General features: G+C 51.5%; 7 protein-coding genes across 14 annotated transcripts; 4 read left to right on the forward strand and 3 right to left on the reverse strand.

Annotated features, from left to right (window-relative positions):
• Positions 1–5,665: 5,665 nt before the first annotated feature.
• LOC105477873 (receptor interacting serine/threonine kinase 3) lies at positions 5,666–9,683 on the forward strand. The gene is made up of 10 exons (XM_011734745.2): positions 5,666–5,873; positions 6,083–6,223; positions 6,359–6,668; positions 7,121–7,266; positions 7,393–7,439; positions 7,647–7,814; positions 7,925–7,992; positions 8,208–8,582; positions 8,723–8,783; positions 9,298–9,683. Exons 1-10 carry the CDS (start codon positions 5,854–5,856, stop codon positions 9,516–9,518), a joined length of 1,557 nt encoding a protein of 518 aa, XP_011733047.1. The 5' UTR covers positions 5,666–5,853; the 3' UTR covers positions 9,519–9,683.
• An 883-nt stretch (positions 9,684–10,566) lies between these two features.
• Positions 10,567–26,463, forward strand: LOC105477872 (adenylate cyclase 4). 5 transcript variants are annotated; one of them, XM_011734738.3, is made up of 26 exons: positions 10,567–10,701; positions 11,008–11,192; positions 12,719–12,916; positions 13,024–13,185; positions 13,769–13,918; positions 14,350–14,498; positions 14,577–14,688; positions 15,410–15,537; positions 15,687–15,845; positions 16,173–16,305; positions 16,472–16,645; positions 18,285–18,328; positions 18,465–18,551; positions 18,764–18,833; positions 19,177–19,274; positions 20,581–20,665; positions 20,773–20,910; positions 21,515–21,625; positions 21,868–22,052; positions 22,256–22,340; positions 22,740–22,898; positions 24,942–25,088; positions 25,393–25,500; positions 25,617–25,731; positions 26,049–26,173; positions 26,259–26,463. In XM_011734738.3, the coding sequence occupies exons 2-26, from the start codon at positions 11,034–11,036 to the stop codon at positions 26,409–26,411; spliced, it is 3,234 nt and encodes a 1,077-aa protein (XP_011733040.1). In that variant the 5' UTR covers positions 10,567–10,701; positions 11,008–11,033; the 3' UTR covers positions 26,412–26,463. The 5 variants fall into 5 exon arrangements, with proteins under 5 accessions (XP_011733040.1, XP_011733039.1, XP_011733046.1 ...); XM_011734737.3 differs by having other exon boundaries at positions 10,609–10,701; positions 11,004–11,192; XM_071100390.1 differs by lacking the exons at positions 10,567–10,701; positions 11,008–11,192; positions 14,577–14,688 and having other exon boundaries at positions 12,713–12,916.
• Positions 26,464–26,805: 342 nt separating this feature from the next.
• LOC105477868 (leukotriene B4 receptor) lies at positions 26,806–33,029 on the reverse strand. Of its 3 annotated transcripts, none has more exons than XM_011734725.3 (2): positions 29,820–33,029; positions 26,806–29,191 (listed from the first exon to the last, which is right to left on the reverse strand). In XM_011734725.3, the coding sequence occupies exon 2, from the start codon at positions 29,174–29,176 to the stop codon at positions 28,118–28,120; it is 1,059 nt and encodes a 352-aa protein (XP_011733027.2). In that variant the 5' UTR covers positions 29,177–29,191; positions 29,820–33,029; the 3' UTR covers positions 26,806–28,117. The 3 variants fall into 3 exon arrangements, with proteins under 3 accessions (XP_011733027.2, XP_070956492.1, XP_070956493.1); XM_071100391.1 differs by having other exon boundaries at positions 30,688–31,064; XM_071100392.1 differs by having other exon boundaries at positions 29,824–30,779.
• A 6-nt stretch (positions 33,030–33,035) lies between these two features.
• LOC139355276 (leukotriene B4 receptor 2) lies at positions 33,036–39,078 on the reverse strand. 2 transcript variants are annotated; one of them, XM_011734730.3, is made up of 3 exons: positions 38,970–39,078; positions 34,606–34,642; positions 33,036–34,210 (listed from the first exon to the last, which is right to left on the reverse strand). In XM_011734730.3, the coding sequence occupies exons 1-3, from the start codon at positions 39,001–39,003 to the stop codon at positions 33,124–33,126; spliced, it is 1,158 nt and encodes a 385-aa protein (XP_011733032.2). In that variant the 5' UTR covers positions 39,004–39,078; the 3' UTR covers positions 33,036–33,123. The 2 variants fall into 2 exon arrangements, with proteins under 2 accessions (XP_011733032.2, XP_070956494.1); XM_071100393.1 differs by having other exon boundaries at positions 33,036–34,690.
• LOC105477870 (cell death inducing DFFA like effector b) lies at positions 34,098–39,638 on the forward strand. The gene is made up of 6 exons (XM_011734733.2): positions 34,098–34,216; positions 36,242–37,025; positions 37,330–37,474; positions 38,314–38,463; positions 38,700–38,890; positions 39,072–39,638. Exons 2-6 carry the CDS (start codon positions 36,985–36,987, stop codon positions 39,202–39,204), a joined length of 660 nt encoding a protein of 219 aa, XP_011733035.2. The 5' UTR covers positions 34,098–34,216; positions 36,242–36,984; the 3' UTR covers positions 39,205–39,638.
• Positions 39,613–44,997, reverse strand: LOC105477869 (NOP9 nucleolar protein). The gene is made up of 10 exons (XM_011734728.3): positions 44,632–44,997; positions 43,973–44,425; positions 43,117–43,227; positions 42,733–42,874; positions 42,415–42,607; positions 41,627–41,767; positions 40,971–41,096; positions 40,551–40,787; positions 40,228–40,333; positions 39,613–39,894 (listed from the first exon to the last, which is right to left on the reverse strand). Exons 1-10 carry the CDS (start codon positions 44,876–44,878, stop codon positions 39,737–39,739), a joined length of 1,914 nt encoding a protein of 637 aa, XP_011733030.2. The 5' UTR covers positions 44,879–44,997; the 3' UTR covers positions 39,613–39,736.
• A 95-nt stretch (positions 44,998–45,092) lies between these two features.
• Positions 45,093–54,171, forward strand: LOC105477871 (dehydrogenase/reductase 1). The gene is made up of 9 exons (XM_011734735.3): positions 45,093–45,335; positions 45,827–46,000; positions 48,301–48,444; positions 48,594–48,673; positions 51,635–51,767; positions 52,089–52,235; positions 53,131–53,200; positions 53,550–53,630; positions 53,774–54,171. Exons 2-9 carry the CDS (start codon positions 45,851–45,853, stop codon positions 53,908–53,910), a joined length of 942 nt encoding a protein of 313 aa, XP_011733037.1. The 5' UTR covers positions 45,093–45,335; positions 45,827–45,850; the 3' UTR covers positions 53,911–54,171.
• Positions 54,172–66,783: the final 12,612 nt, after the last annotated feature.

Below are 66,783 nucleotides of genomic sequence, written 5' to 3' on the forward strand. Positions count from 1 at the left end.
ATGAGACCTTTTTATTCTGTAAACCTTAGACAGTAAGTCCAGCCTCCATTGATTGTGAGAATTTACTGTGAAAGTGCTTTGTGAATCATCAAGTGTGGATAAGACTAGTTTGTATCATTGTTGCCGGTGGGAGCGGGGAGGGAAAGGCCACTCAGCCAGTCTGGCAGTCGGACTCACAAAAATTCACACTGTAGACTTTACCCTTGGCTCAGAACATTCTCTCTGAGTGGAATCACCTCTATCATGTTATGTCTGTCAAAAATCTTACTTACCATACTGAAACTCCAAGACATAATAACATCCATTAAATACCAAAGTGACCAGCAGGCTACTTACAGTTACAAGAAATCAGGAGGGAGCAGCAAATAATAGATTGACGGGCTAGGGCAGGTGGGAGAGGGAAGCTCCTACATCTCTGGGTGTGTCCTGGGGACGAAGAGGAAGCTAAACTGTAGAATTACTACACTCATTTCATGAACTCATTTCAGGAAAATTAGAAAATGTAGATAAAAATGAGACTACAGGTACTCACCTCAGCAGCACATGCACTAAGAAAAAGATATGAATATAAAATATAAGAAAATAAAAATCACCTGTAAGCCCATCAGCCGGGAATAATTCCTTTAAACATTTTTCTATTTGTCCATTCACATATTTTTCTAAGCATATATACATATACATACATTCTTTCTTTGCAGTGAAATTTGATGTTAAATCAAACAGCTAAATGTTTATTAATATAAATTTTCATATGTCCCTTTCTAATACTAGAATCAAATTTTTAGCAGATCCTTTTTGTGATAAAATACACATAGCACAAAATTTATTATTTTAACCATTTAAGAGTACAGTTTTGTGGCATCAGGTATGTTGACTTCATTGTATAACCATTACTACATCTCTAGAACCTTTCATCTTCCCAAACTAAAACTCTGTATCCACTAAACAGTAACTCTCCATTCTCTTCCTTCAGCCCCTACAAACCATCATTCTACTTTCGTCTCTATGAGTTTGACTATTCTAGGTACCTCATATAAGTGAAATCATATGATATGTGTCCTTTTGTGACTGGCTTATTTTACTTACCATAATATCTTCAAGATTCATCCACATTATAGCATATGTCTGAATTTTATTAAGGTCAAATCATGCCGGGCGCGGTGGCTCATGCCTGTAATCCCAGCACTTTGGGAGGCCGAGGCGGGCGGATCACAAGGTCAGGAGATCGAGACCACGGTGAAACCCCGTTTCTACTAAAAATACAAAAAATTAGCCGGGCGCGGTGGCGGGCGCCTGTAGTCCCAGCTACTCAGGAGGCTGAGGCAGGAGAATGGCGTGAACCCGGGAGGCGGAGCTTGCAGTGAGCCGAGATTGCGCCACTGCACTCCAGCCTGGGCGACAGAGGGAGACTCTGTCTCAAAAAAAAAAAAAAAAAAAAAGGTCAAATCATATTTTTAAGGCTGAATTATATTGTATGGTATGTACAACAGTTTGTATTGGACTGATCCATTCACTTATTGATGGACATTTAGGTTGTTTTCACCTTTTGGCTGTTGCAAATAATGCTGCTATGAACATTGGTGTACAGTTATCTATTTGAATCCATATTTCCTTTTTTTTTTTTTTTTTTTTTTTTGAGACAGAGTCTTGCTCTGTCCCCCAGGCTGCAGTACAGTGATGTGATCTTCGCTCACTGCAACCTCTGACTCCTGAGTTCAAGCGATTCTCCTGCCTCAGCCTCCTGAGTAGGGGGGATTACAAGCACGTGCCACCATGCCCGGCTGATTTTTGTATTTTTAGTAGAGATGGGATTTCACCATGTTGTCCAGGCTGGTCTCAAACTCCTGACCTCAAGTCATCCGCCGCTCTCGGACTTCCAAAGTGCTGGGATTACAGGCATGAGCCACTGGGGCCGGCCTCAATTATTTTAGGATATACTCAGGAGTGGAATTACTGGTAGCAGATCTTTTTTAAAAAATTAGTCCCTGCCAGGCGCGGTGGCTCACGCCTGTAATCCCAGCGCTTTGGGAGGCCAAGGTGGGCGGATCGCCTGAGGTCGGGAATTTGAGACCAGCTTGATCAGCATGGAGAAACCCTGTCTCTACTAAAAATACAAAATTTGCCGAGCCTGGTGGCACATGCTTGTAATCCCAGCTACTAGGGAGGCTGAGGCAGGAGAATAGCTTAAACCTGGGAGGCAGAGGTTGCAGAGAGCCGAGATTGTGCCATTGCACTCCAGCCTGAGCAACAAGAGGCAAATTCCGTCTAAAAAAAAAAAAAAAAAAACAACAACAACAACAAAAATACAAAAAAATTAGCTGGATGTGATGGCAGGCTGGATGTGATGGCTGGATGTGATGGCAGAGAGCCGAGATTGCACCGTTGCACTCCAGCCTGGGCAACAAGAGCGAAACTCCATCTCAAAAAAAAAAAAAAGAAAAGAAAAGAAAAGAAAAATTAGTGAGCCACTGTCTCTCATTTCTAAGGGTCTGACATGATGTTAATTAGTTTCATGGTTAAACTTACTGGGAAATTGCTGTTTCTTCCTGTGTCTCATGCGTTCATTCTGGGATAATTTTTTTTTAAATCTTCTTTGTGCACATCCATTAGAAACTTCTTTAGGAAAGTGACTGTTCGTAGTAAACTCAGTTTTCATTTATTTGAAAATGTCTTTTTTTCTTTTTTTACCTGTCTGTAAATATAAAATTGTATACACACCAAAGTTATCTTTTTCAGGAACACTTTTCCTGTCTTTGAGCACCTTAAATAATTTCAACGTCTTCTGGTTTTTACTTGGCTGTTGAGAAGTGTATTTCCAGTTTAGTTACTGCTGCTTTGTAGATGATCTATGCTTTCTTTTTAACCTTTAATGTTGTTTATTTGTGTTCACTGTTCTGCAGTTTCACTGAGGTATAACTAGAGTGAATTTCTTTATATTTATCCTTTTTGGCACAACTATATTTGTGTATATTTGACTTTTTATATTTGTTCATTTATTTATTTAGAAACAGGGTCTTGCTCTGTTGCCCAGACTGGAGTGCAATGATGCAATCATAACTTACCATAACCTCCAACTCCTGAGCTCAAGCTCTAACCCTAACCCTAACCCTAACCCTAACCCTAACCCTAACCCAGCTCAGCCTCCCAAGTAGCTAAGATTACCAGAACTGGCAACCTTTTATTTTAATTTTTATGTTGTAGAGATGGGGTCTCACTATGTTGCTCAAGCTGGTCTTGAACTCCTGTCCTCCAGTTATCCTCCCACCGTGGCCTCCCAAAGCACTGGAATTACAGGTGTCAGCCACTGTGCCCAGATGGATCCTTGTCTTTCATCAGTTATTGAAAATTGTCAGTCATTTTTTCCTTAAATATTGCCTTGCCCCATTTTTAATTTTTCGCTTCTCTTCTCATGGGATTCCAATTTAACATGTTAGACCTACTCATTCTTTGTCTCTTAACTTTTCTATTTGCTCATCTTTGCTGCATTCTGGAGAATGTCTGCAGATTCATCTTTCAGTACACTAATTCGTTCTTCAGCTATATCTTCTGTTTAACCAAAATCTACAATTTCAATTTTAATGGTTGCATACATTTTTTATTTCTTGATGTTTTATTTTTTGTAAATATATCTGGACATTGTTTATGATCTCTAATGCCTTGCTCTTTTATTTCTCTACTCTATTTTTTATTTCTTTAAACATTTTACAATAGCTTCTTTAGTTTCTTTATCTGATTATTCCAAACTCTTGAGTTTCCAAATTCCAAGAATCAACCTGTGCCTAGGTCCACCCCCACACCCCCTTGCTGGAAGCTGAGGGTCCTGTTAGGCACTTACTCTAAGGTTCTTCTCCCTGCTCTTCCTTCTTTTAAAGGGGCTGTTTATTTTGAGTCAAAAAGTTGTATAGGCCCTGATACCACACCCAACTTTGTGCTTCACAGTAGTTTATCCCTGATTCTCAGGGTCTCATACCAATCTGAAGAAACCTGGTTATAACACCTTTCCAACTCCTTTTTGCCTGCTTCCTTCAAGTGGAGATACTGAGCCTGGGTTATTCTCTCCAAAAAGAATCACAAAGGGAGTGGCTACCCCTTTTGATGGTTCTCAGCTTCTGACTCTAGGCTTTTCTGAGGACCTGCTACACTTCTTGCCTTCTTGGATTCTGTGTGATACCACCATATCTCTATACTAAAGCCTACTTCAGACGGATTTCATGAACTGTGCAGGTGAGAGCTCTCAGTCCCTATAGGAACCCGATCTCCTCTTTCCTCCTACTGAGTATGGAGCTCCATCTAGGATGATCAGTGCCTTAAAAGAGGCTTAATATTTTTGGTTGTTCATTTATTCATTCAATTCAACAAATATTTATTGGGTATCTGCCATGTATTGGCTTTTAAAGAGACTACAGTTGAACAATTCCCTAAATAGCTCCAAAATAGCATGAGCTGACCCTACCAGAAGCCCTGGTGTAGCTCTCCAGGAGTTGTTCTAGAAAAAACTGCTGATCACTTCTGCCTCAACCAGAAGAGCCCATGGACCACTGAACAAAATGGAAAGCAAGTACCAAGGTGAGCACCTTTTAGTGAAAGCCAACACACAACCCACAGGGTTGAGTATCCCTGTGAAGGACTGAGTGCCTAGGGCTGGCCCTATCGGGTTCCCACAACCTCCAATCATGGTCAGACCTCCAAAAGGTAAAATATGGACACCTTTTTTCTGCCCTAAATCTTTAAGACTCTCCATGCTTCTGGGTTATCAAAAGCCTGTGTCCAGAGCATGTGCTTGTCAGGAACATTAATTAGGGTATTTGCATGCAAGAGTTGTCATGCAAAGGAGAGGGCAGGAAAGCTCTGAATTGTTTCCACTGCAGTGTACACCACAATGTCACCAACTCGCTGGATGGGCTGGTATATCTAGCCTTACCACAATGCCCTTGGAGTGGGTTTGGGGTCTGCCAGCTCAAGGAGCTCCTGTTCATAGGGCATATAAGTCCCTATGAACATATAAGTCCCAAGGAATACAAATAGGGATCCTTCACTACATCGTTGGATGCTTCACAACTTTCCCAGCCTCCTGCAGGACCAGCTGAGTGGTCCTGCAACCTATGTGAAAACAGGTGAAACCTATGTGAAAACAGCCCTGAAACCTATGATGTGAAAACAGGATAACTTGATGGTTCAGAGCCATTATTTCCATATGGGCTTAGGCAAGGTACTTAAACTCTCAGTGTCTCAGTTTCCTCATCTATAGAAAGGTAATAAAAGCAGTACCTATCCCCTTAGGGTTCGTGTGAGAATTAAATAAGCTAATCTATGTACCTGGTGCATGATAAGTTTTATATATGCATTGGCTATGATCTTAGGGCAGCTATGAGAGAGCTGAGCCCTAAAACCATAAAACCTGCCTAAACACCATCTCCACTCATGGCCTGGCAGGTGATGGAGCAGGAAATCCTGTGGGAAAAGAGAAGGCTTTGACTGTAGGAGTGGGTTGATTGTGGGTTCCTGGAAGGTGAGGACCCATTCCCTAACATCCTCAATGCCCAGCCACACCTAACCTGGCCGCTGCATGCGGCAGGCACTCAGGAAACGCTAGTCAGGGAGAAAGACACTAGCTTTCGCTTTGCCCCCTGCCCCACCCCAGGGGCGGGACTGTAGAGGCGCCTGTAAGGGAAGTTGTTCAGTCAACTCAGAATACGGGTAGCAACCCGGAAAGTGGAGTCACCGTCCTGGTCTAGAGACTGATCCCTGCAGAGACAGATCCCTTCCCCTCTCTGCCAAAGACCGCAGCCCCAGAAGTCATTCCATCTCCTACTGCTCGCAATTTCCAGAGGCCCCCTCGCACCTTCCAGCCTGATGTCGTGCGTCAAGTTATGGTGAGTAGGGAGTGGCATGTCGATCGCAGCCTCCGACATTCACACCCAGAGCGCCCCACGGACTCGTTCAGAGAACGCCTTTGAGTCTGGAGACGGTGGGGGCCGGCGAGAGAGGCCGGGGATTGCAGTAAGAGCGCCGAGTCACAGGGGCGCGGGGAGCAGCGCTGGCGTAGGGCACTGCCGGCTAGTGGGCGACACCCCTGTCTCAGGCCCAGTGGTGCCTCCGCCTCCTTGGTGTCCATCGAGGAACTGGAAAACCAGGAGTTCGTCGGCAGAGGCGGGTTCGGCACAGTGTTCCGGGCGCGATATAGGAAGTGGGGCTACGATGTGGCGGTCAAGATTGTAAACTCGTGAGTGACCCCTGTTGCCCCCCCCGGCCGCAATCTGGCCAAAAAGGTGGAGCCACTGTGCTCTGGGGCCTGAATGGGGAATGGAGGGATTTTTCCCACGACCCCGGGTGACTCCAGCTCTCTCCTGGAGTGTAGGAAGGCGATATCCAGGGAGGTCAAGGCCATGGCAAGTCTGGATAACGAATTCGTGCTGCGCCTAGAAGGGGTCATCGAGAAGGTGAACTGGGACCACGTGCCCAAGCCGGCTCTGGTGACTAAATTCATGGAGAACGGCTCCCTGTCCGGGCTGCTGCAGCCCGAGTGCCCTAGGCCCTGGCCGCTGCTTTGCCGCCTGCTGAAAGAAGTGGTGCTTGGGATGTTTTACCTGCACAACCAGAACCCGGTGCTCCTGCACCGGGACCTCAAGCCATCCAATGTCCTGCTGGACCCAGAGCTGCACGTCAAGGTCAGCTGGTCTACACCCCTCTCAGCCTCAGGACAAGGTCCCACCCCAGAGCAGCTCCAGCCAGGCCCACTGGACACCAGACCTCCAGAGCCCTGTCTATTGAATAGGCGTAGCCTCTCCCTCTGGACACAGGGCTGCCAGGGCACAAAGCCCAGCCAGGAGTTTTAGCTCCTGCCATACCAGGTGATAGAGGCCCCGACCCACACGAGTCATTTCCACCAGCTGCCCCACCAACCCCTCCGAAGAGTCATGGCTGACCCAGCCCTGGAGACTCACACCTTGACCCAGCCCTACCACAGGCACCTAGATCTACTATCCAAGGGAGCCTCTTCCCTTGACCTCCACACTCCCTTTACAAAGCTGAACCTGAACCTTCTGGGGGCAAGGGGGTTTCTGGAGGCTGCCTGGCCCCCTTGTCTTCCCTACCTCCCACTTCTTTCCTTCCTTTGCAGCTGGCAGATTTTGGCCTGTCCACATTTCAGGGAGGCTCACAGTCAGGGACAGCATCCAGGGAGCCAGGGGGCACCCTGGGCTACTTGGCCCCAGAACTGTTTGTTAATGTAAACCGGAAGGCCTCCACAGCCAGTGATGTCTACAGGTAAGGATCCCAGCCCAAACACACAGCCGGGATTCCTACACTTCTCTGGGCCCTCCCAGGGGGTGATGTATAGGAAAGGAGTCTTGCCAGTGATTGGACTGGTCCTCAGCTTTGTGTCTCCTGCAGCTTCGGGATCCTAATGTGGGCAGTGCTTGCTGGAAGAGAAGCTGAGTGTAAGACTCTAGGCGGATTCTGGGATCCTTAACCCCAGGTGCCCTTCTCTTGAAAGCCCCAAAGCTTCCCCTTCCTGCTCACCTACTAAGACTGCCCTCCTCCCTCCTTGTGCTCCCACATTACACTCCCTGCCTCTTTCCATGATGGAGCAGATATTCCCTTTTACCCTGAATGCCTTCTCTTCTCACCCTCCTCCCCTACTCCAGTGCCAACAGAAGCATCACTGGTGTGTGGAGCAGTGTGCAGGAGGCAGACCCGGCCCTCATTGACTGAGCTGCCCCAAGCCGGGCCTGAGACTCCCGGCTTAGAAGGACTGAAGGAGCTAATGCAGCTCTGCTGGAGCAGTGAGCCCAAGGACAGACCCTCCTTCCAGGGTGAGCTGGCCAATTAGCTGGATCTGGGGTAAGCTTGGGTCTGTCAGTATGGGGCTTTCCTCAGGAAAAGAAGATTTGCTCACCTGCAACCCACTCTGCTGTCCCTCTAGAATGCCTACCAAAAACTGATGAAGCCTTCCAGATGGTGGAGAACAATATAAATGCTGCTGTCTCCACAGTGAGCGCCAACATCACCCCTCTCCAGGAGCTGGTCAGGGATGGCACAACATGGCTACCTGGCCATCCAATGACTCACCATTAACCACAGCTTTTTTATGCCTTGACCTTTGTCCTCACCCTCCCCAGCCCACCCCTGAGTTCCAAGAGACTACTCCCTTGGGTTTACTCTGGCTCATCCAAGTCATACCCAGCAAACTCCTCCCATCCCTGCAGGTAAAGAATTTCCTATCTGAGCTCAGGAGCAGCAATCCGAGATTTTCTACCCCAGAGTCAGGCCAAGGAGGGACAGAAATGGATGGCTTTAGGAGAACCACAGGAAACCAACACTCTCGTAATGATGTCATGGTTTCTGAGCTGCTAAACAAACTGAATCTAGAGGGGTCTCCCAGCTCTGTTCCTGAAAAATACCCGAGCCTTACCAAGAGGAGCAGGGCACAAGAGGAGCAGGTTCTGCAAGCCAGGACAGCAGGGACATCTTCAGATTCAGTGGCCCAACCTCCCCAGACTCCAGAGACCTCAACTTTCAGAAACCAGATGCCCAGCCCCACATCAACTGGAACACCAAGTCCTGGACCCCAGGGGAATCAGGTGAGACATTGGCAGGATTAGGGGATGCACTAAGAGTCCTATAAATGCTGTCCCCTTGCCAGGCAAAACTTGGGGCTGAGAGGAGTGCACTGGGCGGTCCAGGCTCCAGGACAGAACTGGATGCTCTGTGCTGTTTGCAGGGCGCTGAGAGACATGGCATGAACTGGTCCTCCAGGACCCCGGAGCCAAATCCAGTAACAGGTACCCACTCTCCACCTCTTTCTTTTCCCTGTTCAATTCTTCCACGAGACTCCTCCTCCAGATCTATATCTAGATTCAGGGTACTTTGTGGAGGGGAGGGGAGAAGATGATCTAACTCAACCTCATTTCATAAATGGGAAAACTGACACCCCCTGAGAAAGGAGCCCTCTGAGGTCACACAACGAAGCTTGGATTTGTCCCTGAGTTTTCTAACTTTCCACAGCATCAGCTCTGTGAGCCCCCTAAGTTCCATTGTTTCAGCAGTCCAGAGGACTTCCCAGCAAAAAAGATCAGGGTCTCAAATGTCAATTGCTACTCTCTAGAGCTTCTGCTAAGCCAATTCTGGAGAGGAACTCTGAAGGGAAGGGCACAGGACACACCTTAACACAGCCATTTGGGCGACCACTCCACTCAAGGCCAAGCTGGGGGTGGAGACCTCATACTCCCCACCCACCCCCAACTTGGCCTTTCTGACAGCTAAACCCTCCTGCCACCATCACTATTTCTCTTAAAGGGCGACCACTCATTAACTTACACAACTGTTCTGGGGTGCAAGTTGGAGACAACAACTACTTGACTATGCAACAGACAACTGCCTTGCCCACAGGGGGCCTGGCACCTTCGGGCACGGGGAGGGGCTGGCAGCACCCCCCACCAATAGGTTCGCAAGAAGGCCCTGAAGAACCTGAAAACTGGAGCGGGCCACATGGTTGGTATAATCATAGTGGAAAATAAAGCACCTTCAGAGCTTGCCTCCAAGAGTTACGAGTTAAGGAAGAGCGCCACCCCTTGAGGCCCCTGACTTCCTTCTAGGGCAGTCTGGCCTGCCCACAAACTGACTTTGTGATCTGTCCCCCAGGAGTCAATAAACATGATGGAATGCTAGCCAAAGTCTGAGCTCAGCCAGGGGCCGGGAGGGACTGGGATGGGGGTGGGAGCTGCCAGTGAGGGATAGGGAGGCACCACAACTCTACTATGGCAGGAAGCGGGGATGCTGGGGGCTGGGAGTGGGCAACGGCCTGGCACACAAGGTCAGGGCACAGCCGGCTACAACAGGAAGGAATCCCAGAGGCCTGGTTCCCCAGACCACTCTAATCTCAGGGCAGTGCTTCCTTTAAAGCCTAGGATGGCGACCCCACCCTAACCCTAAACTCTGGGGATAGAGGCTGTGGTCCCTTTTCTTCTGGGCTCTCAACTCAGTTGCAGCGCTCTGGGAAGGGATGAGTGGGTGTGAAAGATCACAGACCAGGCCCCCCACGGTGCCCTCAGGTTCTTAGAGATCATGAGGTCCCATACCTGCCTCCACCACACACTCAGGTTGCTTCCTAGACATTGCTTCCCTTTTGATTCCCAGCTGCTCTTCGGGAGTGGAAAGCTATGGCTCCTAAAGCTATACACACGCGCACCCCCTCCCACGGAACAGTTCAAACCTGGTAGTAGTGGTTGCCAGCCAGGCGGAGAGACGAGGAGAATGAGCGCCCGCAGCTCTGACCTAGATCCCCACCAGGACTCACATTCTTCCCTACATTCTCGCCAGGCTTCAGCCCCCCGCCCTCAGTCTCCCCACTACCAAACGTTCACCCCCATTTGGCCACACCCTATTCGGTCCACCCCAGCCACCCCTTCGCATCTCTCCCAGGGTCCACATTGCCCTTCCCTGAAGGGGCTGAGGCGGGAAGGCGATGGTGTTAAGAGAGACAAAACCAAGTGCGGGAGGAGACCAGGGGAGTCCGGCTTCGGCACAGGAAGGGGCCGGGCTGTCCCGTCGGGGAAGTGGGAGGGGGGCCGCGGCGCCTGGAGGGAAGCTCCTGTCGCCCGGGACTCTGAGCCAGAGCGCAGCGGCGAGCGTGACTCCGCCATCAGGTCCCCGGCTGCCTTCCTGGGCCTAGCCCACTCCGCTGCGCCAGCGACGCGGGCAGTGAGTTCGGGGGACAGGGGAACCCAGGGCTCCCTCGCACCAACCCCAAATCCTGCCCTCCTGGCGATGAAGCTTTGCTAGGGCACCTCCACAATCCGGGCACGAGGGAGGAGGAGGAAAGGACTGAGGGATCCCCTCATAGCCAGCTGGGAGCGGGCTGGGAGGCCGCAGGGAGGGCCTGAAAAAGGAGACGGGATTACCACGAGGTTTGGGGGTGCGGGGAGGTAGCGGCTTGGAGCGGGTTAGAAAAGCTCAGGTGCGGTCCGCCGGGCCGAAGGAGGTAACCCGGCGCCCGGCCCTAGCCAGCCTCGGGACTCTGGGCGGGGGAGATCATGGCCCGCCTCTTCAGCCCCCGGCCACCCCCCAGCGAAGACCTCTTCTACGAGACCTACTACAGCCTGAGCCAGCAGTACCCGCTGCTGCTGCTGCTGCTGGGGATCGTGCTCTGTGCGCTCGCGGCGCTGCTCGTGGTTGCCTGGGCCAGCGGCAGGGTGAGCCGGGCCGCCGCTGCGGGAGGGTCGCTGCCTGGGTAGCATTTTCGGGGTTGGGGTTTGTGGGGTCTTTTTTTCGATGTGTTTCGTTGCTGGGAGCCGAGAAAGAACCATTGAATCTGGCTAGGAACTGCAGTGACCCTGGGCAAGTCACTGTACCATTCTGGGTCTGCGCAGGGAGAAAGCTGAGTCCTGGATGCTTCTAGTTTCTGTCCGGGTTCTGACAGACTTCATGAACGTCCGTGGTCTACGGGTTCTACAATAAATCCATCACCGGATTTTCCAGTTTTCCAAAAGGGAAATTCTAGGAGGCCCCTGAGGAATTCATTTCCTGCCTTTCTCTGCCTCTTAGGGGATGTGGGGCAGTTGTGCCCACAGACTCCCAGAAGGCACCCTCCACCCGGCTCTCACTGAGTCCCAAAGTAAACCCATGTCCAGTTCCTGTTTGGGAAGGAAGGGGGTCTTCAATCAAATTCTAGAAATGGCCTGCCCCGGGTTTTCTTTTCACCCCTTGGAGGCAAAGTGGGAAAATCACCGGGCGTGGCCAATCCTTGCTGGTTCACGCCGAAATCCAGGAAGAGATGGGGACAAAACGCGGGGACGACGGTGGAACTTCTGCAAGGAGTTGAGGCAGGTGGCGAAATCGCAGCCCTGGCGGCCAGGAAGGTGCGGGACGCCGCGGGTCCTGGCGCCCCCTGCTGCTCGAGCACTGCCTCGCACCGCCCTCCGAGCTGCCAGCCGCCGGCCCCCGCGCCGCCGGGAATCTCCCGAGCAAATTGGCCAGATTTGGAGACATTCATTCCGAAGTGCCTTCTTGTGAGCTAGGATCTATCTTTTACTTGTTTCATGAAGCTTTGGTTCCCGTTTGACAGATAAGAAAATTGAGGCTCAGAAAAGTCATGGATTCACAAATAGGGATGGGAGCCAGATCTTCTAGGTAGCTGTCCCAGGCTCAGCAAGATAATAGGTTGGACCGCAGGAGGCTGGGCGCAGTGGCTCACGCCCGTAATCCCAGCACTTTGGGAGGCCGAGGTGGGAGATCGCTTGAGCCCAGAAGCTCGAGACCAGCCTGGGCAACTTGGCGAGATCCTGTCTTCTACTAAAAATGCAAAAGAAAAAAAAAAAATTCAGCCGGGCGTGGTGGCGGTAGCATGTAATCCCAGCTACTCGGGAGGCTGAGGCACGAGAATCACTTGAACCCGGAGGCAGAGGTTGCAGTAAGCCGAGATCGTGCCACTGAACTCCAGCCTGGGCGACAGAGCAAGACTCTGTCTCAAAAAACTAACCAACCAACCAACAAAAATCATACGAGATTGCTGAGTCTGGATAAAAACAGTAGGACACAAGCAATTTCAAATGGTTCAACCTAAAGTGAATGGCAAGCGTAGGTGCCTTGCCTCCTTTTAGTACTTAGGCTTGAGACATCTTTCAGAACTGGGCTGAGGGGCTGGGCTGCCGGCTCTTCCTTTATCAGGTTCGTTCCTTCTCCCTGTCACAATCTTGCCTCATATACCCCTTGCCCACAGGAGCTGACCTCAGACCCGAGCTTCCTGACCACTGTGCTGTGCGCGCTGGGCGGCTTCTCGCTGCTGCTGGGCCTCGCTTCCCGCGAGCAGCGACTGCAGCGCTGGACGCGTCCTCTGTCCGGCTTGGTATGGGTCGCGCTGCTAGCGCTAGGCCACGCCTTCCTGTTCACCGGGGGCGTGGTGAGCGCCTGGGACCAGGTGAGAGGGGCGGCAGGCAGGGCAGCGGGGACGGCCCGGGCTTCGATCCCTCACCAGGCCTTGAATAGTCCCACTCTGGCCTTCGGCTTTCCGCGCCCCGCCCCCAGGTGTCCTATTTTCTCTTCGTCATCTTCACGGTGTATGCCATGCTGCCCTTGGGCATGCGGGACGCCGCCGTCGCGGGCCTCGCCTCCTCACTCTCGCATCTACTGGTCCTGGGGCTGTATCTTGGGCCACAGCCGGACTCACGGCCTGCACTGCTGCCGCAGGTGAGCACGCAAGTAGCACAGGCTGCGCTCAGGACGGCTCTGTCACGTGCTAGTAGTCTCCTTTGGTGGGGTTGTGGAGCTGTGACTCCAAGGCAGGGTGCAACGCTGGGAGTAGGATACCCAATCTTGCTTTCGCAGAGCTGGTACAACAGTGTGGTGCAATGCCTGCTGTTACCAGAAGAGGGATCCAGGTCTCAAGGAAGGGAGTCGTGTCGTGGTTTGCCCGGGGACAACAGATGTTGGTTAATGAAACCTTGACACAGAATGTAAAAAAAAAAAAAAAAGTTTTGTGCCACGGAAGTGGGTAGCGACAGTGGAGTGGTATTCCAAACAGAGGAAATGTACCTGCAAAGGTTCCAGACCTAAGAGGTCATATTGGTGAAGCAGCCGAGAGTCTGGAGCAGGGAGCATCTGGGAAGGGAAACGCCCCTAGGGATGCCACAGTGTGGCACCACTTGTTCCACAGTAGTTAGGTCCCTCACTGTAGAACCCAGTCTCCCCCAGCCAGTCTTTGAGACCAATTCCAGCTACACACGACAACCACCTGGGTCCCGCGTCCTCTGAGGCTGGCCTTCGCCCACAGTTGGCAGCAAATGCGGTGCTGTTCCTGTGCGGGAACGTGGCAGGAGTGTACCACAAGGCGCTGATGGAGCGCGCCCTGCGGGCCACGTTCCGGGAGGCACTCAGCTCCTTGCACTCGCGCCGGCGGCTGGACACCGAAAAGAAGCACCAGGTTAGCCTGGCCTAGGAAGGCCAGACCAGCGCTCCCAGAGAGGAGTTGCTTAGATTACATAACGGGGGTCCTCCACAGGTTGAGTGACTCTGGGCAGATTTCTTGACCTGTTTCCTCTTTTGTATAAAACGTGGGTATTGCCCATCTTAGAAGGTTGTGAGGCTCACACAAACCAAAGCTTATAAAAAGCACTTTAGAGCATTATGATATTAAGTGAACTCTCATTCAGGTGTTGATACTGGGAGTTCAGTCCCTAAAGGTGATCAATGTAGGATGGGGTGCTGGAGCCCTGTTGTGTGCAGAGGGAGGACCTGGGGGAGCATCCTGGGGAGCACGTGTGGTGGGCAGTGTGGGCTCCTGAGTGATTTGGGGGGCAGGGGCTCCCGGCTTTAGGATGCAGAGGAGTTGGTACTCATAGTGACCTCTTCTAGGAACACCTTCTCTTGTCCATCCTTCCTGCCTACCTGGCCCGAGAGATGAAAGCAGAGATCATGGCACGGCTGCAGGCAGGACAGGGGTCACGGCCAGAAAGCACCAACAATTTCCACAGCCTCTATGTCAAGAGGCACCAGGGAGTCAGGTATGATGAAGAATGGCTGGAGGGGAGGAGCCTGTGGGCTAAGACCCTGGCCCCACTGACACAGCCTGCCCTATGCAGTGTGCTGTATGCTGACATTGTGGGCTTCACGCGGCTGGCCAGCGAGTGTTCCCCTAAGGAGCTGGTGCTCATGCTCAATGAGCTCTTTGGCAAGTTCGACCAGATCGCCAAGGTCAGAGAAGGCTTCCCTCCCCACCCAGGGACCCTCAAATTTCCCATCCTGGGTAGCCCCTTCCAAGGGAAACTCCCACCTTATAAGATCCCAGGCCCACTTCAGTGCATGCAGGCCCCCAGATACCCCAGTGGAAAGAGGAAACCCTCTCAAACATTCCCAGTCATGAAGCTGCTCACCACACATCTGAAACCTGCAGAGATCCCTCAATATCTCCACAGATGTCCCAAGTACAATGCCCCATACAAGCTCAGAGCCCCAACATATGTGTCTCTGGACACTACGACCAAATCTATAGAGACGTTTTGATATTCTAACCTTAGGAGGCCCTTCCAAGAGAAATTTCTGCCCTATGCAACCTCAGCCCAGCAACCTGCTTAGACTCCAGGGATACCTCCAAGCAACCAATCCTTGGGTTCCCCCCAACCTCTCAATCCTGAGACCACTACCACATATTCAACTCTGGGTACCCCCTTCACTTGCCAAAAGTGGAAAGAGCCACAGCCATCCAGCCCTTGGGGAAACCCTTCTGAGAAAGAGATCTGCATGGAAGACAGTTAGCCCCATATCAGGTGAAAGGAGTCCCTAGATCTGATCTAAACACAACCCCACCTTGGAAGTTCTTCAGGAATACCACACTCGCTCCCCGCTTTTCCCAACTCCCTCCTACCCTTCTGGCCTCTAACCAGGTTCCTCTACACACCCACATACACACTCCCAGGAGCATGAATGCATGCGGATCAAGATCCTGGGGGACTGTTACTACTGTGTCTCCGGACTGCCACTCTCACTGCCAGACCATGCCATCAACTGCGTGCGCATGGGGCTGGACATGTGCCGGGCCATCAGGTCAGCTCAGGCGGTGGTCAGGAGGAATGCTGAGGGTGGATGTGGGGGCAGCAGGCAACTGACAGAAGGTCCTCTTTGTGAGAATCAGGGGTGTCTCATAGGCAGGGCTGAGGGTAGGACTCAGATTGCCCCACACTCACTCTGCTCAGGAAACTGCGGGCAGCCACTGGCGTGGACATCAACATGCGTGTGGGCGTGCACTCAGGCAGTGTACTCTGTGGAGTCATCGGGCTGCAGAAGTGGCAGTATGACGTTTGGTCCCATGATGTCACACTGGCTAACCACATGGAGGCAGGCGGTGTACCAGGGTGAGACCTATGGCCCTAGGCAGCTACAGCAGAAGGCCAACCAGGCCTACCACAGGCTGCCAAACTTTTCGTTAGTTCCTTAAGATAAGCACAAGATGAGTACCTTAAGATGAGTCCCATATGGGGCTTGGGAGATCCTAGGGTACAGGGAGGGGAGCTGGGAGGCACCTCCTGTAACACAGGCTCTTTCTTGAAGTCAGACCTCCAGGAATGATCTTTAAAAGACATGAGATGTTTGTTAGTTCTAGGAGCCACGGGCGTGAGGGGGCAGGAAATAGGAGATGTGAAGGCCCTCCCTGCTGACCCCTACTGCCTCCCTCCTTCCAGGCGAGTGCACATCACAGGGGCTACCCTGGCCCTGCTGGCAGGAGCTTATGCTGTGGAGGACGCAGGCATGGAGCATCGGGATCCCTACCTTCGGGAGCTAGGGGAGCCCACCTATCTGGTCATCGATCCACGGGTAAAAGCCCAGCGCAGACCCCGTGGGTTGGCCCACACAAACTGTCCCACAGTCAACAGGCCTGATCTCTTCTGTGCCAGAGACTGAGTTCCTGGATCCTACTGGGGGGTGGAGGAAGAATGAGGGAGTGTCTGTCATCTTTACTCTCAGCCCTCATGTGTCCCAGGCAGAGGAGGAGGATGAGAAGGGCACTGCAGGAGGCTTGCTCTCCTCGCTTGAGGGCCCCAAGATGCGTCCATCACTGCTGATGACCCGTTACCTGGAGTCCTGGGGTGCAGCCAAGCCTTTTGCCCACCTGAGCCACGTAGACAGCCCTGTGTCCACCTCCACTCCTCTCCAGGTATGCGCACCTTCACCCTGAGCCCCAGAGCTTAGTTAAATCCACCCCCAGTATCCTCAGGCCCCACTCCCACCCAGCCTTCTCTGCCCCCACCGCCAGTGAGCCACTTAATGATTTGTGATATCCCAAAGTCCTGAACTGTCTGGTCACCCCAGTCACTGGTTCAGGCCTTTCCTTGCCCCTCCTTCCAGAGAAAGGGCCCTCCAGCTCACCTCAGAGAAGATCCAAGATCCCTACAGACACCATGTCCATAACTCCCCAGCCTCTACTCAGGAGAGTGCCTTCCCCTGACACCACATAGGCAGTTGGACCCCCACTTCCTCCTGTCTCTGATTGTAGGGCTGTGCACCCATAGCACCAGGAAATGTCTCTGTTTAACTCAGTTCCTGAAACTTCATGCTCTCTTCTTCAATCCCCCCAACACTGGGGAGTGGGGGAAGGACACTGGCAGCAGTGGTTGCAGGAAGTACTTAATTCCAAGTGTTAACATGAGGTAGGGGAGAGGTCAGAGGGTTAAGCTGGCAGGAGGAAGAGGAAGGAAGAAGCTGAGGCTCAGCTGACTGTTGGAGGATGAGACCTCTAAGGTGGGTAGAGTGGTGTGTGGGGATTGCTCCAAGCCCAGGGACTATGAGATGACCTTAGGTGCAAGGTTGTTGTTCAAGAGTATCTCCTGAGGCAGGACCTTCACTAGCACAGAAATCCACTTAGCCCCTGAAGTTCCAGGGGATCAGTCAAATATCAGAAATCTTGCCAGGCACAGTGGCTCACGCCTGTAATCCCAGCACTTTGGAAGGCCGAGGCAGATGGATAGCTTGAGGTCAGTAGTTTGAGACCAGCCTGGCCAACATGGCGAAACCCCATCTCTACTAAAAATACAAAAATTAGCCAGGCGTGGTGGTGCGTGCCTGTAATCCCAGCTATTCATGAGGCTGAGGCAAGAGAATTGCTTGAATCTGGAAGGCGGAAGTTGCAGTGAGCTGAGATTGTACCACTGCACTCCAGCCTGAGCAACAAGAGAGAAACTCCATCTCAAAAAAAAAAAAAAGAAAGAAAGAAAGAAAGAAAGAAAAAAGAAATCCAGCCAGGTGCTGTGGCTCACGCCTATAATCCCAGCACTTTGAGAGGCTGAGACAGGCAGATCACCTGAGGTCAGCAGTTTGAGACCAGCCTGACCAACATGGTGAAACCCCCTCTCTACTAAAAATGCAAAAATTAGCCAGGCATGGTGGCACATGCCTGTAATCCCAGCTACCCAGGAGGCTGAGGCAGGAAAATCGCTTTAACCTAGGGGGCAGAGGTTACAGTGAGCCAAGATCACGCCATTGCACTCCAACCTGGTGACAGAGCAAGATTCCGTCACAGACACACACACACACACACACACACACACACACACACACACAGATCCTGGGAGTCTAGAGAGTCAGGGGGAAACTTACTTTAAGGAGGTTCAAACCTCTTCTTCAAGAGCAGGTGGGATTTGGGAGAGAGAGAGGTCATTAGAGGCAGAGGAAAGAGCCCAGTGAAATGCCCAAGGTCAAGGACATGTATAGAGCATGCAGTGTGGCTCATGGTCTACCTCACTACAGGGAGTCTACCTCACCCACCATGCCCACCTCTCACTGTGCTCTCCCAACAGGAGAAGACCCTGGCTTCCTTCAGCCCCCAGTGGAGCCTAGATCGGTGAGGAGGCCCCAAAGCCTTTGCCAGTGGGGCTGTCTGGATGACCCCCTCCATCCTCCCTGGGGGTCTGCTCGTGCTTTGCCCAGATGCTCTGAGAGTCTCTGTGGTGATGTACTTGGCTCTCACTGCTGTGCAGGAGCCGTACCCTCCGTGGACTAGATGATGAACTGGACACCGGGGATGCCAAGTTCTTCCAGGTCATTGAGCAGCTCAACTCACAGAAGTACGGAGAACAAAGAGGGCTGGGAGGGCCGCAGGCCCTGAGGTCGTGTGGTGGAGAAGGGATGGTGCTCCCTGAGGGACTGGAAGGAAGACTCACCTGACCACCCGCTCTTGCCCTCACTCTGCCCTCTTCCTGCCCCTCTCTGCCCTCTTCCTGCCCTTCTCTGCCCTCTGCTCTCTGGTGCTTTCACCCACCCTCCCACCTCCCACCAGACAGTGGAAGCAGTCGAAGGACTTCAACCCACTGACACTGTACTTCAGAGAGAAGGAGATGGAGAAAGAGGTGAGCTGTGGAGTGAATGGCACCAAACGACTTCCCAACTTTAGTTCCTTGGCGCTGGGGAGGGGTCAGCCCTTGGGTCTCCTCCCCAGGTCTGCTCAGTTTGTGATCCTAGGGATGAGGAGCTTGTGCCTCTCTCTAAGGGAAAGTCACTCTGTAGACTGAGCTACTGGATGGTAGAGGGAGGAAGGAGGGTAGCTCCTTGGAGAACTGGTAGGGTCTACATGGAACTGAACTGGAGGCTTGGCGGTGAGGCTGAGGAGCCCACCCATTGCCCGGGAGTGATGCCTTCAAGGTGATGGGCAGCACGGGACCCTGTCTCTACCTCCGGCCCCCTCACTTTCAGTACCGACTCTCTGCAATCCCCGCCTTCAAATACTATGAAGCCTGCACCTTCCTGGTTTTTCTCTCCAACTTCATCATCCAGATGCTAGTGACAAACAGGTGAGAGTGCCCCAGGCGAAGGAGGCCCTGGCTGTCACAAGCGGATCACCTTGCCCTCATGACCCCTGGCCACACTTTCTTCATTCACCTCTTCCCCTTAGCTTCAGGCACTTACCCACAGAGGAAACGGGTTTTCTGGGGAAAATGATAATCGCAGCCCTTATCTTAATCTTGTACATCCTGTGGACTTTCTACACAGCCCTAGCATTTTCCCATGAGCGTCTCTTTTGGTGCTAACAACATCTCCATGAAGGCGGGTTTGTTTCCATTGAGAAACCCAAATCTGGCAGCAAATGTGTGAGCTTAGAAAGTAGATCCTCGCCAAGTGCGGTGGCTCAAGCCTGTAATCCCAGCACTTTGGGAGGCCGAGACGGGTGGATCACGAGGTCAGGAGATCGAGACCATCCTGGCTAACACGGTGAAACCCTGTCTCTACTAAAAAAAAAAAAATACAAAAAACTAGCCAGGCGCGGTGGCGGGCGCCTGTAGTCCCAGCTACTCGGGAGGCTGAGGCAGGAGAATGGCGTAAACCCGGGAGGCGGAGCTTGCAGTGAGCTGAGGTCCGGCCACTGCACTCCAGCCTGGGTGGCAGAGCGAGACTCCGTCTCAAAAAAAAAAAAAAAAAAAAAGAAAGTAGGCCCTCATTCCTAGTCCACTGCTAGCAGGGACGAGGACTTGTTAACTCAGCCACGTGGCCGGGTGCAATGGCTCACACCTGTAATCCCAGCACTCTGGGAGGCCAAGGCAGGTGGATCACCTGAGGTCAGGAGTCAAGACCAGCCTGGCCAACACGGTGAAAGCCCGTCTCTACTAAAAGTACAAAAATATACTGGGTGAGATAGCAGACTCCTGTAATCCCAGCTACGCGGGAGGCTGACAGTAGGAGAATCGCTCAAACCCTGGAGGCAGAGTTTGCAGTGAGCCAAGATGACACCCCTGCACTCCAGCCTGGGCAACAGAGCGAGACTCCGTCTCAAAAAAAAGAAAAAAAAAAAAAAACTCAGCCAGGTTAAAGAGCTTTAGCCTAAAGACCCAGAGATCGGTCTGCCGTAGCCTTGGTCATTCTTGTGAGCCCCCACTCCCCACCATACGGGTCCCTGTTCCACCTCAACACTGCTCTAGACCCTTAAGCCAGCCAACCCAGATCATTAGAATGCAATGTGTTTTATCAGCCGGGACCCCATTGCCAGCCAACCCAGATTCCCCAGAACCACTTCCCCCATCTCCCACCCAACTCACCAGCACCTTCACAGCACACAGGGAGCCTGTTCTGGCACTTCAAGGCCTCGATTTTGTCTCCCTTTAGGCCCCCAGCTCTGGCCATCACGTATAGCATCACCTTCCTCCTCTTCCTCCTCCTCCTTTTTGTCTGCTTCTCAGAGGACCTGATGGTGAGGTGGGCTGAGGGGTGGAAGTGGCATGCCAGAGCCCTGGTCACAACCTGTCCTGAAGAGGGTGCCCCAGCCCCATGGCTAAGACGCCCATGCTCCCTCCACAGAGGTGTGTCCTGAAAGGCCCCAAGATGCTGCACTGGCTGCCTGCACTGTCTGGCCTGGTGGCCACACGACCAGGACTGAGAATAGCCTTGGGCACCGCCACCATCCTCCTTGTCTTTGCCATGGCCATTACCAGCCTGGTGAGGACAGAGGGGGCCCTATCCACCCCCATCAGGGCATGTTGGACCTGCCAGGGACTGAAAGGGAACCCCTGGATTTGGGCAGGCAGCTGGACTAAGCCCAGGAGATGCTGGAAATGTTGTATAAATAGAAAGAAAAAAATTACAGTCACCAGCAATCTACCATCTGGGTATAATAGTTGTTAATAACACTTTGGTGAATGTCCTTATCTTTTTTATGTGTAGGCAGTTATTTATTACTTAGATCACTTGGCTGATTTTTCAGGATTTAGACTCATTCCTAGAATTCTATTCCTGGAGGGCACCTGGGAATCACCCATCAGCCAAGTTACAGAAGAGGAAGCTAAGGCCCAGAGAGGCTAAGTGGCTGGCAAGAGCTCACACAGTGGCTCAGAGTCAGAGAAGTACTCTTGACACCCCTCACACAACTCCTCCCCCAGTGAGGACCCCAGTGCTGAGGTTCCCTTCCCTACCAGAAATAGCAGAATCCACCCCTTTGGACGAGTCTGGACCTGACTCATCCCTGGGTCAGCTGAAACCCAGCACAAGCCACCATTGTGCCCAAGAAGCTACCTGCCTCTTCAGCTCCTCATCTCCTCTGCAGTTCTTCTTCCCAGCATCATCAGACTGCCCTTTCCAAGCTCCCAATGTGTCCTCCATGATTTCCAACCTCTCCTGGGAGCTCCCTGGGTCTCTGCCTCTCATCAGTGTCCCAGTGAGTGTTCCCACATGCCCTTAATCTCCTTCCTCAGCCCAAGTCCACAGCTCCCCTGAGTGGAGGAACACTCCATTCTGTGGATTAGAACAGACATAAGTCACACCCAGTGTGTATCAGTGTATGACGCCCCCTGTCTCCCAGATAGGACCTGGGCCTGGGAGGGACAGGAAGGGAGCCCTCAGGGGTCCCCCCTCTGCCTGTGGGACATGCCCACTCCTGACGCCTGCCTGGCCCCACAGTACTCCATGCACTGCTGCACGCTGGGCTTCCTCTCCTGCTCCCTCTTTCTGCACATGAGCTTCGAGCTGAAGCTGCTGCTGCTCCTGCTGTGGCTGGCAGCATCCTGCTCCCTCTTCCTGCACTCCCACGCCTGGCTGTCCGACTGCCTCATCGTCCGCCTCTATCTGGGCCCCTTGGACTCCAGGTATGCACAGCTGCTGGACAGAGGTGCCGGGCCCCCTGGGATGGGGGTGAGATGGGATACAGCAGAGCTGTCCTGGCCTTACTGACCTGAATCACCTACAGGGCAAAGTGGGAGGGAAGCGGAGGCCTACATGGGCACTGGGGGCAGGGAGAAGGCCAGGAAGGGGCAGAGCAAGGGGCAACCCTGATCCATGGCCCCTTCAGGCCCGGAGTGCTGAAGGAGCCCAAATTCATGGGTGCTATCTCCTTCTTCATCTTCTTCTTCACCCTCCTTGTCCTGGCTCGCCAGGTAAGTCACCCAGCTCAGCCCCACCAGGGCCCACCTATGAGTGGCCCCCATATTTGTGACTTGATCTTTCTAATCTCCAGGGTTGAATCCCGTTGGAAGCTTCTAAGCGAGTCTTTCTGCTTCCTTTCTTTCTCCTCCACTCCCCGTCCCTCCTTTCTCCCACACCCCTATCTAGGAAAGCCCATGCTTTAGAAAAAGTCTGCTGCCAATTCTGTATCCCTAGTCTGAATCTAATTTCAAGGATAGTCTCTCTCCAAGGATACTTGCACCTTAAGCCCTACTTCTAAACTGGGGGTGGGGTGGGGGTGGTTTCAGGCATCATGGAGTTGGGGCTGAACACGCAGAAGCTGCGCTTCCCCTGCTCTGTGTCTCCCCATGGCCCCTGGTGACCCTCCCCAGAATGAGTACTACTGCCGCCTGGACTTCCTATGGAAGAAGAAGCTGAGGCAGGAGCGGGAGGAGACAGAGACGATGGAGAACCTGACTCGGCTGCTCTTGGAGAACGTGCTCCCTGCACACGTGGCCCCCCAGTTCATTGGCCAGAACCGGCGCAACGAGGTGACTCCTGACCCCCTGACTCCTGATCCACGGATGCCATAGGGCCTAATTTCGGATGAAAGTCTTGACCTATGGCCAGTTCTCTCTAGTGCTTGTCAAGCATCTTCGTTTTCACAAGATCTTAGATTCTGTCTTTGGTGAGCACAAAATTGCATTTCAAATTCTTACTTGGAAGGTATGTCTTATCTAATTCATGACCATTCCATACCTTCCAGAAGCTTAGGTGTTGATGGGAGCTGTCTGGAGCAGGGGTCCCCAGCCCCCAGGCCCCAGGTCCATGGCCTGTTGGGAACTGGCTACACAGCAGAGGTGAGGTGAGCCGTGAGCCAGCACTACCGCCTGAGCTCCGCCTCCTGTCAGATCAGCAGCGGCATCAGATTCTCATAGGAACTCGAACCTTATTGTGAACTGCACATGCAAGGGGTCTAGTTTGTACACTCCTTATGAAAATGTATTAGGCTGATACAAAATTAATCGCAGTTTTTGCCATTAAAAGTAATATAATTAAAAGTAATTACTTTTTTTTTTTTTTGAGACGGAGTTTCACTCTTGTCCCTCAGGCTGGAGTACATGTAATGGTGTGATCTCAGCTCACTGAAACCTCTGCCTCCTGGGTTCAAGCGATTCTCCTGCCTCAGCCTCCCAGGTAGCTGGGATTACAGGTGCCTGCCACCATGCCTGGCTAATTATTTTTGCATTTTTTTTTTTAGTAGAGACAGGGTTTCATCATGTTGACCAGGCTGGTCTCGATCTCCTGATCTCAGGTGATCCACCTGCCTTAGGCCTCCCAAAATGCTGAGATTATAGGTGCACTGCACCCGACCTAAAAGTAATTACTTTTAATGGCAAAAAAAAAAAAAAGCAATTAATTTTGCACCAATCTGATAACTAATGCCTGATGATCTGAAGTGGAACAGTTTCATCCCAAAACCATCCCCCCCACAGCCTGGGTGCATGGAAAACTTGTCTTCCATGAAACCCATCCTTGGGGCCAAAAAGGTTGGGGACTGCTGGTCTAGAGGATACAGTCCACCCCTCTCTCTAGACGTGTACTATCCAATATGGTAGCCATTAGCATATGAAAATTTAATGTTAATGAATTAAAATATTCAGTTCCTCAGTTGCATCAGCCACATTTCCAGGGCTCAACAGCCACTTGTATCTAGTGGCCACCCTATTGGACACTGCAGATAGGGAATGTTTCCACTGCAAAAATTTCTATTGGATGCTGCTGCTCTAGATCCTCAAAAATCTTACTAGAGCCAAACCATCAGAAAGTCACCCACATATTTGTACCATCGTATTTGTATCATCTGCTGGCCCTCTGCTATGGAAATGCTCTTGACTCATATTGAAGGGTGTTAAAAGAAACAGCTCAGGAGCTCTTTCACAGCCTTATGCCCCCACCGCCTGCTCCCTGCTCTCAAGATCAGCTCTGGTTTCTTCTCTAATAGACACAGGGAATGTTGTAATCGATCCTTTTCTCTCTTCACTTTGGCGGCTAGAAAGCTGAGAACCAAAATCTAAGACTAAATAGGACTTCATGGCACTCATTTTGTGAACCACCCTCAGATCTGATTCCATCTTTATCATCTTACTCTTATTTTCCCTTTGCCTCATAGTCCCTATTGTTGCTTACTTTATCTTTCATTTTGTAGCTATCTTAACTGACTTAAACACTTAAACACGTTTTACCTTTGGTTTTGTAGCTGACTTAATTGACTTAAACACCTTTCAGCAGTAGGATAGGATATAGAAATAATTCACATTGACAGGATCCCACTTCTAGGAGTGATTCCCTTCGTGTTGCTGTGAGGTGATCCTGACCCCAAACCTCTGTCTTTTCTAGAATTACAATGAGATCCAAGCTTTGACTCCTAAGTCACTTCCCTGGGGTAGCCTGGCCCTACTCCTGTCCCTCCCTCCCAATTCTTCTTAAACAGGGAGACCAGGAATGTGGACATGGGGAGGAGGGCCCCACACAGACCTAGAAAGGAGAGGAACATGACATGTACCCCTCACTCCAGTCTCCTGCTCTCCCAGGATCTCTACCACCAGTCCTACGAATGCGTTTGTGTCCTCTTCGCTTCAGTCCCAGACTTCAAGGAGTTCTACTCTGAATCCAACATCAATCATGAGGGCCTAGAGTGTCTGAGGCTGCTCAATGAAATAATTGCTGATTTTGATGAGGTGAAAATTCCAAGAGTCTCCCAGAACCTATGTCCTAGATTCTAAAATTTCCCCCAGTACCTCCTTCCACTTTGCTTTTCTGGCCATGAAGTCAATCCTCCCCTCTACAGTACTCCCTCGCCTCCTCTGATCCCCCAGATCTACCCACTCCAGCAACACTGCCCACCACCAACCCTCTCCTTCCTGACACCATCCCCACTCCCACAGCCTGATCCTTTAACTCCAAAGGCTTGGGGCTGGGCTTCTGGGAGAGGGGATGGAGAGAGTAAGAGAGACTGGGGACAGGACTCTTCTCTACATACAGCTGCTCTCCAAGCCCAAGTTCAGTGGGGTGGAGAAGATCAAGACCATTGGCAGCACCTACATGGCAGCCACAGGATTAAATGCCACCTCTGGACAGGATGCACAACAGGTACAGCAACCCTTCCTTACTTACCACCCTCCTCTGGTCTCTCATTGATGGGCTCATTAGTGGGACTTATTCCTGTGCCCTCACTGGCCCACCCTGGTGCGTGGGCCCATTGCCAGGATGCTGAACGGAGCTGCAGCCACCTTGGCACTATGGTGGAATTTGCCGTTGCCCTGGGGTCTAAGCTGGACGTCATCAACAAGCATTCATTCAACAACTTCCGCCTGCGTGTGGGTGAGAGACTTCCCCTGCTGCAACAGTCTGGTACCTCCTCACCTTCCTGAGCTTGCCCCACTCCAAGTCCTTTGTTAGCTGCTCCCAGTTCATCCTGAAGCCCCTTTCCTAACTCACTCCCTGGGATGGGGTGTGAAGCTGCTGGGCCAGGAGGTATGAGGCTCTCCCACTCTTTTTCTTAAGCTACATTCCTCCAGCCTTAGAGACCCCTCCTCTCCTCTAGGGCCCCCCAGGCTCTTCTCCCTTCCTTCTAGTTCCTTGTGCTTCCTCTTCCCCTCTTCCTTCTCCAAGTCTGTCATTACCACATCCCTTATTAGGGTTGAACCATGGACCAGTAGTAGCTGGAGTTATTGGGGCCCAGAAGCCACAGTATGACATTTGGGGCAACACAGTGAACGTGGCCAGCCGCATGGAGAGTACAGGAGTCCTTGGCAAAATCCAAGTGAGTGAACAACATTGGAGGCATAGGGGGAGGGGAACTAAGAATAGGGCCACCTCCATATTCCCTCACCCCCCTCCAATTGTAGGTGACTGAGGAGACAGCCTGGGCCCTACAGTCCCTGGGCTACACCTGCTACAGCCGGGGGGTCATCAAGGTGAAAGGCAAAGGGCAGCTCTGCACCTACTTCCTGAACACAGACTTGACACGAAGTGGACCTCCTTCAGTTACCCTAGGCTGAGATTGCACTCCCCTTCTAAGAACCTCAATAAAGAGACTCTGGTGTGCCTGGAGCCCATTGATGTCAGAAGCTGCTGATATAGCTGGGGATCACCTTCTCCTTGCCCTTCAGTGGGAAGTATTCTTCCCAGGCCAATTTTAGTGCGAGTGTGTGTGTGTGTGTGTGTGTGTGTGTGTGTGTGTGTGCATATGTGTGCACACATGCATGCATGTGAGACTGAGCATGTTGAAATGGAGTGATTTTTTTCACAAGCTCAGGAAGAGAACTCCCTCAGCCTCTCTGCCAACTTGATTCCAGCATTTTGTACACCTTGGAAGCGTAAAGAATTTAGCCACATGGCTCAAAACAAAGATTTGCCCATTCCTGCCCCCTACTCACAAATACTGGAAGAGTCTCCAGGGAAATGTCATTTGAACTTTATTCATTCAACAAACACTAAATAAGTACCTATCATGTGTTCACCATATAGAATGGGTGAGAGGTCTGAGAAATACTCTGTGAGGTCCCTCCCAGTTTCAGCTGCTGTTCTCAAATTGGTACACCATGCTTTCCAGTAAGGATCTGTAGACAGCTTGGGGGTCTCCTATTCTTAGATACACCCAACATCCCTTTGCTTCCTTCTGTATCCTTCTGCACAGATGCTGGTATAGGGGTCTTGAGGTATTGATGACTCATTCTCACTGGCTCATACTTTGGGGTCCATGGGAGATACCTTGACATACTAGGTTTGTTGCGGATGTTGCATGTGGATATTTGGTTTCACTCTCTTACTTGCTCTTTTGTTTTTCATGAGAAAGATCCAAAAAGTACACTGCTGCCACTGTTGTTGCCATCTTCCTAAAACCTTGTCAGAACAGAGTTGGACCAAGGTTCTCTAAAACAACAGTCATCTCTAGGAAATAATGACTCATCCCTCTCACTTTTGGGAATCTTTGTTTCCTGGGGCCCTCAGCCCCACCCTGTGCCAGGGTGTGTTGTGGAGGTTAGCAGATGCTGATATGTAGAATTCTAAGGGATAAGATCTAATGACTTAGTCCTCAAGTCTGACCTCTTTGTGAAATGGAAGGAAGGAAGGCATCCCCTAGAATACCTCCTACAGAGAGGACAAAGATTATTGGCAGGAAGTTAGAGTCATGCTAACAAGGAGACTTATCACAGGCTTCAGGGAAGATGTTTCATAGCAGTGCTGTTTTCTCAGAAGGTCCCCTGAGTCACAGAGCTTGGAGTGATAGGCCCACATGGGTGGTCTTCCTAGACAAGCTGCTTTAGGAGTCCGCAGACTGCGTTTTGCTAAGTATTATCTGCAGACTACGTACTCAGAATCACCTGGGATGGGGGCAATCTATGTTTGTCCTTGTGTCCTTTCCAAAATTGTAAATCATGGGGAACTAAAGGAGGTAACTCTCGACTACTGAGAGGGGTCCCACCAGGGCACCCACAAGCACCCCGATGCCCACAGCACACGTATCCCACTCACAAGGTTGACCCAATTTCAGACTTCAGTTTTAATGGTTAAAGCTGCCTGTGGGAGCAGGATGGAGCACTCTCTCACTCCGCCCTCACTTTGCTCCACCTCTCCCTCTTCTTCCACTCCACTCCCGCCTCCCACGCTCTCATGCCCTCCACGCTCCTGCTCCTCCTCCAGGTACAGAACTGGCTCAGGGCTGGCATTCTGCCAGGAGAAAGTGGGCCTCCTTCCACCAGGCCTAGTTCAGTTCGTTTAACTCCAGAGGGCTGGAAGCAGTGAGGCTCTCGGAAGGACCGGGCTCCTGAGCGGCGGGGCCGCCCCTCACGGTCTGGCCCAGGCTGCCCCCGCGGCGGGTGCTGGACGCCTCGGAGCCCGTGCCCTCCAGCAGCTTGGCGACGAAGCCCACGCCCGCCGAGCGTAGCAGGCCGCCGCCGGCGCACGCGTACAGCACGGGGTTCACGCTGCTGCTCAGGAAGGCGAGCGCGATGAGTACGCTGCGGGCCAGTTTCAGCCGCTGCCCCACGAGCCCCGACCCGGAGGCCTGGCCGGCCAGCGCACGGGCAGCCTCGGCCAGGTTCACCACGTGGTAGGGCAGCCAGAAGGCGGCGAAGGCCAGGATGATGAGCACCACCAGGCGACCAGTGCGGCGGCTGCGGCGGAAGCGCCGGGCCTGCAGCCGACGCCCTATGTCGGAGTAGCTGGCCACCACAGCCAGGAAGGGCAGCAGGAAGCCCGTGAGGGCCTCGAAGATTAGATGGAAGGCCTCGTGCTCCTTGCTGGGGTACTTCGGATAGCACAGGCTCATGTTCATTTTCAAGGCCCCTACTGTGCGGTACACGAGGACGGGTGTGGCCAGCAGAAAGGACACCACCCAGATGCCTGCCAGCACCCGCAGGGCCATTGCCTTGGTGCGTAGCTTCTGGGATACAAAGGGGCGGGCCACTGCCAGTGAGCGGTCTAGACTCATGGCTGTGATAAGCAGGACACTGGCGTACATGCTGACTCCACAGACATAGTGGCACAGGCGACAACCAGCCAATCCAAAACTCCAGGTGCCTTGGGCCAGGAAGTGAAGGAAAAAGGGAGCAGTGAGCAATACGGCCAGGTCGGCCAGGGCCAGGTTCAGCACCAACAGGGCAGTGACAGAGCGCGTCTTCATCCTTTTCAAGATGCTCCACACCACAAAGCTGTTGCCGGGAAGCCCCACAGCCAGCGCCACTGACAGCAGGATGATAGCCAACAGAACGATGAACCCTACACCTAGTGAGGGGGATGCTGCAGGAGATGTAGTGTTCATGGCCGTCAGGAGGACCTGGAGAGTGAGGGCGGACAAACGCATGAGAGTAGAGGACCAAGGGTTACCTGACACCATAGACACGCCTAGACTGAGAACTCTAGTCTGTCTCCAGGGTCAGCAGCATCAGAGGTCCCCCTGAAATATACTGCCCCCATCGCTGCAGACTGACATCTTAAAGGGATCTGGTTGAGTACAAAGACTAGTTTCCTAACTGGGTCATGAGGCCCCTTCCTGCCCACAGACCCAATTGCAAAATATACAGTGACCGCAGCAGCAGCAGCAGCAGCAGCAGCATTTTCAGACCTTTTCAGTCTCCTCCCCTTAAGAGACCCTAAAGCCCAGAACCAACCTGAGAGTTCCTACCAATGCTGCACCCCTTGAAAGGCCAGCTTTCTTGCCCCCTGCCAGGCCCTCATCCCCTCAATCCCATTAACTTTCCCAATCACCTGCCTACTGTCCCCAGAGATGCCCAGGGTCAACCAGGAATAACAGGGAGGGGAAGAGTTAGTGGACAAGTGACAAGGACAAAGCCTCCCAACTTTTACACTGGTCAGGCTTTCTTTGGAGATTCCTTTGCACCTTCTTTCATGGCTGCACACCGTCCCACCACCACCACAACCACTGCCGTTCCCAGGATACTTACTTACAAGCTTTGACGGGAACTGGTTTGAAGCTGATGCCAATCCCAGGGTCAGGGCAAGGTGCCGTAGCCTATCCCTGGATCTGTCCCACTGCCAAGGGCCTGGCCCCCGGTCTAGGTGCTGTTTGCTAAGTCAGCCAGAGAGGAAGTACCATAGAGCAGAGGACAGGGAAGACGCATCTTCCTGAGGGTGGGGCTGAAACCCCTACCCACTCCCTTCACTAGGAGGGGGATAGTCTGTGTTCCAGGGCAACCCAGAAGGGTTTCTCTGAGGACTCCTCAGAGGTGGAGCCAGATGAGAAGAGACCAGGAAGGAGCAGTGAGAGGAAAGAGGGGTGTGGGGAGTGAGTAGGCTGGGTGTGGTCTCAAGATGCAGGTCTAGACTGGAGAATTAAATAAAGTAGTGAATGGTATCATATAGGAGAAGGAGGTATGGTAGCTAGAGAAGGGAAATGGGCTCAGATTGAGAGGCTACAGTGCTGATATCTTTGTTTGTTTGTTTGTTTTGCAGTAATAATGTAGTTTGTTTTTTTTTTTTTAATTAATAGGAAGTGTAGGTTGGAGCTGTGACTAGGTCCTGGGTCTGGGTTTGGGTTAGATAACATGATTTAAAGAGGGCATGTCAGTAAATTGCCGAAGGGGGCAGTACTCTGTTCTTGGTTTCAGTTCAAGCTATGATCTAGGTTGTGTGGCCATCTTCCAGCACCCCCTTTCCTCGCCTTACTTAAAGGGATTGGTTCCATTTAGGTCAACCAATTCTCCATTCTCTTTGGTAGAAGCCAAAATCCAAATGGTCTCCTTGGTATCACACAGAATGCCAATTACTTCCCCTTTCCCCAAACCCCTGCCTTGTGCTTGCCCATGTGATTACCTTGCTGAGTCTGGATTTAAGATCTGGGCAAGGGGATTGGCACCATCTCTTTCCTATCTTCCCACAGCCTTCTATCCAGTTCCACTTTAGACACACAGAGAAAGTTGAGGCCGAGCTAGGCAGGCTGAGCATGAGGAGCAGGAGTGGGAGAGCAGGAACAGTGATGCCTCATGACTACCCTGCCAAGATGGGAAACCAGGAATGCAAAAATGGTCACCTTCCCCATTTCCTGCACAGAGGAACATCTCCTTTCCTTGAAGTCTCCTGCAAAAGCTAAGAACTAAAAATTCCTGGTGGGTTGTGGTGGTTCATACTGGTAATCCCAGCACTTTGGGAGGCTGAGGGGAGCGGATCGCTTGATGTCAGTAGTTTGAGACCAGCCTGGCCAACATGGTGAAACCCCGTCTCTACTAAAAATACAAAAGTTAGCTGGGTGTAGTGGTATGTGCCTGTAGTCTCAGCTACTTGGGAGGCTGAGGCAGGAGAATCACATGAACCCAGGTAGTGCAGGCTGCAGTGAGCCGAGATCGTACCACTGCACTCCAGCCTGAGTGACACAGTGAGACTCCATCTCAAAAAAAAAAAAGAAAAAGAAAAGAAGAAACTAAAAATTTCTTCCTTCAATCTGACCATGGGCCTTCCTGCTTCCCTTTCAACTCTCACTTCTCAGGAAAGATGCAAAGTGTAATGGTGGTCACTGAGATCCCTTAACCTTTCCAGAGCCCCCACTTGCTCTGCCTGGAGAAAAGCCAGAGCAGAGTTGACCTCGTAGCTGTCAGGCAGAGGATATGATGAAAAGCAATGGGCAGAAACTGAAGCAAGAACTGAAGTCTGAGTTAAGGAAGGGCTTTCTGACCGCACTGGGTGTCAGAGATGGGGAATATGCAACAAGGGAATTTAGGGAACCTCTGCCCAGGACACAAGGACAGAAAGAATCCCATGAGGCCTGTGTTTGGGGACAGAAGCTCCAGGGTCAACCAGAGGTCCCCTCAGAGAGAAACTGGGTTGTCCTTGCCACCCCTCCCAAGTTGTTTCCCACCCACATCTACCTTGATGGCCTTTCTTCCCCAAACCCAGGACCAGGCACTCTAAGCATACTCCCTGCTGTTCTAGTTCACAGATGCTAGTTAATCCCAGTTTTGGTAGCCCCAGCATGACCCTGGGGACTGGGTTTCTTTTGCTCTGTTTCGACTTCTGTTTGGGAGGCAGGGAGGTATGAGCAGTCACTAAAGTAGAGCCTGGGGTGATGGTCAGGGTAGCCACTTGAGTGGCCAACCATTTCAGTTTGTTGGGAAACCAACAGGGCTGGGACAAGGGATTTTCAGTGCTAAAACTGGGAAAGTCCTGGGCCAACTGGGATGAGCTGGTCACCTTAGTGACCCCAAGTGTGTACTTGTGGATGTCCCCTGAAAAGAATCCCATTCTACATCCCCCAATCAAAGGTGTCAGAATCTAGAACCGTTTTTAGACCTAGATATGGATTCCAAAAGGTGGGGGCAGATAAGTATTGGGGAAGGGGCCAGGAATAGCTAGCAGCATCTTGGAAGGAGCCCAGACTTGGCAAAGAGAAAAAGAATAGGTGGCACTTTTCTGAAAAATTATTCCTGTCCTCTAAATATTCCTGCCATTCCTCATACCCCCTGATGACCAACCTCCAAACTTCCCAGACTGAGTGCCTGCTCCTGGGCTCCTTTTCACGTCAGGTGGCCTTTGCAGGGAGGAACAGATGGTCAGGGAGGAAGGTAAGTCTCAGACTCCCAGGGCCCCTACACCACTGTCCACTCCTTGTGTGCCTCTCTCACACCCACTGGACCAAACACAAGACAGGCAGGAAAACTTTCCTTTCAAACCCCAGATTCAGTTTCCCCTTCAGAGCCATTTCCTCCCCCAGAGGCTTTTATAAGCCTCAGAGAATGGATCCCATTCCTACCCCTCATCCAAGCTCCCATACTTCTCCTTCCATTTTCTCCTTTATTTCCAGAGTGGTTCTATGGATTGGCCTGTGGAACCAGGGCACCTGGACTGAGGAGGGCAGGTCAAGATGCCACTGAAGGCCGGCACTGCCCAGCCCTGGCTTGACCCAGAAGGGAACTAGGTGGCTTCAGTACAACTCAGGCATGAAGAACCACCAGGGGAGGCACACATAAGTCATCATCTAATGGCTTCCCAGTGTATTTCACAATAACAGCTATTGGCAACAAGTAAGCAGTGCTGGCACATGGGTACATGCCAACATGCAAGCATGCAATAGTCCTTAACAGGGACCATCACCACCCTCATAATCCCTCAGTATGGAGAAGCCTGGGCCTGCCTGAGGTGTATAGTAATCCTACCCAGTCAGATCCAAACTCTAATCAAAGAAGGGTCCCCTAATGTTCCAGAACACTGAGCTCCAGAGGGTGAGAGGATGGAAAGGGAGAGGGAAGGGCAGCAGGGTCAAAGGTCCCATTCCGGACCGTCCTTCTCCATCCCACCCCCCGGGTCTCCATTGCCGCGGCCCTGCCCCACCACTTTCAGCTGAGGGGTAGTTCGGAGCTCCATGGTCCCCTCCCTAGAGCGGCCGCCCCCTCGGGCCTCCCCGGAGCCTTCGAAGAGCCGCGTGAGGAAACGGGGACCTGCCCGGGGCAGCAGATCTCCAGCGGTGAAGACGTACAGCACCGGGTTGACGCTAGAACTGAAGAAGGCCAAAGCCGTAGTTCCTGCTCGCGCCGCCTGGCCAGCCCCACCCAGCTTCGCCAAGGTCCCTTCAGGTGGAGCCAGCGCAGCGACTGCCTGCAGAAGGTTGACCGCGTGGTAGGGAGCCCAGAGCAAGCCGAAGGCAAGCACGATGGCGCTCACCAGCCGGCCCACCCGTGCCCCATGCCGCCCGGAGCCCCAGCGGGCGCCCCGCAGCCGCGCCAGCGTCACGCTGTAGCAGCCAAGCATCAGCCCGAAAGGAAGCACGAAGGCGGTCAGAGTCTCCAGGGTCAGGTGGGCGGCGGCGTGGGCCGGCGACGGGTGGCACAGCTGGCATACGCGGTCCCTCCACAGGTGGCGGTAGATGGCGGCCGGAACGGCGAGCAAGAGGGCGGCCAGCCAGACGGCCAGCAGCAGGCGGCGGGCCAGGGCCGGGCTGCGCAGCCTGGGCGCCAGGAAGGGGCGGGTAACCGCGAGGCAGCGCTGCAGGCTGAGCAGGCCGGTGAGCAGCACGCTGGCGTACATGCTGAGCGCGCACACGTAGTACACCGCCTTGCAGCCCGCCTGGCCCAGCGGCCAGGCTTGCCCGGTCAGGAAGGCCACAAAGAGCGGCGTGAGCAGCAGCACCGCGCCGTCGGCCAGCGCCAGATGCAGCACAAGGGTGGCTGCCAGCGGTCGCCCCCGTGCAGGCCGCCAGCCCGCCAAGCTCCACACCACGAAGCCGTTGCCGGGCAGCCCCAGCAGTGCCGCCAGGAGCAGGAAGGCCGTGCCTGTGGCCCGCGAAGTCTTCCAGCTCAGCAGTGTCTCGTTCCCTGGGGGACGGTAGCAGACCGACATCCTTCTGGGCCTACAGGTGGGTGGAAGGCGCCACAGAGAGTGTTCAGGGGTGGGGCAAAACCCCACCTGTGATGTCCGAAGAGAAGGGGCCATGCCTCCTCCTTACTTGCCTGCAGCCTGCCTCTTTTCTGCCTGGGAGTCCTGACTTCCACGAGAACCCAGATCCCACCTCAAACACTACTCCTTCTTGGAACCCAGATCCCCTGCTCCCACTCAGCTGACCTGCCCCACTCCTGGCTCCTTCCCAGAGCTCAGTGGTAAACAGGCATAAAGTCCTCACCCCAGGCTGTCACTATCTCTACCACCACTCCTCTAGTCTGGCCCCTCCTTTGTCCAGCCCCATTCTAGCACATCTGGGCAAAAGTGGATGGTGGGGTATAAAGGGATGTGCGCAGATCTACTTACCAAGGTGGGAGCGAGCACGACTGGGGGCCTGGAGAAGCTGAAAGGTTAAGCAGCAGTGGGCGAGGTGCCTACTCCTGTCCTGTGCCTATCACATTTGCAGCGGGTAAGGCAAGAATGGGGAGGGACAAGATGAGGCTCATCCTGGGCCTCTCCTGGGGCCCCTCCCTCACCCTACTCCTTCCCATCACCAACGTATCCAAGTGTCCAGGCATGTGAGAGCCTGCCTTGCCAGGAAACAGCAGAAGCTGAAGTGGGGCAGTAAGATTCCCTGGCCGTGGAAGGAAATAGGAGGACTCTGCTGAATCCTAACCCTGGTCCTGCTTCTGTTCTCATCCCTCCCCCAGCTCTGGCCCCAATCCTCCCAGCCCACCTTCTGCAGCATGTATGTTGCTTGGCCTCTCTGGTCTGCAGAGAAGGTGACCCAAACAACTCAGTCCCCCATCTGCTCTATCTTTGCCTGTTTTCCAGTCTCCTGGTCTGGCTGAGCCCCTTTTCTTCAGCTTCTGGCCTACCTCCTCCCATCTCTTGCCTAGGGCCCTGCCCCAGTCACTCCACCCTCTGGGCTCTCACCGGGCTGTCAGTGACAGCCTTTCCATGTAAGGCATGCTGCCAGGTTCCAGGAGGAACAGGAGATGCATGGAGGCATAATGGTTAGGGAGTCATGACACACAACCATGAAGAGATCCCATTTCCAGGCTGTACAAGGATACAAGACAAGAAAGGAAAGGATGCAGTAGGGACATACTAAGCAGCAGCCCTCTCTTCTTGGAAAAGTCAAGCAAAACTTGGAAATGAAGAGATTTGACGGGGGCCTGGCAGATGGATAGAACTGGGGGAAGGGAAAAGAAAGGCCTCAGCCCAAGTAACAGCCAGAACTTGAGGTTCCTTGCGCAGGGCACCAGGAGCACTGTCTTAGGTTGGGGCCTCCCAAAGCAGAGCCTGAGCTAAGGGCTTGGGTACCAGTAATCCTGTATTTGGGAGGTTAACTCAGGAAGTGAGGGCATAGGGTAAAACAAGAGGGGAAAGCCATTAAGAGTGTTAAGTCCCTTCAGTAGGCCTTGGAATCTCTGAGAAAAGTACAGATTGCCCAAGACAAAAGACTGGCAGGGTGATCAGTCCAAAGCATTTATTAGGAAAATGTACTTAATGAGTGGGCTACAGCATATCCTTACAACAGACAGTGAGAGAAAGAGTTGTTCTATCTCGATATGTCCAAAACAAGGGGGTCAGGGTATGGAGTTTATGAGGGTTCAAGATATTTGGTTCAGGGCCAGGGCCAGTTTTTTTGTGTTTTGAGCAACAACCTGAATACCTTTTCAAGGCTCTGGCTTGGGCTCAAGCCTCCAGGGGAAATGCAGCTGGCCAGGTCACAGGGCAATCAAGTTACTCTGTGTTTCTTTGTCAGGACACAGAAAAAAAGTGGGGAAGCTGGGGGACCCTATAAGGATCCTGGGCAGGAAAGCAGGGATTGTGTTCATTTGAGGGTTTCACTGTCAGTGAGAGTCTCAGCTTCCATGCAACTGTCCATCACGGCTGCAACTGAAATCAGAGCTGGGACACAGTGCACCAGAAGCTAAATTCTTGATGCCATCAAAGGACATTCCTGCCCCATTCACATCTCCTTCACGTCCATTAGTTGGCAAAAGCAGAAAGGTGAGAGAGAAGATGACCTAAGTGTGACCGAACTCCACAGGCAGTTCTGGAAACCGAAGTCAGAGCAATGAACCAGCCCCTCCTTTGACCAAGGAGGAAGGAGCAGGTAAGCAGGAAAACCGGGGTCCCAGACAGGACCCTAATGATCCTGAATCCATGGATTAGGATCCATCCTCTCCTTACACCCTTCCTGGACACAGTCTCACCTCTCATTTTCCAAAGCCCTGCCATGCTGCCATCCAGCTTCCCCACACTCCACCCGGGGATCCCTTTTCCTAAAGCTGCAGCTTATGGCTACTCCAGTAGGTGGCAGCACACACAGAGCCACTCACATAAAATGCAGCTTCTCAGAGTCTGAGAGCCAGAAACCATCCCCAGAAATTCTCTCATAGAAATAAAAACACACCAGAGGTCACGTTTCATCCTTTTACATGGTTCCCATCTACTCTCACAACACATGTCATCACCAAAGGCAACATACAAGCTCCAATGGCTTTTGCCAGGCAATTCTTCCTCCAGGACCCCATCTGGCCCCTCCCTCATCCCTCCCCTTGGACTTTGCCCTTCTTACTGGTCAGGCAGGGGGGCCAGAGTCCAGGCTTGACTCATTCCCACGTTGCCCTGGGCTGAGATCCCAGGTTTGTAACAGAAAACACCACTAAAGCCCCAGCACAGGAGAGAACCACCCAGCCCAGAAGTTCCAGGGAAGGAACTCTCCCATCCACCATGGAGTACCTCTCAGCTCTGAACCCCAGTGACCTACTCAGGTGACTGCTAACCCTCCGCTCTACCCTCTACCTTTAGGGGATATAAGCAGGGCAACAATACTCCACTCAGCCCCTAGGACACTAACCAGTACCCCTTCCTCTTCTGCTCCCCACTCCATAGTGGGCTTGTCAAGCTCTTGACCCACCCGCCCCCACCTGTACTCCATGGTCTCTCCCTCATCCCTACCATCTATAAACCTAGATCTCTCCCTCCCTAGCCCTCTAGCCACTCTACCCCCATCACGCCCTTTACACTCACTAAGCCCCTCCTTGCCCCTTCTTGACTTTTCTTCTCAACTACCAGGTCAGTATCTAATATAAGCTCGGAGTTTGGACGGAGGGTCTGGACCTCAGCTTCACCACCCCAGCGACCTTTCCGTGTCTGTAATCACAAGCGGACCATCCGGAAAGGCCTGACAGCTGCCACCCGCCAGGAGCTGCTAGCCAAAGTAAGTAGGCCAAGTTCCTTGGTTCCTTTAGCAGGGGTAGCCAAGGGGCTCCACAACATTGGCAACTTGTGATGATGGAGCAGAGAGGGCTGAAGTCACACAGCTGCCTCCTCCCACTGAGAGCTCAGTGGGGTGGGCCTCATGAGTTCCGGTCAGTTTGTTCATTTTCCACCTAGTGAGCTTTTCTATGGGAGCAGGGGTTAGCAGGAAATAGGGAGAGTTGGAGGGATGGAATTCAGAGGCCAGTATGGAAGGCAATTTGTATGACAAATCAAGTTCAAATTCTGATTCTGCCACTTCCTGGCTGTCAAACCTTGGGAAGTTGTTCAACCTATCAAAACCTCAGTTTCTTCATCTATAAAAAGGCAATAATAACACATCACCTCCTAGGGTTGTTGAAAGGAGTAAGAGGATAATGTAGGTAAAGTCCTCATACCCGGCACAGAGTAAGGACTCAAAAAGGTTAAACACTATTACTGAAAACACTTCTGGAGAACTCTGAGGGTGTGGGAAGTGAGGTGCAGCATTGTAGATAAGACAGAAGGGTGGACTTCATGAGAACCTGGCTTGCTTTCCAATTCCAAACCAGGAGTGACTTGGAGGGGAGCAAGGGGAGATGCCAATGACATGGTAGGAGCAAAGAGGAAAAAGCTCAGCCTCTAGCTAGGATCCCCCAAAACCTGAAGAACACGGAGAGCTGCAGCCTTTAGGAGGTATCAAAGTGCCGGAAAGTCAAGGTGGGACATCGACCAATGTCTAGAGCCAACTGATGGATGTTGGGCAGCTAAAGAGGGAAGGGGCATGGGATACCTTCCTTCTTGCTTCTTGCCATTGGGCAGGCATTGGAGACCCTACTGCTGAATGGAGTGCTAACCCTGGTGCTAGAGGAGGATGGAACTGCAGTGGACAGTGAGGACTTCTTCCAGCTGCTGGAGGATGACACGTGCCTGATGGTGTTGGAGTCTGGTCAGAGCTGGAGCCCCGCAAGGGTAAGAGGCCTATATTGGGGCTGCTTCCACTGCCCGTCCTTTAGAGCTTTCCCGGGCTTCCTCTCTAGCTTAACCCTGATCCTGGGGACCAGGTGCAGGGGGAGTTGTAGAATTGTTAAGGATGTCACACAGTGGACAGAAAGCCTAAGCGAGGGAGAGTCTGACACGGTGCCGATGGAGATTAGTGGTGGGTGTCTGGTGTGAGGATATACTGCACTGACAAGGGTGTCCTACAGAGTGGAGTGCTGTCATATGGCCTGGGACGGGAGAGGCCCAAGCACAGCAAGGACATCGCCCGCATCACCTTTGACGTGTACAAGCAAAACCCTCGAGACCTCTTTGGCAGCCTGAATGTCAAAGCCACATTCTACGGGCTCTACTCTATGAGTTGTGACTTTCAAGGACTCGGCCCAAAGAAAGTACTCAGGTCAGAAATCAACATGTCATACTTCCCCATCCCCTACAGTTGGATAGTCCCCATAATTCCTCCTCCTGCACCCACCTACCCCTAGTTAGCTCTTGCTTGTGGAAAATCCTCATCTCCCGGCTTGATGGCTTCCTCCCAGGTTTCCCAAATCATCTGATTTCCTCTTGTCTCTGCCCTTCAGGGAGCTCCTTCGTTGGACCTCCACACTGCTGCAAGGCCTGGGCCATATGTTGCTGGGAATTTCCTCCACCCTTCGTCATGTAGTGGAGGGGGCTGAGCAATGGCAGCAAAAGGGCCGCCTCCATTCCTACTAAGAAGGGGCTCTGAGCTTCTGCCCCCAGAATCATTCCAAGAGACACACTGCAAAGACTATGACAGCATCAAATTTCAGGACCTGCAGACAGTACAGGCTAGATAACTCACCCAATTTCCCCATTGTCCTCTGATCCGCTTGTCAGAGAACCTTTCAGCATAATGCCTCACATCCCAAGTCTATACCTTTACCTGAAGAATGCTGTCCCTTCCTAGCCACCTTTCTGGCCTCCCACTTGCCCTGAAAGGCCACAAGCCTGTCCCCCAGGCATCTTGATCCCAGCCTGATTGCTGCTACATCTAACCCCTACCAATGCCTCCTGTCCCTAAACTCCCCAGCACACTGATGACAGCCCTCTGACTTTACCCTGAGATGTCTTCATATCCTTCACCACAAACTAACAAAAACATTTCCAATAAAAATATAAAATATTTACCACTACGACTTTTGATTCCAATTTAAACCAGGAAAGAGATGGGGTGGATACCCCCTTTTGCCCTCCCCCATCAACACGCAGTCCCAGATCCAAAGCCTCAGTCTTCAAGTATGGAGTTCAATGCCCGCCTCCGCTTGGCCACCGCACCCTGCTGCTGTTCCCAAGCCTCTCGTCGCTTTAAGAAGGTAGTCAAGGCCACATTTCGAGCCACATGGTGGCCGAAAGGGTCTCTTATCAGCTGCTGGTTCTGCTCCCCTGCAAAGGGAACCACTCATGTTTAGTACCACCATGCTCAAAGACAGACTCTACCTGAGGTAAAGGTCCCTCCATTTCCCCCAGACCCTGCCACTGGGGTACAGTGAACACTTCACTTTCCAAAGAACAGAAGTCAGAGGGAGGGGTGAGGGCAGAGGACTGCACAATTAGTCAGCGGGAGGGAAGGGGAAAGCAGACTGCTAAGAACCCATGAGCAAGACCACCCTTTGGAACTAAAAGACTGTTGAATTTCAGTAGACTTCCCAGCCACCCAGTGATCTAGAGTAAGAGAAGGGAAGTCTGGAAACATCAAAGAGAGGGGCTGGTACTCACCCAGCTCAGCAGCAATTTCTTTCCGAGCCCCCAAGGCTGCTCCACTCCAGATGGCATCTAGCACACGGCTGCCATGGCGACTACAGGCCAGAGCCACATATTGTCCCTGTATTGAGACAAGCAAAGTAGGTCTCCCTAGCAAAGTCCACAAAAGTGTATTTTGGGGGCTTGCGGGGAGTGAATTTTCTGAAGAGTTTAGGGGCTGAATTAAAATAGTCTAGTAATTACATAGCCTTTTGGAGTCTGAAGGTACAGTCCTGAGAAAGCTCATATTCTCTAAATGGATGATGGTGGGGAATCAAGGCAGAAGCCAGAAATCTAACCTTTAGGTTCTGCAGCACACGGCGGCGCTGCTTGCGCGTCACAGAAGGGCTGGTCAGGATGGCATCGAGCACATGAGAGCCAGCAGGACTTTGGGCCAGGACCAGAAGTTGTGGTCCCGTCAAGGCACCCAGACTTCGAAGTACAAGACCAGGAGTGGAGAAGTGCAGCAGATGCTGGAGCAGTAGAGACCCAAGGACTGTTACGTCCCCCAAGGCCCTGGCTGCGGCCATTTCCACCTGGGAGCGCAGAGATAGGAAATTAGGAGGCACCAACAAGCCAGGTGGATGAGCCCATCCCCAGAACACTGCCACCTCCACCTGGATGAAGTCACCACTCTCACCTCAGAAGTCAGAGGCTTGCTAAACCCTAGGAGGCCTGGCTCCCAATTAGTCACTGGCTTGGCCTCTCCTCTACCTCACCTGGTGCTCTGCAGGCACTGCCCCCTCCTCCTCCATCAGTCCATAGTACACCTCATACGCCATCAAAGTGGCAAAGAGAGGCACACAGGCCACTTGCCGGGATGAGGGCTCTGCACAGTGGAATGCCTAAAGGAGAAGACAAAGTATGATGAACCTGAGAACTTCTCCATCCCTAACCTCAACTTTAAGGGAACACCTTCAGGAAAGGAAAGAAGCCCCGACTCCACAAGAATGTGAGCTCCATGAGAGCAGGATATCATGCCTTGCTGTATCCCCAGTCTCTATCACATACAGGGATTAATAAACGTTTATCCCTTAAATAAACTTCTCTCTTAGTTCTGGGAGACAATTTTTGTTCCAGGACTGTGAAATAGCATTTGGCCTCAGCCGGGTGCAGTGAGTTGAGATTGCACCATTGCACTCCAGCCTGGGCAACAAGAGCGAAACTCTGTCTCAAAAAAAAAAAAAAAAAAAAAAAAAAAAATTAGCTGGGAGTGGTGGCGGGCACCTACAGGTCTCATTTTCCCCCATTCCTGTGAACTCCTTGGGCACTAGACTTCCTGAGTCCAGAGGTACAACAACTTAAGATTAGATAAGTCCTAACATGTAGAAGTTGGACTGAGGGCATAAACAGATTGTGGGTAATATCCACTCACCTCCAACAAGAGCTGTAGGACCTTGGCTTGGCAGGCCCCAACTCTGCGACAGGCCCCCACCAGGGCAATGACTACCCCTGGGTGGCCCTGGGCCAATACAGCTTCCAGGACAGGGCTTAGCTCCTCAAACACAGGGGACAGCTGATGGGAAACATGGGATGTAACTTTGGCATTCTGGTAATGGTGGACCACATTATTCAGAGAAATTTTCCCAGTGAAAACAACTAAAAATGCTAGATGAAACATAAAAAGCATTGCCAGTATCAGGACTTTTGTTTGGGTAGATAAGGCCCAGGACAAGGGGGCAGTCTTAGAGGTGCCACCTCACAGGAAGGAACTTTAAGTGGCTCTTCCCTATGTGTAAGGGAGAACTAGAGGCAAGGGGGGACTAAAATTAAACCTGCCCTTCCACTCTAACACCCAATGCATGAAACCACAGGGAAGCCCACCTTAGTCCTAAGCAGCAAAGGAAAAGAGCAGCTATGGCAACAGCTCTAGCACTCATGTGGGCTTAGAGCCAAGTACCAGAGTCTGGGTGGGCCATGGAACCTCAAGCTGTAAACCTGAATGAAGCCTGTCTCTTGCTGGTCCTCATACCTGAGAGAAGTCAAAACAAATCCTCACTGGAAGATGGGCAAATTTATCCTAAGCTCTGGAAAACCTCAAGGAATAGCTTTTCAAGGGCAATGGCCAGCACAATGTCAAAGATATATAGAGGCAGACAGACCATAAAATAAGGTCCAATGATCAAGAATTAGAAACAGAACCAGCTCAGGTTTCCAACTCACCAGCTCAGGGGTAGTGACTGCATCCAGTAAGCGCTGCAAAGGGAAGTTGGCAATGGGATGTGCAGCCAGGGTCTGCAGCTGCCCCTGCAAGTGCTCCTCAAAGAGGCTCTGGAGCCTTGGGGGCTCCAACACCAGCAGGACCTGCTCCAGGAGTCTGGAGCTCGTCTGATCTCGGAGAAATAGCAGTAGGGGACTGGGGACAAGAAGGGCATCAGGCAGTCTTAACTCTATTTCATGTAAAATACAGTTGCACTACATCACCTCATTCATTTCACACAGCCCCACCAACTTTCAATGATCCTGAGGCCCTGACCATACCTGCCATCTACTGAGGAACTGCGAGTACTCAGGTAGCCAATCACAGCATTGCAGAGATAAGCGCAAAACTCGGGAAGTTTGTGGTGTAAAACCTGTAAAGCCACTTGAAGACAGAAACTGGAGATCTTATCAGTGATAAACACTGTGAAGAGAGGGCAGAAATAAAGCAGCTTTCTCAAACTCCAGACAACCTGCATAACCTCAAACTTTAGGCAACAAGATACAGGGCACTATGGACACAAAGGGACTATACGAAGTGCTTTGAACATCAAACCAGACCAGGTTTGAAAAGAAGAGGAATAACCTGACCAGAGGGCCTTGCTTGGTGGTAAAATCACCTCCAGAAAAGTAGATGGGAGACCCTCCTCCTACTTCCCTCCTTACCTGCAATGTCCTTCAGAAAGGAGGAGGTCAGGTCCTGAAGGCGATTTAAAAAGGTTTCAGGGACTTCAAAATCAGCTGGCTTACATTCCCGAGCTGAGGCCTTCTGTGCTTCTGAAGGAAGATTAAGAACATGTGCAGTGGGGAGATCACAAACTGTCACCCAGGAGAGAAAAATTCCATAGATGGACAAGGATTCCACTTGGAGATGCAGAACAGATGTAGTACAACTGAATCTCTCTTCTGTATGACAGAACTGAGACTACATTTCTGTCTTAATTTTTCTAAGAAACTTCAACCAGCTTCCCCATGGTCCACAGAAGACAGTTCAACCTCCTCAGTCAGGTAGTCAAGGCATTCCAAAATTAAGCCTCATTTAAACTCGCTAACTTTATTTCCCAGAGTTTTTCAAAATGTGGATCACAGCTCAAGACTGTATCATGAAATCAAGTTACTGGTCTCAACTAGCATTTTTTTTTTTTAATGAAATAGAGCAAAATAAAGTTTTGAAAAAGAAAAAAAATAAAATAATAACAGAGTGGGCTGCATGTAGTAAGGGTATGCTTTCCTGAACTTTTGCTTGAGTCCATTTAAATGTTAAGTCATGCTTAAAAAGAAAAATTTCTCCTCCTGTGTCCATTCTAATAGCCGTCCCCAAAACACAACTGTATATCCCTACCTCTGGGCCTCTGCACACACTAATCTTTGGCTTGCTAAGCCCTGTTCAGATTAGGACAGGTCAAGCTAATACTTCCAGGTCAAGCTCCCCCATGAAGACTTAGTCTTCTGTTTACTGTCTCCTTCTGAACTTTCTAAATTCTTCTTCCCCCTAGGTCCACTTTCCTCTTGTAATACTTACCAGATGATTGGAAACCACGGGGCCTGGCTCTCTCAGACTCCAGAATAGTCCCTCCTAACACCTGAAGCAGAGTTCTGACCACGAAGCTGCCATGTGTGTCTCCACAGTAGAAAAGAAAATCATCACACACCTCAGCGGCTAGTCCCAGGACCAGCTCCTCCAGGGTCTCCGTGGGACCATCCTTCCCATCCTCCCCTTCCTGCTCCTCCTCCTCCTCTGCAGCACTCCCCAGCAATCGAGGGAGCTGTAGCAAAGCACTTTGCAATACATGGACCCCGCATCGGTGACAGGCCACAGTGCGCAAGTTGGAGCGCAGAGCAGCCCATACGCGACAAAGCGGTTTCAAGGGACTGAATCCCAACAGTTCCTGCAGCATCTCACTGCCAGTCCTGTTAGTGGACAAAGCTAGGGCCTGAGTCTCTACTTCCTTCATAATATTGTGCACCATCAGATCTGGAAAAGTGAAGAAAAACACACTTTGAAGAGACTTAGTAGACAATATGGTTATGTACCCTTACTTAACCAAGGGTCGTGGGTGGGAGGCCGAGGAAGAGGACACGGGAATGAAACTAAGTCCCCACGCCCTGCCGACCCCAGAAAGTTTCCTTGCCTGCCCTGGATTTGATGCTCTTGGTCTAAACCCCGAAGTTGCTGCCTACCTCGTTCTTCCCCAGTCTCGGGAGCCTCTTTCAATGCTGACAGCGCCCGGCGGAAATATCCCAGAGCTTCGGGGCTCAGGTGCGGGTGCGAATCTGGAGGCGGCTCCGAGCGCCTATCCGGAGGCGGCCAGGGTTGCCGCTTACTGCCGGGTAAGGGGCGCCCCGACCCCTTGGCCCCGCGTCCCCGTTTGCCACCAGCTGGGAACCGGCGCCCCACCTTGTGTGGAGAGCGCGGACCCAGCCCCATGTGTGTTTCGGAACCTCTCCGGCTGCAAAAGTTTCCTTAGCTGTGGACGAACCTTCAACGTCGCCAAGCGTGTGCCTAGCCCAAACCAAGTTCAGAAACGCGGGCGCGCTCCTGACGCAGCTATTACGTCATAGTTACGCGCGGCCCCAGCCGGGTGGGGTGGGTGTCTCCCCCAGATCGCTCCGCCCCATCCGCAGGTTCTAACTTTGGCCCAGGACTCCGCCCCTCGACCCCAGCACAAAATCGCCCCGGGTCCTACTGTAGAATCAGTCCTTGAACACTTCCTCCACGTCGCCAGCTCAATCTGGGTCAGAACCCAGACTTCCACCGCAGCGCCGCAATTTGCCCCAGTAGTAGTCACTTCGTTCCGCCCCTGCGGCCGGAATTAAAGTTCTCGAACTACACGTGTATGGCGAGCTAGTCGGCGCGAGGACCTCAGCGGCAGCGCAGCTGGCAGGTAAGCGGCACACGCGCCTCACATTTAGGGCTTAGGATCTCCAGGCTTCGCGCTCATCCCCGGCCCGGAAGCTGCACCTCTGGCTCAGCCGGACTGGGTCAGGCCAGGGAGCGGAGCCCCAGATAGCCCAGGACTCTGCTTGGACGCGCCCCGAGGGGCTGCCGCGCCAGATTCCCCCATCCAGGCAGCCACACTCAGAGGGTCGTAGTAGTTGTCCACCTCTGGACAGCCCCACTCAGCCCCTTCTTCACTCTCTGGGCCTCCCAAAAGACAGTCAGCCTTGTCCTCAGGCCCACACCCAGTTGTCCGCCTCTGACACCCTTACCTTTAGGCCCGCACCCAGTTGTCCGCCTCTGACTCCTCTCCCCTCAAAGGATTCTTACCTTGGCTCCTCCTCTTAGCCCTAGTGAGGCTCCCCCCGACCCCCGACCCCCGCCCCAACACACACACAGTCTCCAGGCTTCCCTCAGAGCAAGTCTTTGCTTCCACAGACCTTCCTCCTTTGCCTGTGAGTCATGGCAGCTCCCATGAAGGGCAAAGTGTGTGTGGTGACTGGTGCCTCCAGGGGTATTGGCCGTGGCATTGCCTTGCAGCTCTGCAAAGCAGGTGCCACAGTTTACATCACTGGCCGACATCTAGACACCCTTCGCGTTGCTGCTCAGGAGGTGAGTGCTTCCTCTGGGACCACAGTTGCAGAAACCACCCAAGAGAGCCCTTCCACTTAACCGCTCCCTTTCCTAATCTCTTACCTGAAACTATACTACTACTCAACAAGATGTGAATATTTATTCAAAGTGGAAATTTAAAACCCCGTAAATAATTTCAGGTAAGGTAGAATTTTGCCGCCCAGTGAGTTTTATGAAAAAACTTTGTTTGAGCCAGGCATGGTGGCATGTGCCTATAGTCCCAGCAGCTACTCTGGAGGCTGAGGCAGGAGGATCGCTTGAGCCTAGGAGTTGAGCCATGATCATGCCACTGCACTCCAGTCTAGACGACAGAGGGAGACACTGTCTTAAAAAAAAAAAAAAAAAAGAAAAAAGAAAAGAAAAGAAAGAAAAAGAAAAGAACTTTGTGTTTGAGAGCAGAGATTTTGGAATTGTAACTAAAGGGTTGTGGACCTGTGTTTTCCTCTATTTTAGGCAAGACTTTATTGAACTGTACATTTTTTGCTTATTTACTAGACTTCAGTTAAATAAATATTTGAGTATCCATGATTTGCTAGGCATTGGGTAAAGCACGGAAGTTACCAAGACTAATGAGATCTAATTTCTCCTCTTCAAAGATTCAGTCCATGGTGGAGTACAGTGGCTCATGCCTGGCGTCCCAGCCCTTTGGGAGGCCAAGGCAGCAAGATCACTTACCTGCAATGTCCTTCAGAAAGGAGGAGGTCAGGTCTTGAAGGCGATTTAAAAAGGTTTCAGGGACTTCAAAATCAGCTGGCTTACATTCCCGAGCTGGGGCCTTCTGTGCTTCTGAAGGAAGATTAAGAACATGTGCAGCCTTTTGGAGACCAGTCTGGGCAACACAGCTAGACCCAGTTTCTACAAAAAATATTTTTTGAATAATTAGCTGGGCACAGTGGCCTGCACCTGTAGTACCACCTACTTGGGAGGCTGAGGCAGGAGGATCATTTGAGCCCAGGAGTTCGAGGTTGCAGTGAGCTATGATTGCACCACTGCACTCCAGCCTGGGTGACAGTGAGATCTTGTCTCTTAAAAAAAAATAAAAATTAAAAATGAAGATAGATTCCAACAGGAAATGAAGTACAGAAAGCAGTCATTTCAATGTAATGTGAATATGGTAAATTGTAAGAGGGAGGTATGCACAGAATACTCTAGGGGTGTTGGGGAGCATCCAGATGACACAGGAGAGTGGCTAGGGAAAGTGGTTTGGGAAAGCATCCTGGAGGAGGTAGGTGGTTCTTGAACTGAGTTTCGAAAGGTAAGAGTTAGGTAAAGGAAGTTAGGAAAACCTTTCCAACAGAGGGAGCTCCATAAGCATAGGGACAGTGTGTGAAAGAGTAGATGTTGAGATAATGCAAGGGAAGAGTAGTGAGTGAGAGGCTGGAGAGGAAAGAGTCGGTCTTAGAAGACCCTAGAAGAGAACTCAGGCTTCATTCTCTAAGAGATGGAGATCCAGTTAGGAGATTTTGAACAGGGTTTGTGTTTTAGATGGTTCGTACTGGCTGGATTATGAAGAATTAATTTAAGGCAGACAGACTGGAGGTCAGGTGAGTAGTTGGGAGGCATTGCAGTAGTTCAGGCAAGGAGGGTAATAGGGGAGGATCCATAAATTTGGAGAATAGGAGGATTGTTCTTGGATAAGGGACTCTTCTTCCTCTGAAGTTGGAGGTTTGTGGGCATTTGTAGAGAGTGAGACAGAACAGGAAGTAGAAATCATTCATCGCTGATAGCTTTGGTTTTTTCAGTTACCAAGCAGGAGCATTGGTGGAGCGAGGGTAAGAGAGCTGGGACTGAGTAGAGGTTCTAGGTGAGTGGTGAAGGGTGGGAGCTAAGGCCATGAGAGATGGAAAAGACCACAACAAGGAAAAGGATGCTTACTCATTTCTCAAGAACAGACTCCATGCCTCACTTGTTCTTACCCTCTACTTGCAAAGTACAATGCCTTGCATGGTACTTTGAGAAGTACATTAAGAAGAAGGAGTGAACACCAATGCTCTTTAGTCTCCACATCCTCACTCCACACCACATGGTGGGCCTCAGTAAATGTTTGTAGATTATTAAAACTTACATTGCAATTCACCTTGTTCTGGGGTGGGGAGGCCTATCATTCCTGAAACTACTCAAACAGACACCAGAGGGCAGCGTTGCCTGCCATGTTGCCTCTGCAGCTGGCTCTCCTAGGATTGTCTTCTCAGTGCTCAAGTCCACTTTTGGTTGAGGGAGTTTTGTCATGACTCACACCCGTGTGTGAATGTAAGCTCATATCCCCTGTCCTACTCCAGGCACAATCCCTCGGGGGCCGATGTGTGCCTGTGGTGTGCGATTCAAGCCAGGAGAGTGAAGTGCGAAGCCTGTTTGAGCAAGTGGATCGGGAACAGCAAGGGCATCTGGACGTGCTGGTCAACAACGCTTATGCAGGAGTCCAGGTACCCTTTGAACTTTGGTCCCAGCTCCACATTTCTGACCTCCCCATCTGATCCCTGCATCTTCATCCCCACTCATTGTCCCTTCCATTACCTAGCCCCTCACACCTCCCTGCCTTCAGATCATTCATCACCCTCCCTGTGCCTTCCAGACGATCCTGAACACCAGGAATAAGGCATTCTGGGAAACCCCTGCCTCCATGTGGGATGATATCAACAACGTTGGACTCAGGTCGGTGCTCCACTGCCAGGGCCCGTGTTCCCTCACTCACTTAGCCAGCTTAACAGCCAGGCCTTTCCTTACATGCCCTCTCCTTTTCCCTCTGGCCTCCCCCATCTCTTTCTTCTCCCTTCTGTTCCATTTATCCCACTTACCTCTGGAGAAGTTCCATCCAGGTGAGTCTGTTCCTGAGAATGTCAACTCTTGCCTTGTTTCTGTCAGTAATATTTATCAGAACAAGCCCTTGGCCTCTCTCCTGCCTCATTCTCTGCCCATCCAAATGAAAGACCCAGAAGGGAGAAAGCCTCCTCCTCTCAGTAATGCACACAGCCTGTAGTCTATACTTTCAAAATGGTTAGAGGGAGAAATTGTTTTATTTTAGACCAGGAGAAGCTTAAGAAGAAGGAGTGAACCCCAATGCTCTTTACTCTCCACATCCTCACTCCACACCCACAGGCAAGGGCACTCATGGGTCAGAGTTGGGAGAGCAGGGATATCACTGGGTCACACCGGGTCATGTAGCCCAAGAGTCAGATGAAACACAGCATTTAGAATTCGCCTAGCGTAATGTGCACCAGTTATGCCTCTGTTACTGTTGGAATGATGTTACGCTCTCATGTAATCAAGCCATGCCTGATGAATGTGATCAGTCACCTGTGGGAGTAACCACCAGATTATCGGCAAATCTGTGACTAAAGCATGTAAGAACACCCACCGCTCCAATTTTGGTACTCTGGTGACAATCCCAAGGAAGCAGGATTAGAATGCAATTGTGATTTCCAAAGTGGAAGGAAGATCATTAGGACAGAGAAGGATGGTCAGGCCAAAGGCAAGAAAGGAACACCCTAAGAGCTGGAAATTGGCCAGTGTTCATGGCCATAGCCTGCAAAGAGAGGTGCCTTCCACACCCTCATCTCTTGCTGGCCTCAGCCTCCCAAAGTTCGGGATTATAGGCATGAGCCACCACACTCAGTCCTGCCCTGCTCTTTGTATATACAGAAATATACATGTATCTTTATATTTGTGTGTGTATGTGTGTGTGCGTCTTAATTTTAAGAAGTCAAATCTGTCAGTCTTTTATAGTTTCTATCTGCGTGTGATGCTAAGAAAAGCCTTCCCCACCTCAAGTTTATAAACACGTTTGATCATGTTTCTTTCAGTACTTCTGTGCTTTTATTTTTTATATTTAAATATTTGATCCTTTTAGGCTTAATTTTAAAATAATAGATGAGACAGAGACCCAATTCCCCCAACTCAAATAACTGGTCAGTTGTCCCAAATGATCCATCTTTCCCCACTGACTTGACAGGTTCCTTTTGTAATACACTGCATTCTCACATATACTTGTATCTAATTATTCACTGTTTTGTTTCATTGACTTATCAGAATATTGTTACACTTGTACTGTATTCTTTTAACTATTATGTCTTGTACATTTTAATTTATTTTATTTTATTTTTTAGAGATGGGGTCTTGCTGTGCTGGCCAGGCTGGTCTCAAACTCCTGACCTCAAGCAATCCTCCCATCTCAGCCTCCCAAAATGCTGGGATTATAGACATAAGCCAGCATGTCTGGCCTGTGTGCATTTTCATATGGGTGACAACAGGGGTAGGGAAAGCAATCCCCCCACCCACAAGACATTAGTCCTTTTTTCAGAATTTTCCTAGCTGTTCTCTTTCTCTTTTTTTTTTTTTTTTTTTTTTCACAGTGTGACAAGCTGGCTAGAGTAGGCATCACACTGGGGAGGGTGGGCAGCTGAGACCTTGGGGCTCCTGGGAAGGGCAGGGTTGGTGGAGCATTCACAGTAGAAGCAGAGAGGGCAGGGCAGGAAAGTGACATGGCTAGGTGGCTCTTGCCTTCCGCCTCTCCACAGTGTGACAACCTGGGTCACTCTGTGTCACCCAGGTTGGAGTACAGTGGCACAATCTCAGCTTACCGCAACCTCCGCCTCCTGGGCTCAAGAGATCCTCCTGCCTCAGGCTCCCGAGTAGCTGGGACTACAGGCATGTATCACCACACCTGGCTAATTTTTGTATTTTTAGTATAAATGGGGTTTCACCATGTTGGCCAGTCTGGTCTCAAACTCCTGAGCTCAAGTGATCTGCCCCGCTGGCCTCCCAAAGTGCGTGAGCCACTGTGCCCAGCTTTTCTGGCTGTTCTCACATGTTTATTATTCCCATTGAGCTTTAGATTATTTTATCAATTCCTCCAAAAGGTCTTACTGAGATATAATCCAATTTGACTGAATCTATGGATTGATTTACATAGAAATGATGATTTACATGTCAGTTCTTAGCTTTTAAAGATTTTGTCTGCACTTATTCTGTCATGGTTTTATAGTTTTTCCATGTAGATACTATATATTTCTTAAATTTTCTCCCCCTGAGCAATTTTGTTTGTAATTGTTATTGTGACAGGGCTCTTGCCTTCCATTTCATCTTCTAAAGATTGCTATTTCTCATCTGTTTCAGTGTTTTTTTTTTTTTTTCCCGAGACGGAGTCTCACTCTGTCACCCAGGCTGGAGACCAGTGGTGGCATGATCTCGGCTCACTGCAAGCTCCGCCTCCCGGGTTCATGCCATTCTCCTGCCTCAGCCTCCCGAGTAACTAGGACTACAGGCGCCTGCCACCACGCCCAGCTTATTTTTTTGCATTTTTAGTAGAGACCGGGTTTCACTGTGTTAGCCAGGATGGTCTCGATCTCCTGACCTCGTGATCTGCCCACCTTAGCCTCCCAAAATGCTGGGATTAGAGGCGTGAGCCACCACGCCCAGGCCTGTCAGTGGTTATTTTGACCAGTTTTCCTCTCAGAATATGGCCTCAAGCCCCTAATTCCTCAGGTTGCTACCCTGCCCTGTGTAGCCTTCCTAGTGGACAACCACCACCAGAAGGCAGGGGAAGCTGCCAGAGGCTGCGGCACCCAGGCCAGCACTAACATGGTTCATTCCTTCTTCCCTTGCCGCACCTTCTAGAGGCCACTACTTTTGCTCTGTGTATGGGGCACGGCTGATGGTACCAGCTGGCCGGGGGCTCATCGTGGTCATCTCCTCCCCTGGAAGCCTGCAGTATATGTTCAACGTCCCCTATGGTGTGGGCAAAGCTGCGGTGAGGACCCAGTGGCATAGGAGCTGAGGAGGTAAAAGACAGTGATGGTACTTATAGCTCAGAAGGTACAGTCCCCAGTGGTCAGAATGGTAAGGCTGGCTCCTCTCAGCTCCTCCTCTGCCTCATCCATGGACAGTTCCTTTGCTTGTGCACCTCTCGGTTGGCTAGAGTAGGCATCACACTGGGGAGGGTGGGCAGCTGAGACCTTGGGGCTCCTGGGAAGGGCAGGGTTGGTGGAGCATTCACAGTAGAAGCAGAGAGGGCAGGGCAGGAAAGTGACATGGCTAGGTGGCTCTTACCTTGCCTTCCGCCTCTCCACAGTGTGACAAGCTGGCTGCTGACTGTGCCCACGAGCTGCGGCGCCATGGGGTCAGCTATGTGTCTCTGTGGCCAGGAATTGTGCAGACAGAACTGCTGAAGGAGCATATGGCAAAAGAGGAGGTCCTGAAGGATCCTGTGTTTAAGCAGGTTGGCAAGGGGAGGGCGAAGGAAGCAGAGAACACAGGGGAGTCAGCCTCTCCGTCCTCAATAACAAGATAATAACAAGAGCAGATACTCCTATTCACCAGGTGCTTACTGTGGCAGGTGCAGGGCTGAGCATGGGACACACATTATTTCCTTTAATCCTGTAAGGGAGATACCAGCTCCATTCTACGGATGGCAAAACTGAAACCCAGAGAGGTTTAGAAACTTGTTTTTTTTTTTTTTGTTTTTTGGTTTTTTGGTTTTTTTTGAGACGGAGTCTCGCTCTGCTGCCCAGGCTGGAGTGCAGTGGTGCAATCTCGGCTCACTGCAACCTCCACCTCCTGGGTTCAAGCAATTTTCCTGCCTCAGCCTCCTGAGTAGCTGGGATTACAGGCGCCCGCCACCACGTCCAGCTAATTTTTGTATTTTTAGTAGAGACAGGGTTTCACCATGTTGGTCAGGCTGGTCTCGAACCCCTGACCTCGTGATCCACCTGCCTCGGCCTCCCAAAGTGCTGGGATTACAGGCATGAGCCACTGCGCCCGGCAAAAACTTGTTGAAGGTCACATATGTCCTAAGTGGAAAGGCTGTCTAGCTCCAAAGCCCATGCACTCGACCCCCACACCAGCTAGCTTAGAAGGTCCAAACACTATTTGGCACTACCAGATCCTTCCACTTAGCAAAGACAGCAGATCCTGGTGCCAGGAAACAGGGCTCACCTGGATGTGGGGAGGAGTGGCTCTGGCACCTGCCAATACTTTGGATCCTGCAGGCCCTGCTTGAGGTCTTTGGCCTCTTTGGTCTTTGATCTCTTTCTCCTGGAACAGAAGTTGAAACCGGGAGACTTGGGCAGTGCTCTTGGAAATTAACCCTTCACTTCTCTGCCCCTGTTTTTCAGTTCAAATCAATCTTCTCATCTGCAGAAACCACAGAATTGAGTGGCAAATGTGTGGTGGCTTTGGCAACAGGTGAAGTTTGGGGGCAGCTGGTAATAAGAAAGGGCATGGAGGATGTGTAGGGTGGTAGCATCCAGTGGCCAGATCTGGCTCGGGAGTTGATTGAGGAACATGTCATTCTTTTCTCTGTTTTTTGAGGCCCAAGGGGTCAGCATTCCCAGTTTGAGTCTGGGAGCCTTAGGAGTGGGCTCCTGGGAAGTGTGGGAAAAGTCCGAGGCCCAAGAGCCTTCCTAGGAACAGAAAGAAAGAGTTTTCCAGGGCTCCTGAGTCTGTTTCAGCAGTGCCCTGTCCAACTGGGCCCAAACCTTGTCACTCTGCACACTCCCCTGCCTGCCATCTCTACCTGTCTGTGTGCCTGCAGATCCCAATATCCTGAGCCTGAGTGGTAAGGTGCTACCATCCTGTGACCTTGCTCGACGCTATGGCCTTCGGGATGTGGACGGTGAGGACCCTGGCACAGCAGCCAGCCTTGACTGCTATTCCCTCTGTTCCCTGCCCACTCCTCCCTCGGTCTCTCCAGCCAAGGTGAGGGTATCTGAGGAGTGGGAAATGAGAATCTAATCCTCCTACTCCTGTTGTTCCCAGGCCGCCCTGTCCAAGACTATTTGTCTTTGAGCTCTGTTCTCTCACACGTGTCCGGCGTGGGCTGGCTGGCCTCCTACTTGCCCTCCTTCCTCCGTGTGCCCAAGTGGATTATTGCCCTCTACACTAGCAAGTTCTAACCCTCCTGGTCTGACACCACGTCTCCGCTTGTCTTCTCATTTGGGCTTGGTGGTTGGTCCTATCTCAATGAAACAGCAGCCTTTCTTGCCTACCCATACCCTTGATATGAAGAGAAGGACTCTGCTGTGTGTCCGTGGTGAGTTCTGGGGTCTGCCTAGGTCCTTTCTTTGTGCCTTGGTTTTCCTTGTCCTTCTTTTTACTTTTTGCCTTAGTATTGAAAAATGCTCTGGGAGCTAATAAAAGTGTCATTTCTCTTTCAATATGTTTTTGACTGCTGATTCTGTGCTCGGCAACACGTTAACTATTTGGTAGAAGGACTCAAAGATGTATAAATGTGAAGCTTCTCAAGGGGTTCTGCCCCAGGACAAGACCCCTTTCCTCCAGACCTGTTCCTGCTCTGCCCTGCAAGACCTATTTCCCATGCCCCAGCTGAGGAGCAGAGTCACTCCACAGCTGGAAGCGGGCACATCCAGTCACACTGGTTTTCCACCCCCATTCCACCATCTCTTCAGAGATGCCTACTACCTTCTAGCTGGGCCTGATCTCTGACTGAGGCCCAGTCCAGCAAAGGCAGATTCCTTGGTGTTTATGATTTCCTGGAACTTGGGGAGAAGGTACTGCCTGAATCCAAGTGAGGGACAGAGGAATAGCTGTGACACCGACAACTCTCATCCTTCCTCTCGGGGTGGTACTACCTGAATTGCTTTCTGCAGAACTAATTGCATGAGCCCTATAGAGCTGCCTTGCCTATGCAGGAGGCTGTCCTAGCCTGAAGCAAGGCAATGGGGTGTGTTCCTAAGAGGAGCCAAGGGCTATTTTGAGGGATCCTTCCACCCAACAGCCTAGATAACCATCCAAAGTGATGGGATGGCTGCCATAACTCAGAGAAGCATAAATCATTTTACTTATTCAAAATCTTTAGAGTGAGAGCTGAGGCTTCTCCAGGCTGCCCATGAGGTTGGCAGAAGGCTTCCTGTGGCTTTCTGGGGACCGTCCCCGGTTACCGTTCCAGTGGTGAGTGGAGTGACTCACCGGCTTGTGAGAGCTGCTGATGCGCATCTCTTCTAAGTCCTCATTCAGTGACTTCATGTGGTGTCTTGAATCAGCCATGGCGACAGTACATGTCCCATGGAAGTCTACAAATGCTACCAATCAAGGCTTTCTTTTAGAGAGAGGGCTGGCTTATCAGTACGTGACTGGTATAGAACTTTTGGAACTGTGTACCTAAATGCCACCATTTGCTGTGGCAGCTAATTAAGATCACAGTGATCAGATTTCCTCAGCGCCTGTTCACCCTCTTCCACTTACCAGCCTAAATTCCTGTTATCCCCTGAGGTTGGTGAGGGGCAAAGGCAGTAGCCTATGTGATATAAAAAGAAGATGGGCCTCAGGACCACCTCTAGCCTTGCACAGCCATCATTAAAGCCACCAATGGGGCTGGGCATAGTAGTTTACACCTGTAATCTCAGTCCTTTGGGAGGTTGAGGAAGGTGGATCGCTTGAGCCCAGAAGTTTGAGACCAGCCTGGGCAACATAGGGATACCCCATCTCTACAAAACAATTTTTTAAAAAATTAGCTGGGCATGGTGGAATGCACCTGTGGTCCCAGCTACTTGGGAGGCTAAGGTGGGAGGATTTGGTGAGCATGATCATGCTACTGCACTCCAGCCTGAGCAACAGAGTGAGACCCAGTCTCAAAAAAACAAAAACCACTATTGGAACAAAGCCTTGCATGATGGTATTGTCTCCTAAAGTCTCAAGATACTATGAGGGAAGCATGGACTTCAAACTCATATAAACTGTCATGCAAATCCTGACTCCACCACTTTGAGAATTAAATGAAATTATATATATATATATATATATATATATATATATATATGTAAAGCACCAAGCAATACATAACCACTGAAATTGTCAATTCCTGGTTGGGCGTGGTGGCTCACGCCTATAATCCCAGCACTTTGGGAGGCCGACTCAGGTGGATCACGAGGTCAGGAGTTCGAGACCGGCCTGGCCAACATGGTGAAACCCTATCTCTAATAAAAATACAAAAGTTAGCCAGGCATGGTGGAGCATTTCTCCAATCCCAGCTATTCGGGAGGCTGAGGCAGGAGAATCACTTGAACCTGGGAGGCAGAGGTTGCAGTGAGTGGAGATCACGCCACTGCACTCCAGCCTGGGCGACAGTATGAGACTCCATCTCAAAAAAAAAAAAAAAAGAAATTGTCAATTCCTTCTCTCAACAAGTAAATCTAACAGCCTGCTCTGTACCAGGCACCATTCTTGGCTTCGGGATAGAACAGAGAGCAAGACAGACCAGGCCCCCGCCCACAGAAGACTTTCATTTCAGCCATGGAGATTTTAGAAGTCATCTAGACCTTCCATTTATTGAAGGCAGTGAGTGAACTGGGACCCCAAGAGTCCATAAGATGTGAAGTAAGACCTCGGTCCTGGTATCCCAAGAAACCAGAAGGAACAGTGCTATTCACAGCAGACCACTGTGCTTCTCTCTGACAAGGTTTCACTCATCTTAGAAACATAAGCCATGGAGTACACCACCCAAGGGAATGGCACATGGACAGTCATTTTTGACTGAAGATAGAAGAGATTCAGGATGTGAGAAGCCTGACACTAGAGAACACTAGGACATTTTGGGGAATCAATACTCATTCAAAAACATTTGTTTTTTGAAACTCTCTGCCCAGCCCCGTGCAAGACACCAGGGAAGACTAGCTGAATTTGGCGAGATGAGTGCTACAGCTACAGTAAACTACCCAGAGTGCCCTGAGGACACAGGAGGAAGGAAGCAGCATGCCTGGAGAACTGAGGAAGGGGGCGAGACTAACCAGACATGTAAAGGATGGGCCGGGGGTGGTGGTGGTTTTTTTGTTTTTTCTGTTTTGTTTTGTTTTGTTTTTTGAGACGGAGTCTCCCTCTGCCGCCCCGGCCAGAGTGCAGGGGCGCGATCTTGGCTGACTGCAAGCTCTGCCTCCCAGGTTCATGCCATTCTCCTGCCTCAGCCTCCTGAGTAGCTGGGACTACAGGCACCCGCCACCACGCCCGGCTAAGTTTTTGTATTTTTAGTAGAGACGGGGTTTCACTGTGTTAGCCAGGATGGTCTCCATCTCCTGACCTTGTGATCCGCCCACCTCAGCCTCCCAAAGTGCTGGGATTACAGGCATGAGCCACAGCACCCAGCCTTGTTTTTGCTTTTTAAAGGCAGGTACTAAGACACAAAAGTAGCAGAACAGCTAGAATTTTGATGTGGCTTAAATTTAGATTGGATATGGAATACATTTCCAGAGAGAGAGTGGAGTAAAGATATATGACTGAGACTTAAATGGTGGATGATAGGTTTCCACTGAGGATCCACCTTAGACCCTGAGTGATTTATGAAGTACTCCCAGGGAGACCAGTAAGCAGCGTTGGTGAAGCCAAGCACGAGCACCTTCTCAGCTACAGAAAGCAGCTTTGGCATGATGCGAGGGAACAGCTTTGGCGTGTAAGGCCTCAGAGCATTTCCAGCCTGGGATGAGGTTTTTCTGGGCTTTTATTCCCACCAACACTACCACCAGCACATGGTGCTCAGTGACCATGGAGCAGTCACTGGGTACACTGCCACCCAGGGCAAAGCAGTCCAGGAGGCCAAAGGCAGTCCTCCAAGAAGGGCTGCAGGTGCCAGCCTGGAAAGCACAGAGTGGGGACTGGGCACGGTGACTCACACCTGGAATCCCAGCGCTTAGGGAGGCAGAGGCAGGTGGGTCACTTGAGGTCAGGCATTCGAGACCAGGTTGGCCAACATGGTGAAACCCTGTCTCTACTAAAAATACAAAAATTAGCCTGGTGTGGTGGCGTGTGCCTGTAATCCCAGCTACTCAGGAAGCTGAGGCAGGAGGATCGCTTGAACCCGGGAGGCAGAGGTTGCAGTGAGCCAAGATCGCACCACTACACTCCAGCCTGGGCAACAGAGCGAGACTCTCTAAAAATAAACATAAAAAACAAAAAAAGAAAGGAGAGAGTGGGGGGTCATGCACAAAAATGAAAAAGTTCAAGGGGGATCTGGGCAGAGCATTAACACTGTCAGCTGCAGGAGGAATTAAGCAGAAGCATAAAATCATCAGATTTGAATTTTGGAAGTTCACTGGGGCTGAGGTGTAGGGAGGATGGACTAGAGGGAGGAGAGAAGCAGACACCAGAGGAGTAGCCAGAAGGCTAGCCCGCTATCAGTATCCCTGGGATGTGATGCAGTGAAGGTGTGAGCAGATGAGACATTGTAGGAGGCAGAGTCAACAGGGACCTGGGACTATTGTGGGACTGTGGTGGTGGCATCCCTGGCTTGAGGGATGCCATGAAACCAGCAACAGGCACAGAGAAAGAAAGAATGTGCCTGAGCAGTGAAGGAGAAGCCGGTCTGCCAGACGTAGCACTGGTGGGGCACTGAGGGCCTGACCGAGATGCAGCCCGCCCCAACTGGAGAAAGTCAAGGTTCTTGGCAGGTCCCTGAAGACGCTTAATTCCTCAAAGGAACCCAGGGAGAGAAGAAGAAATTTTTGTTTTGCATTGTTACTTTTTTTTTTTTTTTTTGGACAGAGTTTCTCTTTGTTGCCCAGGCTGCATGTAGTGGCATGATCTCAACTCATAGCCACCTCCACCTCCCGGGTTCAAGCAATTCTCATGCCTCAGCCTCCTGAGTAGCTGGGATTACAGGCACCAGCCACCACGCCTGGCTAATTTTTTGTATTTTAGTAGAGACGGGGTTTCACCATCTTGCCCAGGCTAGTCTCGAACTTCTGAGCTGAGGCAATCTGCCTGTCTCGGCCTCCCAAAGTGCTAGGATTACAGGCATAAGCCACTGTGCCCGGCCTGTTAATTTATATTTTTCAGAGGTAACACATTCACATGGCTCAGAATCCAAAAGGTATTGAAGGATGCACAGTGAAAAGTCTCCTTCTCATCCCTGCCCTCAGCCCAGAGGCAGCTAGTGCTACTGCATTCTTGGGTGGCCACAGAGAGAGCCCATACCTTACAAGCAAACATCTAAGATATTCAGAGAAGAGATTTGCTGCGTGCAAATCTGGGCCTCTCTCTCCAGCAGAGGGATCATAATTTCCAGTCTGAGGCCCACTCTGGCCCTTGTGTCCAACACTTCTAAGTGCACTCAGAGCCCGAACCCCTTCCCAGGTCCTAATGCAGCTGCTCCCACCACCAGAAACTTCCCTACTCCACCAGCAGAGAGGGTAAGAGGAAAGTGTGACAGCTTAAATAGAGACTAATGACAGCAGAGAAGCAGTGTGAATGCCTAGAAGAGACCAGCCTGAGCAGCCTGGCCCAGCCCCGGTCTCCTCCAAGGAAGTGGACCCAAACATGGCTGTGAGATGCATGTCACATGGAGATTCCTCTTTGTAGAACAACCGCCCAAGGGTTGTGAAGTATCAGAATGAGGCTGACTGTGGAGCCTCTTATCTCCAGGTGTCTCCACTGATGTGAGCTTTGACCAACTGGTACATTAAACAGGAAGAGGATGGGTGCAGGGCTGGACCAAGGGATAACTGACTCCAGGTTTACGGACAAGTCACTGAGGAGGAGTTTCCATCTTCCTTCAGGAAGTCCCCTTTGGGCCCATGAGTAGGAGGGGAGGTCTCTGGCAGGCCAGGGAAGTGAGGAGGCGATGTGAGTGACAGTGGGGTGCGATCCAGGCACAGAGAGTGAGGAGCACGCATGAGGGCCCCATGGGAACCCAGGCCCAGTGGAAAAATCCAGGCAGGCGGCTGGGCCCAGGGCTGCCCTTTCCCTTTCTCACCCTGGCTCCTACCCACCCATGACCGCCAAAGGCCTTGGCACTGTCTCTGAGGCATCTGTCTCCTACCACCCACGCCAAAGGCCTTGGCACTGCTGCTGAGGCATCTGGTCCCTTAGGCTTTTGGCCTCCCTATCCCTGGGGAGAGCCCCACCTACGACCTCAGAAGTCCTTTGCCACAGCCCTCCCCATCACGTCCAGTCCCTGGTCTTCCCCTCGTTTGGCCCATCCTTTCCACCAAGCGCACTCCCCTGGGCCCTGCTGCCTCCACCTTCTTAGGCTTCCCCTCCTCGCACTGCTCCTCCTGACCCCTCAGCCCATCACCTGCCTGTCCTCACTGGCCCCTGTGCTCTAATCCCATCTTTAACCCTCCATCTCCTGGTCAGCTGGCGTTTGTGCAACCTCCTGTGTGCCCATCCTGGGCAGGGCAGGGTGGACAGGTACAGGCAAGCCTTATGAGACAAAGGTCCATTTCTCAAAGCGCTTCCAGTTGGCGTCATGAAAACATTAGGCAACCATGGCAAGACCCAGGGTGGGGACTCAAAGGAGCAGGAGGGATCGCCACAGCCAGGCATCTCCCTAGGCTGGACACAACTCTCGTTTCATCCAGGTTTCACCTTCCTGGGGGTGATAGAACATTCTTATCCCTGCCTTTCTCTGTGAAGCTTCACCTCTGTCTCAGCTCCTGCCTTCAGGCCACCAAGGGCATCCTTGCCCCCTCAGTGTGTCCTGACTCCCTGCCTGACACTGCACTCAGTTCCCCCAACACACATGCCCATGGGTGCCCTGGCCTCGGGGTTCTCCTCAGAGCCCTGTGGCTGCTGGTTTGACCAGGCTGATGGGCCTCATGTTGAGCAGCAGAAGAGGCAGGAGTCGCTTCAGGACTGAGCAGGGGCTAAGGAGGAGCGCGGGCTGGGTCTTCTGCAGGTGGTATCAAAGAGAAATAGCAGATGTTAGTTAAAGCAGTGAAAGCAGGCTTTATTCAGTAACTACTGACAGTAGGGGAAAGAGCTGAGCTCCATTCTGATTTGTGCAGAGGTGATCTGGGAGCTTTAAAGGGAGGAAGCAGGGGGTTAGCAGAGCCTCAGAGTGAATGGAATGAGGCCAGCTGTCTCTCTGTCTCTGGCTGGCATGTATCTAAGTTAGGGCTCTGTCCTTTATTTTTTGAGGCAGGGTCTCACTCTGTCGCGTGAGCTGGAGTTCAGTGGGTGGCACGATCTTGGCTCACTGCAACCTGTACCTCCCTAGCTCAAGCGATCCTCCCACCTCAGCCCCCTGAGTAGCTGGGACTATAGGAATGTGCAACCACACCTGGTTAAGTTTTTTTTTGTTTTGTTTTTTGTTTTTTGGGTTTTTTTGTATTTTTAGTAGAGACAGAGTTTTGGCATATTGCCCAAGCTGGTCTTGAACTCCTGGCCTCAAGTGATCCACCTGCCTCCACCTCCCAAAGTGCTGGGATTACAGGCGTGAGTCACCATGCCTGGCCTTGATGACTACATTTTAAAGGAAGACCTGATGCTTCTGAGTTGCAAGAGATACATATTTACAACGGCAAGCCATTTTGAGCCAAACGCCCTAAGAAAGCGAGGTCAGGGGCCTATCATCAGGTGTTGGCTAGAACAAATAATAAATTTTTCTGGCAGCACTGAGCTTTCTAAAGTTGACACTTTAAGAGGGGCTGGGGTCACCCTAGGGATACAGCCTTGTGCTGCTAAAAGCCAGTCTAGAGTCTGGTCAAGTCTCTTAGTTCAGAGGTTTGGACAGAGTTGTCAAGTGCTGAGAGTTCTGCAATTCTCTCTCTAGCAGCCAGTGGGATGCCGCTGCCCAGTGCCCTCTGCTCCAAGCCTCCCAGGGAACTCAGCAGTGAGCCAGCTGTGGGGGTGAATAGTTTCCTCAGCCAGAGTCCAGGTGCAGGCTCAGGCTCAGCTTGAAGCAAGGCCAAGGGACCACCAGCCGCCTGGACTTAAATGCCAGCAGTGGAGAGGAACTGGAAGCTGCCTGTGCTTGATAGTGATGAATCTGGAGGACATGAGGACCCTTCCATAGACCCTTGAGAATGGAGGAGCCCATGAGGAATGCTGGGAAGTGGCAAAGGGAGGAAGTGGGCCCGGTTTTGTGCAATTTCTGTTAGCAAGTACCAACACATATGCTCCATATTGGGGAGTAAGAAGGTCTTGGCTAGCTCCTTATTGGAGAGGCGGTTCCAGAAGAAATGAGCAAAGCCAGAACAGACACAGCCTAAGCATCCCTAGAGGGCCTCATGCAAGAGGGAGAAAAACTGCCTTGGCTTTGGCCCTTCACTGTCACATTAACACCCTATCATCAGAGACCTGTGTCATTGTAGGGGCTGAGAGAATTCAGGTTTATTGGGCACCTGCAATGTCCAAACACTCTACCCAGGCCCTACTCTTTTCATCTGCCACATGAGGTAAGTACTCTTTTACAGCTGAGGAAACTGAGGCTCAGAAATTCTAAGTAACTTATCCAGGATTGCAAGTCTTTACAGTGCGAGTCTGGATTCGATCAAATCTGCATAACTCTGTATAAAAGTGTGAGCTCTTTCCCCTACATCATGCTGCTTCTGCTGCCTTGTATCTGGTTTGGTTTTGTTTTGTTTTATGTTTTGCTTGGTTTGGTTTGGTTTGGTTTTTGAGACAGATCTCACTCTGTTGCCCAGGCTGGAGTGCAGTGGCGCTATCTCAGCTCACTACAACCTCTGCCTCCTGGGTTCAAGAAATTCTCCTGTCTCAGCCTCCCCAGTAGCTGGAATTACAGGTGTGTGCCACCATGCCTGGCTAATTTTTGTATTTTTAGTAGAGACGGGGTTTCCCCAGGCTGGTCTCAAGCTCCCGGCCTCAAGTGATCCACCCGCCCTGGCCTCCCAAAGTGTTGGGATTACAGGCATGAGCCACTGCGCCAGGCATCTGGTTTGGTTTTGACTTTGGAGGCCTTCTACTTTGGGTAGAGGAAGGGTTGGGGACTGGGCAGAATGGAGAAAGCTTTCCCAAGCTCACCCAGCCTAAGTTCCTCTTGGCCACATTGAGTCTTACTCATACCTAAACTTGACCACACTCCCTTTCCTCCACACCTTTGCTCCAACTGTTCTGATCTCTGGATTACCACTCATTCTTCTTTCACCCAGCCCCCAACCCCATTTTGCCTGCCAGAATTCATTCAGCCAGGCCCATCTCAACCTCCTGGAAGTTTCTCTTGGTGTCTTCTGCCCTTGCTTTGCTCGCTTCTGGGGAACCTCTTACTATGAAATTCACTTGGCTCTTGACTAGTGTTCGAGCCATAGATGTCTTCATCCATTTCCTGGATAAGGATAAGGTCCAAGACCTAATCCCTAACTTCCCAAGGTTAGGGATTAGGTCTTGGACCCTTCATCCTCCCTTCCCCTGCTGTCTCCTTCCCCATGCACAGAAACTTTAAAACCTTCAGCAAAGAATTGCACAGTACCTGGTGTGAACCCAGAGTGTGGCTGAGCTCACAGGCCCAGTGGGACCCAGTGGTGAGGGCTCCACCATTCCTCCCCGGGAGGAGGTACGCTAGGCCAGCCACAGGAGTGTCTGTATTCCAGGACTGATCCTCTGAGGACTCACTGATTGCTAGTATCCATCGATCCTTGGCCTCGGCCCCACACACCACACCTCCGCCTCAAAACGCCTGTTCAGTGTCCTAAAAGACAATTTCCCAACAGGGCTGCCAGCCGTGGGAGCCTTGGATGCCTCTGTGGGGCTACTCCAGGTCCTCCATGCCCCTTTTCCCCTCAGTGTTCTTTGCCAGGCACAAGCTCAAGTCTGAGTCATGATTGGGCCCACAGGGGACTCGGGAACACAGTATTGCTCCTGTCAGCAGTTCTAGGCATTCTCCTTTACACTGAATTCTGAGCTTTGGAACCACTCCTTGTCCACTCCCTCCAGTGCTGTGAGGCCTGGCCCTACAGCCTGGAGTGCAGCCACCCCGACCAAGCTCCCTGCCCTGGGTTCTAAGATCCCCAACTCCTCCTCCTAATCTCCCACCCCAGCCCAGTGGGTGGGTGCCTCCATGGCTCACCATTTATTCATTCTTTCTTTCTTTCCCAACTAGTCTCAATACCCTGTTTCATTTCCCTCAGGGGCACTTAGATTCCCTGAAATTGTCTTTGGTGTGTATCTACTCCTACAGGGACTGTCTTCCCAACTATAATGTAAGCCCTATGATGACAGGGACCTTGTCTGTCTTGGTTACCGCTGTATATTGAGCTGTACTGGTGCTCAATAATTGTTGGTTGATAATTGACTGGCTAAATTATGTTAACGTTAGCTGAGCAACCACCACGGTGCAGGCACCTTGCTAGGTGAGAGGAAATGCAGTCGAATGAGTCCCTTTGGGTAGGTAGTTCACAGCAGGAGAAGAAGTGGGGCGCCACACCCACAGGATGAGCTATAATGCAGGCACCACAGGACCTGGTGCTGAGAGGCACCGAAGAGGCATTTGACTGAACCCCAAACCAGGCCTTCTGCTCACCTACAGCCCCTGCTCCCGCTCACTTCCTCTAGGAAGCCCACCCCCATCCCCAGACAAGGCAGCTGCCCATCAGGTGCTCGCCCAGCACCATATGCCTCTCCATAAAGGCAGAGCAGTCAACAGAGTTGTACTTCTACATTTGCTTATGTGATTATTTCTGTCATCCAGAAAGTTCGATTAAACAGCCCAGGGCTAACCTATATGCTCCGTGAGGCAGGGACTGTGTCTGTGCTCTGCTCACTGTCATAGCCCCCACCCTAGCGTGGATCAGGCACAGAGGGCCCTCAGTCAGTATTTGTTGGACAGATAAATGGGACAGGGAAAGGGTGAGGCCTGAGTCCTCCCCCAAAAGGAGCAGTTCCTCTTTCCTCTCCCAGAGGAGTATGTCCTTTGTTGTCCTTTGTCCCCTGTGTTCATCTACCAGCAACAGCATCCCATCCTTCCCCAGGACCCACAGTGTCACTTTGTTCCACAGCTTCTGCTTCTCATCTGACATAGAACGTCAGGGCTTCTGCCTCCTGGTACCACTCACATCATATATGCCCAAAACTGAATGTGATGGTGCCCCCTGCAGTTGGGCAGCAGCCTTGCCAGGCAGTGAGTTTCTTGGCTACATTCCCACCTCCACTAGTGCTCTGGGCAATTTTTAGCCAACAGGTCATTATCATCACCAGTCACCATGCAGTGCCTGGCTCATGTCACAGAGGCTTCAGTTCTGGCTGGCTCAAGAAGTTTTTCCAGCTTTTCAGCACCAGTTCTTGGTTGCTTTTCCTTCAACTCTTCCCCAAGAGACGCCAACATGAGTCAGCACCCACCACACCCTGGGAGAGTTAGAATGTTCTTGTGGGGACTTTCCCTCTGGGGCCCTTCTGTCTTTTAGGGCAGCCTTGGGGACCTGCCCTCCCTTCTCACTGGCTAACCTGTTCTGTCTTCTTCCCCAGCCAGGAAGTGTGCTACAGGCACATGGCAATCCCCATGGGCCATCAAGGAATTTCCTCAGCCTGACTCAGAAAGAACTGGGGAGCAGGGAGAAGAGAAAGAATGCAAGCATTCAAACCAAGTGTCCAAGGAATGGGCAGTTGCAGGGAATGGGCAGTGGAGAGGGTCTTCTTGGGCTCTGAGTTACTCTAGTCCCCTGCTCCATCCCAGGGATCAGAATCTTTCAGAACTTCAGAGTGGAGAGACTCTGGTCTCTGAATGTCCACTACTACATTCTGACAAAGTGGTTGACCAACATATGCTTGAACGCCTCCCACCTCTCATTGAGGCCCATTCTACCTTCGGGCAGCTTTAATTATTAGAAAGTCCTTCCTCATAAAGGATCTGCAACCACTCTCTGGTCTTTGTTCTTTGTTCTCAAGATACGCAGAATCAATTCGGTTTCTATCCAGGAGTAGAACGACTATTATCATCTGCCCCTTGAATCTTCTCTCCCAGTTCAGTATCTTCATGTCCTCCCTCTGGTCATGGGCTCTTCTCACCATCCTGATTTCTACCTCTGGACTCTACAGTTTGTCTCTGTCCCTCTCAAAATGGGCCACACACTCCTAACAGGGTTTGACTCTCACAGAGTCTGGGGCCTATGAGCCCCATTGTTCTGGGTACTAAAGCTCTCTTAGTGCATCCCAAAGTCATGTTAGTGCTTTTGGTAAGCAGATCACGGTCAATTCTTTCCAATCCCTTATCATTCAGAGTCCTCCTGTCTTCATTTACTATTGTTATTCCACCCCTCACATATCTTACTCTTGTGCAGCTAATTATCTGAAGACCAAAGAACCAAACTGTAATTCTGTCCCTATTCAATACCATGTGACAAATTTGGCCCAACAATCTCGCCAGATGTCATCATCCAGTATTCCTCCCAATCATGTGCAAGTGACCTTCGATTATGAGAGTGGCATCTGTGCTCATCCCGCATGTCACTGAAAATGTGCCACCACTAGGGACCTCCCTCCAGGTTGACAAAGACACATTAATTCATATTATTTGGTGATGGGTGTCCTGCGTGTTACAACCATATCTACTATCCTACCAGCAAACCCACAGTTCACCATTTTGTTGCTCAACATATCCTAAGATAGAGCTGATGGATGCAAAACCATTAAGAGTCATTTGAAAACCCGGTTTCCAAACTTGGCCCCACCTCAGGGTATGTGACTTCACTGAGTATCTCTGGGCTGCTGGGGATCCGTCAAGCCCTGTCTCGCTGTTACATTCTGCTCTGTGATGGTCAGGGTTATAAAGAATCATTAAGCTGGGGGCAGAGGAAGGTCCCTGTTGCAAGAGATAAGAATTGAACACTTCTGCTTGTGCCGTGGGGAAGCTTCAACTCTGCTGTCATTGACACATGGCAGGCACCTAGCACTGCTCTTCCCCTTTCATTTTTCTTGACCCCAACTTGTGCTGGAACTCAGATTTCCCAATATTTGATTTCCTCTGGGTCCCAAGATTAGATCCAGACCATCTGGCCTGAGTTGCCTCTCCTTGCTGGCCCCCCCTCCCTACAAGGCCAGCATCCAGCACCCCCACCCCAGCTTCCCAGAGGTCTCTGGACAACTCCTTC

Source organism: Macaca nemestrina, chromosome 7 (genome assembly GCF_043159975.1).
Source record: "Macaca nemestrina isolate mMacNem1 chromosome 7, mMacNem.hap1, whole genome shotgun sequence".
NCBI lineage: Eukaryota > Metazoa > Chordata > Mammalia > Primates > Cercopithecidae > Macaca > Macaca nemestrina.

Excerpts from the sequence above, each read along its gene's own strand:
- LOC105477869 (XM_011734728.3), bottom strand. The coding sequence starts at position 44,878 with ATGGGGCTGGGTCCGCGCTCTCCACACAAGGTGGGGCGCCGGTTCCCA. Across the intron at positions 41,768-42,414 it reads CAGTCACTACCCCTGAGCTG|CTGTCCCCTGTGTTTGAGGA; the intron begins GTGAGTTGGAAA and ends GTTTCCCATCAG. Across the intron at positions 40,788-40,970 it reads CAGTGCCTGCAGAGCACCAG|GTGGAAATGGCCGCAGCCAG; the intron begins GTGAGGTAGAGG and ends CTGCGCTCCCAG.
- LOC105477870 (XM_011734733.2), top strand. The coding sequence starts at position 36,985 with ATGGAGTACCTCTCAGCTCTGAACCCCAGTGACCTACTCAG. Across the intron at positions 38,464-38,699 it reads AGAGCTGGAGCCCCGCAAGG|AGTGGAGTGCTGTCATATGG; the intron begins GTAAGAGGCCTA and ends GGTGTCCTACAG. Across the intron at positions 38,891-39,071 it reads GGCCCAAAGAAAGTACTCAG|GGAGCTCCTTCGTTGGACCT; the intron begins GTCAGAAATCAA and ends TCTGCCCTTCAG.
- LOC105477873 (XM_011734745.2), top strand. The coding sequence starts at position 5,854 with ATGTCGTGCGTCAAGTTATG. Across the intron at positions 6,224-6,358 it reads GCGGTCAAGATTGTAAACTC|GAAGGCGATATCCAGGGAGG; the intron begins GTGAGTGACCCC and ends CCTGGAGTGTAG. Across the intron at positions 7,815-7,924 it reads GGACAGACCCTCCTTCCAGG|AATGCCTACCAAAAACTGAT; the intron begins GTGAGCTGGCCA and ends CTGTCCCTCTAG.
- LOC105477871 (XM_011734735.3), top strand. The coding sequence starts at position 45,851 with ATGGCAGCTCCCATGAAGGGCAAAGTGTGTGTGGTGACTGGTGCCTCC. Across the intron at positions 46,001-48,300 it reads TTCGCGTTGCTGCTCAGGAG|GCACAATCCCTCGGGGGCCG; the intron begins GTGAGTGCTTCC and ends GTCCTACTCCAG. Across the intron at positions 48,445-48,593 it reads ACGCTTATGCAGGAGTCCAG|ACGATCCTGAACACCAGGAA; the intron begins GTACCCTTTGAA and ends TGTGCCTTCCAG.
- LOC105477868 (XM_071100391.1), bottom strand. The coding sequence starts at position 30,819 with ATGCTCAGCCTGCCTAGCTCGGCCTCAACTTTCTCTGTGTGTCTAAAG. Across the intron at positions 29,192-30,687 it reads TTAAATCCAGACTCAGCAAG|GTCCTCCTGACGGCCATGAA; the intron begins GTAATCACATGG and ends CTCACTCTCCAG.
- LOC105477872 (XM_011734738.3), top strand. The coding sequence starts at position 11,034 with ATGGCCCGCCTCTTCAGCCCCCGGCCACCCCCCAGCGAAGACCTCTTC. Across the intron at positions 12,917-13,023 it reads TGGTGAGCGCCTGGGACCAG|GTGTCCTATTTTCTCTTCGT; the intron begins GTGAGAGGGGCG and ends CCCCGCCCCCAG. Across the intron at positions 25,089-25,392 it reads TAATTGCTGATTTTGATGAG|CTGCTCTCCAAGCCCAAGTT; the intron begins GTGAAAATTCCA and ends CTCTACATACAG.
- LOC139355276 (XM_071100393.1), bottom strand. The coding sequence starts at position 34,293 with ATGGCCCCTTCTCTTCGGACATCACAGGTGGGGTTTTGCCCCACCCCT.